This window comes from Phyllobates terribilis, unplaced genomic scaffold, assembly GCF_046119375.1.
Source record: "Phyllobates terribilis strain yellow unplaced genomic scaffold, ASM4611937v1 Scaffold_327__1_contigs__length_2127877, whole genome shotgun sequence".
Classification (NCBI taxonomy): domain Eukaryota; kingdom Metazoa; phylum Chordata; class Amphibia; order Anura; family Dendrobatidae; genus Phyllobates; species Phyllobates terribilis.
In genome coordinates this window covers 2041137-2113225 of record NW_027363087.1, presented here as the reverse complement: position 1 = coordinate 2113225, position 72089 = coordinate 2041137, and positions in this window count along the sequence as shown.

Here is a 72089-nt window from a genome sequence, read left to right as displayed (position 1 = left end):
TTTATGAAGAAGGGGAAAAGGCAGGGCATTTACTGGCTATGATTGCAAGGGATCAAATAGGGACATCCTTTATAGGCGCTTTAATAAATAAGGAAGGTGCAATGGTTAATCAGCCAGATCAAATATCAAATACTTTCAGAGAATTTTATCAGGACTTATTCAGAACCAAACACGATTTAGCAGAGAACAAATCCTGACTTATTTGGAGGGGATTGATCTTCCAGCTATTTCTGAAGCAGATAAAAAATACTTAAATAGTCCCCTGCAATTAGAGGAGTTACAAATGGCCACAGCTTCAATGGCCAATAATAAATCACCAGGGTTGGACGCGTTCCCTATGGAAATATACAAAAAATTTGGGGATATATTACTACCTCAATTGCTGTGCACCTTCCAGGAGGCAGCCAGGTAAGGCATTCTGCCCCTTTCAATGAGAGAAGCAGTTATCGTAGTGATACCCAAACCGGGTAAGGATCCATTGCTCCCCGAACCCTATAGGCCTATATCCCTGCTACCTACGGACATTAAAATTATAGCAAAAGTTCTGGCCTCCAGGTTAAATAACATAATATCTAATGTTATACATAGTGATCAATCGGGCTTTATGCCAGCTAGGTCTACAGCCGTTAATATCCGTAGACTATTTCTTAATCTTCAGCTGCCAGTGGACAATGCAGGAGACAGGGTTATTTGCTCGCTAGGCGCTGCTAAAGCATTTGACTGGGAATATCTATGGGTAGTTTTGGAGAAATTTGGTATGGACGCTGGATTTATTTCATGGATCAAGCTACTATATCAGAGGCCATTGGCACGATTAAGGGTAAATGGGCGTCTTACTTCCGCCTTTGAATTGGGGAGGGGTACCCGGCAGGGCTGCCCGTTGTCCCCTTTACTGTTCGCACTGGTCATTGAACCACTAGCTGCGGCTATCAGGATGCACCCTGGCATAATGGGATTTCGCAGAGGGAATATAGAGGAGAACATTGCGCTTTATGCTGACGATGCACTACTATTTTTAGCGGAAGCCTCCAAAACATTATCTGTAGCTATGGAGACAATCGAGAAGTTTGGGAAATTTTCCGGTTTGGCGATTAATTGGACTAAGTCAGTATTGCTTCCAATAGATAATGGGAACATTAATGCACCTCACTATACTGACTCGGGCTTACAACTGGTCAATGAATTTAAATATTTGGGTATTAATGTAACATCTAAAGTCACTGACTATGAGAAACTAAACTTCAACCCAATACTGGCCAGATTCAAGTGTAAACTGGACACGTGGTCTAAATTGCCACTGTCAGTGGTGGGCCGCACTAACTTGGTCAAGATGATCTGGATGCCACAATTGCTATATGTATTGCAGAATTCTCCAATATGGATTCCCCAGAGATATTTCCTTAAAGCAAACAGCATATTTAGGGACTTAATCTGGGGAAAACAAGATCCAAGAATTAAACTGGAAACTTTGCAAAGAGATAAAACAATGGGTGGCCTTGCTGTACCAAATCCGTGGGTTTATTATATGGCAGCTCAGCTCCAGCATATTCGAAGGTGGGACGACCCTGGAGGGGGAGGGGGGCTCAACGTCTTCTACTCCAATCACATTTTAAATCACTCAGACTCTATGAAGCATTGGAGGCTCACAAATTTAAGACACCCTCTTGTAGAACCCCAACTACGCTGTTAATACACAAACTTTGGTGGGCAGTGAGGAAATTACAGGGGATACAAGGGATCTCACAATTTACATCACTGTGGGAAACGCCATGGCTCCCTAACCTATATAAATTGGAAGGGTTTAAAAATTGGAGTCTAAAAGGACTAGAAAGATTCACTCATGTTTTAGCGGGAGATTCACTCAAGGAGTTTTCACAGATACAAAATGAATATGGACTGCCCAACACCGAATTTTATAAGTTCCTTCAGTTACGACATTCATATCAGGCAGAGAGTCTTGTGCTAAATAATGGAGTTCCTCAAAATGCTATAATACAGAGAATGGCTAGCTCGCATAATTCTGGGGGGCTAATCTCATTGCTTTATAGGGGTCTGCTGGACCTGGTATTAGCAAAACACCCCATAAGATCAAAAGAAAAATGGGAGAGCTTGATAGGCCCTATTGAAGAGGGGCTGTGGTCTGAAATACTGGAAAGAGTTCCCCAGTTATCTGAGTGAGTCCCATAGATTCTCCCACTTACAGGTGCTGCACCAGTCATATAGAACACCCCAATTTCTCCACGATATAGGGCTTCGACCAGACCCCCTATGTGCTAGATGTAAAACATCCTCGGCTAACATGCTTCATATGATGTGGACCTGCCCTGCTCTGGAAAACTTCTGGAGGGATGTAATAGCGATCATTGATAGAACATACTCAGTCGATTCAGATCCCTCACCATTGGTATGTATACTGGGATATATAGAAGATCTGAGCACTGACGAACAAGGCAAAATAGCAGTGGCACGCATGTTATACATGGCCAGGAAACTAATAGCCCAACATTGGTTATCAGAGCAGGCGCCCACGGTGACGGAATTTATAAATAAGATTAATTGGTTATTAAATCTGGAAAAAAGTATATATCTGAAAAGGAAGGCCATCTCTAAATTTGAAAAAATATGGGCTCCATGGATTGACGGCTCCGGCCTAGCATCCAGAGAACTGCATAGATTTCGACTTGGCTTGCTATGATTGATGTATAGATTACTTGACAGGTGCAAAATCCTACATTGGGCTGCTTTAGACATGTATATAACTGCTCCAAAGCAAGAGCTAGATACCCCTTAATACAATTGTGACTATTCATACTGTAAGATTGTTAATTTGCTGTGGACAGAACTGTGGAACATTTAACTCAAAATGTTTTGTTTGAAAGGGCAATGTGTTGTGGGGGAGGGATAGAATAGGGACTGGGTCCCTTCTTCGGTTGGGTTGTTTTATTTTTTTTACTGTTGTGTTACAAAAAAAGTTTTAACAATAAAAAATATTTAATTTAAAAAAAAGTTATCTGTGATGTCGGCACAACAATGATCATAATCGCACTCTATTGATTGGTGGTCTGCCGTGGTCCGCTCCCTTTCTCTCTATCTTTCATATGGAAAAATACATGCTTGATCTGGATATTGATGGAAAACCCTCCCTGTACCCCCCCAGTGTACTGTCGTTATGCATAGATTTATAGTTATACTACCCCTTTTACTATGTATATTGTATTTTCTTGTACTTTTTCAACACAAAAATAAAAAAAAACTTGAATTTGAAAAAAAAAATTGTAATTAGATCCACAGGCGGCAGCTACTCCGCTGACTAGGAGACACTGAAGCTTTTGAGCAGACCTCTGATTCCCAGGCTATAGTATGAGTAAACAGCTCTTCAAACTCAACCATCTGTGTTACCCCAAGCCATAGTGTGGCACCCCAGGGGTCTGGTTCCCACAGTTAAGCAATATTACGTCTGTGAGCAGGTGGGATGTTTCCTGGTCAGACATCCTATGCATGCCACACCTCCTGCCCAGTCCTGGGAGGGGAAGAACTTCCCCTATATAAAGCTGGGGCTGAGGCAGGGTTAGTGAGTAGAGAAAGAGCAGAGAACACAGACAGAGACACAGTCTGGTCTGTACTGGAGCAGCTATAGGGAAAGAAAGATCAGGAGCTCTGTGGGAGCTGTACTAAAAGAGGTCAGGGGCTGGAAGCTGTAGAGCTCGCCCTGATTGAAGAGTTCTTACCGGACCCGGAGTCTGAGGCTGTGGGGACTAATCCTTACCCAGCAGCAGAAACCGCCCGGCAGGGGATTTCAGGTCCTCTGGCCAAGAAACCCGAAGGCACGGTCACACGCAAGGGACCAGCACCGCGACGTGGAGCGGAAGCTACCAAAAGGCCCCGAGTCACCGGCCATACGGGTGAGCACCACACGGTACACTCAGGGACGTGGGCTACTTTTATCAGCCTCTAGCAAGGTAGCCAGAAGAGTACGATTAGCTGGGGAGGCCTACAACTCCGCCTGGCCAGGGGAGATCCCATCAGCTCACGGACTGACCAGGCCCCGATCGCTAGCCAGTACTCCGGGAGGGTCTACTTTGTCGCCAGTAAAGACCCAGAACTACACCGCACCGTCTCTGAGTGGTTCCTGCTACCCCCTTCAAACACGTCGGTTGCCCTGAGGCCATACCCCTCCCGTTGGGGGTTCTACCAGCTACGCTGCACGACCTTACCACCGGCCTCAGCGGTCTGCCCTGCAGCGGCGGCTTCATAGCCGCATTCAACGGGTGGCGTAGTCGAACACCGTACCATCTTCTGCTAAAGACTGCCACTCAGCTTGACTCCCTGGGCACGGACCGGGTCACCGCCACGAGACTACTACCCCTATCAGATCCGGCTCCGGGTAGGCTCCCGCGTGCGCAACGCTACTCAGCACAGGCTCAGGGGCGCGTCAACTTTGGCGTAGTCGGCAGGATTTCGTGCCCGCAACCACCGGGTACTGCGTGCCTGAAAAAGAGACTTTTCAACTTACCTGTGGTGAAGATTCCCGCCATCCGACGCCATCTTCTACCTTCTTCCCGCCATCCGTGGAGTTTTCCCGCCGTTGGACGCCATCTTCTGCCTTCTTCCCGCCATCCGTGGAGTTTTCCCGCCGTTGGACGCCATCTTGAAGACGCCGCGTGGGAAGAAGAGGGGCGTGGACTCCGAAAAGCCCGCGAGAACTGAAGCCCCGCCTCATGTCCGGACGTTGCGTAAGGTCCTGGAAGGAGCCCAGCAGACGCCGACGTCATAGGAGCGCGACGGAAGGTCCTCGACCCTGACGATCCACTGCGGAGCCGCGGCCTACGGAAGAGGATCATCGCAAGGTAGGCCACGGTCCACTAGGGGGGAGGAGGATGTCGGATACGGAGGAGAGCTTCACTGCCGCAGCCACCGCCAGCGCCACCGCTGCTGCGGTCATGCCTTTCGCTATGCCCTATATCCCGGGGGCAGCCTGGCTACCCCAGTACTCAGGGGAGTCACATACCCTGAATGACTTTAGAGAAAAGCTGGATAGCCTCTTCCAGGTGTACCCCCTCACAGAAGAGCAAAAAGTGAGCATCCTGGTGGCCCAACTAACCGGGGCAGCCCAAAGGGAGGTAAAGTCCTGGCCACCTGGGAGGAGGACTGTAGCAGGGATATTAACCCGGCTGAAGGACACCTTTGATACCCGCACCTCAGCTGAGATTAAGCTTAGATTCTACGGGTGCAAACAGCGAGCACATGAGAATATAAGGGACTATGCACTAAACCTACAAGAGGCCCTGAGAGCCATTGAGCAGGCCGACCCTGACAGCGTGGGAAACGAGGACAGGCTGTTGACCGAACAATTTATAGAGGGACTATATTGCAATGCCCACCGAACCCAGTTGCGGGCAATGGCCTTACAGGATCCTCATCTGGACTTTGCACAGTTCAAGGACAGAGCCATCCGGGTGCTCCGAGAACCGGCACCGGGTGGCGTTGTGACCCACAGGCGCCCTACTACCACTTACCACCAGGAGGCGGCGCCCTTGTCGGCAGGGCCTGTGGGGGCTGATGCGCAGGCTTTGAACAATGACCCGGCTCCAGACCTGCACCATCAGGTCCAAGAGCTAGCTAATAGCGTAGCTGCGCTAACCCGAACTGTGCAGTCGTTACAGGTTTCTGCTCCAGGGAAGATCCAGCTGGCATCCGGACCGGAGGACATCCCGTGGCGTCGACCAAGGAGGACCCCACCGGCCAGAGGAAGACCCAGCGACCGGTACAACGAGGACGGACAACCCATCTGCCGCCGCTGCAATCAACCCGGACATATGGCAAGGTACTGTCCTTTAAACTGGCACAACCTGGGGTAGAGGGCCAACCCCCAGGAATAAGATCACCAGGCCCATCGAACTGGCATGACAAATATGTGGGAGGACGTCCAGTCTTGCCTGTGGTACTGGATGGCATTCCTATGAGTGCCCTACTTGACACCGGGTCACAGGTCACCACCATCCCGTATGTGCTCTTCAAGCAGTACTGGAATGACTCGGATATAACCCGCTACCCTGACGACGACTTGAGTATCATCGCCAGCAATGGTCAACCCGTGCCACAGATCGGATTCAAAGAGATGACCATTAAAATCGGTAGAGTCGAACTGGCAGCACAGGGACTGATCATTGTAGACATTGACAAGCGCGAGAGTCACCCAAAGATAACTCTAGGAACTAATGTGATTGAAAATTGTCTTGCAGAGGTGATTTTCATTTTACAGCAGGTTGCCAAGAACGCCAGCTCCGGCCAACAGCGAGTGCTCCAAAAAGAGATCCGGGCACTGATGCGGCGGCAACAGGTGGAACTCTCCGGTGGTGAGATTGGAAGCGTGAGAATGTGTGACCCTTTCCCAATTGCCATGCCCCCAAAAAGTGAAATGATGATTTGGTGCCGGGAAGCTATTGGTCTAAGAGGTAGAGACTACCAAGCAATGGTAGAACCCGTCTACTCAGACAGTAGGCCCACCATTTTGACAGCACGGGGGGTGGTTGATGTACGCCATGGGAGGGTGCCCGTTCGCATAATAAACATCGGGAAGAGAGAAGTACACCTGCCCCGGTATGCCACGCTAGCTAAATTGTTCACCATAAACCAGAATTCTGTACAGGCCGTGGAACCCTTGCCTCCATCTCAACCAGAGGAAGGTAACGGCTCTAAGAAAACAATAGAGGACTGGTGTCAGCAACTACATTTGGGTATTGACTCCACTCCCTCACACCAGAAACAGGGAGTCTATCGGGTGGTTCAAGAGTACGAGAGAGTGTTTAGTAAACACCCGTTAGACTTCGGGCGAGTAAAGGGGGTAGAACACTACATCCCCACGGGAGACCATCCTCCCATAAAGGAGAGATACCGACCCGTACCCCCTGCACACTACCAACACGCCAAGGGGATGCTTAGAGACATGAAGGAGGCTGGAGTAATCAGGGATAGCTGTAGCCCCTGGGCAGCTCCACTAGTCTTGGTTAAAAAGAAAGACAACACCATGAGAATGTGTGTAGATTACCGGAAAATCAACCGTATCACACACAAAGATGCGTACCCCTTACCAAGGATAGAGGAGTCTTTGGCTGCTTTAAAATCTGCTAACTTCTTCTCTACTTTGGATCTCACTAGCGGGTACTGGCAGGTTCCTGTAGCAGAGGCGGACCGGGAGAAGACCGCATTCACCACCCCGATGGGACTTAGCGAGTTTACCTGCATGCCGTTCGGACTCTGCAACGCACCAGGAACCTTCCAACGGTTGATGGAATGCTGTCTGTGACACCGAAACTTCGAGACGGTCCTATTATACCTGGACGATGTCATCGTCTACTCCAAGACCTACGAGGACCACCTGAAACACCTGGCAGAAGTGTTCGAAGCCCTGGCAAACTACGGCCTAAAGGTGAAACCCTCCAAGTGTCACCTCCTGAAACCAAAGGTGCAGTACCTGGGACACGTGGTGAGTGCTGACGGAGTGGCTCCCGACCCTGATAAGATCACCGCAATTAAGGAATGGCCAAGCCCCTCCAGCGTAAAGGAAGTGCGGCAGTTCCTCGGGTTGGTAGGCTACTACCGAAGATTCATTCCCGGTTTCACCAAAAAGGCAGCTCCTATGCAGGACCTCCTGATAGGCCAGTTCAGGAAGGCCAAGAACCAGAAGCCACCCTTCAGATGGGAGAAGCTGGAAGAAGAGTCCTTCCGCCAGCTGAAGATGGCCCTCACGGGGGATGAAATCCTGGCGTACCCGGATTACAGCCAGCCCTTTATCCTCTACACCGACGCAAGTATCATCGGGCTAGGAGCCGTACTGTCCCAAATCCAGCAGGGGAAAGAACGAGTAATTGCTTACGCCAGCCGAAAACTGCGACCCACCGAAAGAAACCCTGAGAATTACAACTCATTCAAGCTAGAGTTCCTGGCAGTGGTGTGGGCAGTCACCGAACGCTTTAAGCACTACCTCGCCTCTTCCCGGTTCACCGTGTACACGGATAACAACCCGTTGACACACCTGGACACAGCAAGACTCGGTGCCCTGGAGCAGAGATGGATGGCCCGCCTGTCCAACTTTGACTTCACAATCAAATACCGGGCAGGACGCTCCAATACCAACGCGGATGCCTTGTCCAGAATGCCAAACCTACCGGACGTAGGGGAAGATCCAGAGGAATTGGAAGAAGTTGAACTCCCCGCGTTCCACCGTCATGGGACTATCCAGTATTCCCACCGTGTAAGGGGTAAGCAATCCGCTACGTTCAACCCCTTACCTCATTACAACTGGGCGGAAACGCAAGACAGTGACCCCGCCGTCCGACTGGTGAAGGAGATGCTGACTCAGCCAGATGCCCGCCTTGACCCAGACGCTCCGGAAGAGACCAAGCAACTGTGGGCTGAGAAAAGTCGACTGTTCCTTTACAAGGGGAAGTTGTGCCGCAGAATGGTTAACTCCCGGACGCATGAACTGATCTGGCAAGTAGTGGTGCCAAGAAGAGACGCGGCTATGGTACTGGAGGCATACCACGACGGAGCTGGGCACTTCGGGTGGAAGAAGCTGGAGTTCCTGCTGCGCGGGCGGTTCCACTGGGTAGGCATGAGGGGAACCATCGAGAGGTGGTGCAGAGACTGTGGACCGTGCCACCTAAGAAGGAAGGACCGTGCCAGCCAGAAGACTCCCTTGCAGCCCATCATCACCCGACAGCCACTGGAACTGGTAGCCCTGGACCATGTGAAACTGGCTCCAAGCAGATCTGGGTATGTCTACGCCCTCACAATCGTAGATCATTACTCCCGGTTCCTGGTGGTGGTCCCGGTCAAGGACTTAACGGCTCAAACAGCAGCTAGAGCCTTCCAGCAGCACTTCTGCCGTCCACACGGATACCCGGAGCAGGTGCTGACGGACCAGGGACCTGCCTTTGAAGCGGAAGCCTTCCAGGAGTTCTGTACTCTGTATGGCTGCCGGAAGATAAGAACAACACCCTATCATCCGCAAACCAATGGGCTCTGCCAGAAAATGAACCAGGTGGTGATAGATCTTCTGAAAACATTGCCCCTGGAGGAACGCAGTCTGTGGCCTGAGAAACTGCCTGATCTGGTGGACCTATACAACCACATCCCGGTAGGTTCTACCAACTGTACCCCGGCTTACCTAATGAGAGCAAGACCTGGTAAGCTTCCTGTTGATCTGGAGATGGGAGTCCTGACACCCGAGGACACTTTACCAGAAGCAGACTGGGACACAGAAAGGCAGCAGCAGTACCGGAAAGTACAGGAGAGCGTGGAGCGAAGTCTCTGTCAAGCTAGAGAAAGACAGGAGAAGACTTACAACCAGTATGCTCCCGCTGTTCCCCTGGTACCTGGAGAGCAGGTCTTGAAGAGGAAGAGACGCCTCCACAAGTTGGATGACCAGTGGGAGAAGGACCCGTACACCATACTGCCCTCAAGCCATGAGAACCCGAAAGTCTGCATAATCAGTAAGGATGGAGGAGAAACCACAGCCATTGTATCCCGAGATCACCTGAAGAAGTGTCCCGAACAGCTACGAAGCCCTGAAGAAGAACAAGAAGACCCTCAACCCGTAGAGGAAAGGGAGGAGATGGTTAGTACTGTACTCGGAGACTTCCCTCGGTCTTGGACTCAAGTAAATGGCGCTGTTGTGGTACCTGTCCTCACCTTCCTCCAACCAGCATCCCAAGTGCCTACGGAGAAACAGGTAGAGCTGGAAGAGCAGCCGGTCCAGGAGGCAGGAGACCCCACACAAGCAGACCAGGAGGATCAACCCTCTGCTTATAGTGAGCCTGCCGTACCCCTAGTGAGCCAAAGAGCCCGTAGACAGCTGCCCAGTTTATCTTTGACAGCTCCTACACCCCGTAGCTCAGGACCAGTCAGTCAGCTCCGTAGGTCCACTAGAGCCACTAGAGGCCAGTTACCCGTACGTTGGAGGATCTAAGTGTTTAGACTGTTTATTTGTATTTACCTGTTTATTGTTACTTGTAAATAATTGTGTATTTTTAGTTATTTTATAGGTGTCGTTTATGGATTATCCGGAATCCTTTGTACATATGTTTGGAGCGTAACCCAGGAAAGGACTAAGACTGTTAAAGACTCGGGGTAGGGCAGACCCCTACCTGGTTACGGCTCCCGGTCTCTTGGTGAAATGGACACCTTTGTTTTCTTCAAAGACTGCACCCGGTTGCGGACACGCCGTGACCATCATAATGTGTTTTTCTTTGTTATACTGTTTCCGTTTTTACTTGTTATGTTTTACAAAAATATGTTTAGTCCCGGAGTACTAAATTTCACTAGGGGGGAATGTGGCACCCCAGGGGTCTGGTTCCCACAGTAATAGCAATATTACGTCTGTGAGCAGGTGGGATGTTTCCTGGTCAGACATCCTATGCATGCCACACCTCCTGCCCAGTCCTGGGAGGGGAAGAACTTCCCCTATATAAAGCTGGGGCTGAGGCAGGGTTTGTGAGTAGAGAAAGAGCAGAGAACACAGACAGAGACACAGTCTGGTCTGTACTGGAGCAGCTATAGGGAAAGAAAGATCAGGAGCTCTGTGGGAGCTGTACTAAAAGAGGTCAGGGGCTGGAAGCTGTAGAGCTCGCCCTGATTGAAGAGTTCTTACCGGACCCGGAGTCCGAGGCTGTGGGGACTAATCCTTACCCAGCAGCAGAAACCGCCCGGCAGGGGATTTCAGGTCCTCTGGCCAAGAAACCCGAAGGCACGGTCACACGCAAGGGACCAGCACCGCGACGTGGAGCGGAAGCTACCAAAAGGCCCCGAGTCACCGGCCATACGGGTGAGCACCACACGGTACACTCAGGGACGTGGGCTACTTTTATCAGCCTCTAGCAAGGTAGCCAGAAGAGTACGATTAGTTGGGGAGGCCTACAACTCCGCCTGGCCAGGGGAGATCCCATCAGCTCACGGACTGACCAGGCCCCGATCGCTAGCCAGTACTCCGGGAGGGTCTACTTTGTCACCAGTAAAGACCCAGAACTACACCGCACCGTCTCTGAGTGGTTCCTGCTACCCCCTTCAAACACGTCGGTTGCCCTGAGGCCATACCCCTCCCGTTGGGGGTTCTACCAGCTACGCTGCACGACCTTACCACCGGCCTCAGCAGTCTGCCCTGCAGCGGCGGCTTCATAGCCGCATTCAACGGGTGGCGTAGTCGAACACCGTACCATCTTCTGCTAAAGACTGCCACTCAGCTTGACTCCCTGGGCACGGACCGGGTCACCGCCACGAGACTACTACCCCTATCAGATCCGGCTCCGGGTAGGCTCCCACGTGCGCAACGCTACTCAGCACAGGCTCAGGGGCGCGTCAATAGTGTATGTAGTTTCTTACAGTTAAAAGGGGAGGGAAGAGACCCGACCCACCTGGAATTGACGATGGCAACGTCATGTAAAACACAGCAAGGGGACTCCATAAAGAGTCTCCATTTTTTCCCAAAATTGTGGCACAGACACCACTTAAGTGGCATCAATTGTCCCAGAGTTGCTTAAAATGGTTGGTGAGGTGATTTTCCAAAATCCTCAAGCTTTTAGTCTCCCCAGAATGACACAGGTGGGGCAGATGGTGGCTGTCCTGGCCCGCTAGGCCGCATTGTAGCACAGTGAGCTTCGCACTGCAACTTATGCTTCATATCCATGTGCCGGTTCATGCATGAAGTACTCAAACTATGGATTTTTTGGCCTCTACTTAGGTTTTGGTGACAAATGTTACAGATAACACGAGTTGGGTCATCCTTATCGATCTGAAAAAATGCACAGGCTGTGCAAGGTTTAGAGCCCATGCGACTCTGCTACTAGCAATACTATCAAATGATTGGCTGGGTTAGATGCAGAGCGTCTGGGTTTGGTTGGGGGTCCCCACAGTCTGCCTAGGCTAGATGCAGTTAAAAATTATTATTAGATACACAGGCGGTGCAGCTTGCTTCGCAGCTGGGCTAATACGCCCAAAGTATTGGTAGACTCTATACTAAATAAGGAAGGATTCACTGACTGTGGTGGCCCCTCCGTGGGCCGTGGCGATTGGTGGAGATTTGGTGGATGATTATAGGAGAAAGCTCCTTAATAGAGAAAGTTGGTGGATTTATACTTTAAATACACGTGTACCAGCGGGTTTAAACATCAGACATGATTTGATGTATCATTATGAATGATCATTTATAGATTATTATTATATATATGTTCCTTTTTTCTTCTTTTCTTTTTCTTTTGGATTATTTACATTTATATGCATTGTTTCTATGCTATACAATTTTAACATGGTATGTGTGTTTAAATTTCTGATTAACTCAGCCTTGAACAGGTGCATAGCAGGACATGACATATAAATACCACTTCCTTGCTGTTTTTTTGCTATGCAATGATTAAGAACCTTTAGTTCGAAACGCGTTTGCTGTTCTTCTTCAAGGTGGACTTTTAAAATATTTTTTGTATGGCCCAATAAAAAGTGGATTTTAGACGATTTGTTCAGCTGGATCTTCCTGGTTCCTCATGTTCGTCTGGTAGCACTCCTGGCTCCGTGCTGTTGATCTTCTAGGTGGGTGAACTGATTTTTTCCTTTCTTTTTCTGCCATGTGGCGATTGGTCATCCACTTTCGCTGCCCCTTACTCAACGAATTCACAAACATCTCCCATCGGTTTGGAGTCCCATTATGCCCAACCAAAAACATAGGCCCCACAACTAAAAAAAATCGTTCTTAGGCAGGGCCGGCTCCAGGTTTTTCTGGGCCCCGGGCGAAAGAGTCTCAGTGGGCCCCTTTAATACATACCACGATTCATGATGCACAGATACCGCAGAGAAATATATATATATATATATATATATTTATATATATATATATATATAGTACAATGCAAAGATTTTACTTCTTACATTACATGAGCGATATCTATTGTAAATTCTACAATAGCTCATAAACCAGCGAATCGCTCCACACAGAATACTGGCCCCCATAAAATGCTCCATACAGGATACTGGCCCCCATAAAATGCTCCATACAGGATACTGGCCCCCATATGAGGCCCCATATGGGATACTGGCCCCCATATAAGGCCCAATACGGAATACTGGCCCCCATATAAGGCCCCATATGGAATACTGGCCCCCATATAAGGACCCATACGGAATACTGGCCCCCATATAAGGCCCCATACGGAATACTGGCCCCAATATAAGGCCCCATACGGAATACTGGCCCCCATATAAGGCTCCATACGGAATACTTGGCCCCCATATAAGGCTCCATACGGAATACTGGCCTCCATATAAGGCTCCATACGGAATACTGGCCCCCATATAAGGCGCCATACAGAATACTGGCCCCCATATAACGCTCCATACAGGATACTGGTCCCCTTATAAAGCTCCATACAGGATACTGGCCCCCATATAACGCTCCATACAGGATACTGGTCCCCTTATAAAGCTCCATATAGGATACTGGCCCCCATATAACGCTCCATACAGGATACTGGCCCCCATATAATGCTCCATACAGGATACTGGCCCCCATATAATGCTCCATACAGGATACTGGCCCCCATATAATGCTCCATACAGGATATTGGTTCCCTTATAACGCTCCATACAGGATACTGGCCCCATATAATGCTGCATGCAGGCTGTTACCCCCTACATAATGCCCCATACAGGCTGTCCCCCCCCTTTTAATGCTCAATGCAGGCTGTTACCCCCCACATAATGCCCCATATAGGCTGCCCCCACCTTATAATGGTCCATGCAGGCTGTTCCCCCCACATAATGCACTATGCAGGCCGTCCCATCCCCCCTTATAATGCCCCATGCAGGCTGTTCCCCACCTTATAATGCCCTATGCAGGCTGTCACCCCTCCTCTTTATAATGCCCCATGCAGGATGTCACCCCCCTCTCTTTATAATGCCCCATGCAGGATGTCACCTCCCCTCTTTATAATGCCCCATGCAGGATGTCACCCCCTCTCTTTATAATGCCCCATTCAGGATGTCACCCCCCCTCTTTATAATGCCCCATGCAGGATGTCACCCCTTCTCTTTATAATACCCCATGCAGTCTGTCACCCCCCCTCTCTTTATAATGCCCCATGCAAGATGTCACCCCCCCATAATATGCCCCATGCCACCCCCCCTCTCTTTATAATGCCCCATGCAGGATGTCACCCCCCCTCTCTTTATACTGCCCCATGCAGTCTGTCACCCCCCCTCTCTTTATAATGCCCCATGCAAGATGTCACCCCCCCATATTATGCCCCGTGCCTCCATACATTATAAAAAAAAAAAATCAAATACTCACCTCCCTCCTCCTCACCTGCTGCCCGCTGCTCGGGTCCGGACTCCAGGGTTGTCGTCCTGCTCTGTGCTCCTTGTGACGGCTCAGGGGAGCGCGCGGTGGAAAGACGTCACCGCGCTCTCTGACCTGAGACGTCACAGGGAGCGCAGAGCAGGAAGACAGCGGATCTGCGGAGGCACGGGGAGAGGTAAGTATCCGGCTGCCGGGGCCCTGAGCAAGCGGCGGAGAAGGGCGGGCCCTGACACCGCTCTCCTCCGCCCATAGCCTGGCGGGGTGCGCGACCGCCAGTGGGCCCCCCTGCCTGCTCAGGGCCCCGGCACTTGCCCGGGTGCGCCGGGTGCTGATGCCGGCCCTGTTCTTAGGCATCGAAATTGACACCACAGCAAGGTTGTTCCGCCTCCCATGGGAAAAAAATACCAAAACATTACACCTGATCTAGGTTTTTTTGCGCAGTATGGAAAGTAACACTACAGCAGATGCAAGTATTACTAGGTCTCCTCGTGTTTGCGAGCCGGGTGATGCCAGTCGGAAGGGTTTTTTCTCTTCATTTATCGCCAGAAACAAAAGGGGCATCTAAACCGAGTCATACAATCAGAATCAGCAGGCAGCTACGGGCGGACTTAGAGGTGTGGAAAACCTTCTTACAATCATTCAACGGTCACATGTTATTTATGTCAGCAGAACAGTCCAACATTCAACTAAGATTATTCACCGGGGCGGCAGAATCAGGCGGATATGCAGCGATACTAAATAACCAATGGTGCACAAGTTTATGGCCTCCGTATTGGGCAGAACAAGTGCTGACAAAAAAACAGACAGTCCTGGAATTGTTTCCAATAGTGGTAGCAATAGAAATATGGGGCACGCGCCTGGCTAACAAAAATATATTCTTCATAACAAAAAACACCAGCCTAGCGCACTTCATTAATAATATGGCATCATCGTCTCTCCCAGTGCTAGGCCTATTACGCCGGCTAGCATTCCTGTGCCTAAAACACAATGCATGGGTCCGCGCTAGCCACGATGTTGAGGGGTCTAACGCTGCTGCTAACGCTTTATTACAATTCAATTGGCAGATTTTCACAGAGCTCCTCCCCAACGCCCACCCATCGGGCAACATTTGCCCAGCCTCCCTATGGGATCTAGTGGAGAATAGTTGATGCCATTAATCAGAGCCTCAGTTGCCCGTCGATGTGGCAAGTAGTGTTGAGCCACCCCCATAGTGTTCGAGTTCGGTTCGGTTCGTCGAACACCCGTGTGTTCGCCGAACTGTTCGTCGAACTGTTCGTCGAACACCTTTGAACACCGTTAAAACCAATGGCAGGCAAACAAAAACACATAGAAAACACCTTCAAAGGTGTCCAAAAGCTGACAAACTGCTCAGAAGACATAACTAACACATGGAAAAGTGACAAGTACATATAGTCATGCGAAAAGAAAAGAGGTGGAGGAGTAAAAGGAGGGGGAGACACAGATATAGGCATGTCATGCCCTTCTAAAATCCAAAAAGTGAGAAGCCTACACGGCCAGTCCGTTCCTGCCCGTGCCACCTCCGTGTCGCCGGGTTTGTGCCAGAGCCGCGGTGGACCCCCCTCTCCCAATACTGGTGCCTGTCCGCTGGTGGGTCGAGTGAGCCCCCCTGTGGTGGAGGCAGCTCTAAGCTTTTTAATTTAAATTGTCTCTCTAATTTGAATGAATACACTTTAAATCCTTTTACAAGGAGCTATTGGAGGGCAAGTCTCATGCCATCAGCCGCGTAATTCCAGCTCCAGTAGCGTCCACTAAAGCTGCTGCAGTTAAAAAGCTTTTATAAGGATTGAGCTCAGCTGTCCACCGTAAGGCGTCCTACCGCCAGTCCCAGCCCCTATGCCTTGGGGTGCCTCCTGATGCTCTTCACTGAGTATCCCGTGGTCCCGAAGCATTTCCTTTGAAAAAATTAAGTGTCCAAACTACAGGTGGTGTAGCTTGCTTAACAGCCGGGATAATCCGCTGACTAGCAGACACTGGTACTAGGCACAAAGTATTTCCTGGGCTAGATGCAGGTAAAAATTTGTAATTAGATACTCTCATTGGATGCTGAGAAAGCATTCCATAGAGTCTCCTGGCACGCCATATATTATTCTCTTAAAAAGCTTGGGGTAGAGGTCTAGGGTACCCTTTCATAGCCAAAATCACAGCCCTGTATCGCAATAAGTCACCTAGGCTGAAGATAAATGGAACTGTAGCACCCTGAGGGCTCGGTTGCTACAGAGGTATTGCACCTCACCCAGAGGTGTGATATCTCACTCTCAGGTAAGGATGGAGTGTGGATCAGGACCCGACACCTGCATGCATTACACCACATTGCCGTGGGGCAGGGCGACCAATATGCCCCTGAGATGGGCATGACAGTCCTTTTCCCTGGCTGGAGTGGGGGGAGGGAACACTGAGGAAGGGGAACCCTGTAGTGCAGGAGCAGGGAGGAAGCAGTTCCTGGGTGCATTGAGAAGGGAGTATAAAAGGTGGGCACCATCTTAGTTCAATGCAGAGAAGTCTGAGCAGAAGTGACAGGGAGCAGGGGCTCTGCATGAGCTCTGCTCCGGAGGCGGGTCTAGTAACAGAGGCCCAGGCCTGGAAGAGGGAGAAGGAAGGCAGAGGAGCGGAGAAGGCTCCAGGAACGAGGAACGAAGGGATCCCAGGAGTGCGGACGGGCGAGTCGCCACCGCACGCCCGAATCCACCTGCGTGGAGGGGTCAGGCCAAAGGGGGAGACCGGTCCCCGAAACTAGTGGAGGCGGGAAACGACCCTCAGCTAGAAACCGGAGGCTGTGACATTTTATGTGGCGCAGCCCCTCGCTACACCCGCTAGGAAGGCACCACATAGGGTCAGGGAAACTGGCGCCAAGTTTACCAAGAGGAGGCCCGAGGCAGCCGGACAGAAGGGTTGGTAAGAAAGGCCAGGCAAAGGACACACAAAGGGGGTCCTGTGAAGTGCTCCAAAGTTATCTGGGAGTTGTCTGAGCCCCTCACCTGGTGAGCACAGTACGACGTGGGCAGCCGTTACCTGCAGAAGTGGTCTGGATAATAAGAACTGTGAGTAAAGGCCCTGGACTGCATCACTGACTCCGTGTCGTTACTGCTGCTGCCCTGCACCATCACCCCCATCCTCCGCATACACTGCCCTGAGGCTATACTCCTCCCATGCGGAGTTATGCTACGCTCTGCTGCACCCACAACACCAGCCTCAGCGGTCTGCCCTGCAGCGGCGGTTCACTCTGACCGCAATCCACGGGTGTCGTAGTCGGACATTTAAACATCAAAACCACATAAATAGTTCCGCCACTGGTTTGACCGCCCTGAGCCACGGAACCGGGTCGCCGCCACGGAGACTACAACCACCAGCATCCACCAAAAAGGGTCCGGCTCCGGGTGTCCCAAAGCCCAGGGGGTGCGTCAGAACATTTTCATCACCTTTCATAATCACCAATGGGACAAGGCAGGGATGTCCTCTGTCCCCTCTCTTATACATCCTAGTGACGGAGAACCTGCTCTCATCAATTCGCCATACCCCAATATTAGGTGGATTGAGGTGGGAGGCACCGAGTACAAGTGCTCTGCATTTGCTGATGATGTCCTAGTATATATCACTCAATCACATATATCCATCCCTGCTGTTATGGCTGAAATAGATCACTTTGTTACATGGTCAAATTTTAAAATCAATGCAGCGAAGTCTGAGGCCCTCGATGTCTCCCTCCCCAAATCCATACAGGATTCCATCCAGTCCAACTTTCCCTTTGCCTGGCCCTCACAGGGTATCAAATACTTAGGAATTCCTATTCATAGAGACCTCTCCCGTCTATGTTATCTTAATTTTGGGCCCTTTATTGAACAACTCCATACAGACCACGGTTGGCAAGTTAGAACTGTAAGATTCACTGCGTGAACCACTGGTGTTTTGTGGAAAAGCACATGTACACTGTGTTCCAAATTATTATGCAAAAAGTGTTTAGGAGTGATAAGGGAAGAATTTGTTTGTTAAACTCATTGATGGTGATGTGTGTCAGGGCTCTTTATATCACTGTAAGCAATTGCAGACACCTGTGCTAATTAGTTTGGCAGGTGTGTCCAATGAAAGACAAGACTACTTAAGAAGGCTGTCCCACATTATTAAGCAGCCTACATTTTCTGCCAAAATGGGAAAGAAAAGGGATGTGTCGGCTGCTGAGAAGCAACAAATTGTGGAGTGTTTAGGTCATGGCATGACTACAATCAACATTGTGCGATGATCAGGATGAAGTGTCTTGGCAATCAAGAAGTATGTAGCTGATTCACAGTACACACGTGTGCGTGCTGATAAGGGCAAATTGAGGACTCTTTCCTACAGGCAATTACGTCAGGTTAAAAGAGCAGCAGCAAAAAAGCCTTGTCATAGCAGCAGACAAGTTTTTGAAGCTGCTGGTGCCTCCAATGTCCCCCGAACAACAAGATGCAGGGTCCTTCAGAGGTTTGCAGCTGTGCATAAGCCATCCAGTCGACCTTCTCTATCCACTGCACACAAGCAGAAACGGCTCCAGTGGGCCAAACAATACATGAAGACTGACTTCAAAACTGTTTTGTTCACGGATGAGTGCCGTGCAACGCTCGATGGTCCAGATGGATGGAGTGGAGGATGGCTAGTTGATGGACACCCCACGCAAACACGGCTACAGCGCCAACAAGGAGGAGGTGGAGTCATGTTTTGGGCTGGAATCATGGGGAGAGAGATTGTCGGCCCCTTTAGGATCCCTGAAGGGGTAAAGATGAACTCCATAATGTATGTGGAGTTTCTCAAACAGCACTTCCTGTCATGGTTCAAGAAGAAGAACCGTGTATTCCACAGCAACATCATTTTCATGCATGATAATGCACCGTCTCATGCTGCACATAACACATCTGCATCTCTGGCTGATATGGGCATAAAAGGGGACAAACTTATGGTTTGACTCCCATGCTCCCCTGACCTCAACCCCATTGAGAAGCTCTGGAGCATCATCAAAAGGAGTGTCTATGATGGCGGGAGGCAGTTCACATCTAAGCAACAGCTCTGGGAGGGTATTCTGTCCTCATGCAAAACAATTGAAGCAGAAACCATCCAAAACCTGACAAATTCAATGGATGAGAGAGTTCAGAAGCTCCTTTCAAACAAGGGGTCCTATGTGCAAATGTAACATCACCTAGAATAAAGTTTTGAGTTGAAAGCTGTTTGATTTCAGTTTCTAATAACCTGCTAATGCTTATAATTTCAAAAATGACCATTTTTTTGGTCTTTATTAAAATGAAAAGGTTGATCGAAGAGTGTGGGGGATCTAAGAGTGTGGCAACCCAGTAGTCAGGATTACTTCGAATTCTGACAATCTGAGGGTCATGTTGCAGGTAGTGCAGCAAGAAGGCACTCATGTGTCTTGCGCATCTAGGAGCCCCAAAATTATTTTCCGGGCTAGATGCAGCTAGAAATTATTATTAATTTTAAATCTGGTGGAGCTTAGTATAGATGGCCTAATAGAATCATTACTGCACACTGCTACAAAGCCCAAATAATTTTCTAGCCAAGATACAGATAAACATGATTAGTAATTTTAAATCTGGTGGAGCTTAGTATAGATGGCCTAATAGAATCATTACTGCACAATGCTACAAAGCCCAAATAATTTTCCAGCCAAGATACAGATAAACATGATTAGTAATTTTAAATCTGGTGGAGCTTAGTATAGATGGCCTAATAGAATCATTACTGCACAATGCTACAAAGCCCAAATAATTTTCCAGCCAAGATACAGATAAACATGATTAGTAATTTTAAATCTGGTGGAGCTTAATATAGATGGCCTAATAGAATCATTACTGCACACTGCTACAAAGCCCAAATAATTTTCCAGCCAAGATACAGATAAACATGATTAGTAATTTTAAATCTGGTGGAGCTTAGTATAGATGGCCTAATAGAATCATTACTGCACACTGCTACAAAGCCCAAATAATTTTACAGCCAAGATACAGATAAACATGATTAGTAATTTTAAATCTGGTGGAGCTTAATATAGATGGCCTAATAGAATCATTACTGAACACTGCTACAAAGCCCAAATAATTTTCCAGCCAAGATACAGATAAACATGATTAGTAATTTTAAATCTGGTGGAGCTTAGTATAGATGGCCTAATAGAATCATTACTGCACACTGCTACAAAGCCCAAATAATTTTACAGCCAAGATACAGATAAACATGATTAGTAATTTTAAATCTGGTGGAGCTTAGTATAGATGGCCTAATAGAATCATTACTGCACACTGCTACAAAGCCCAAATAATTTTCCAGCCAAGATACAGATAAACATGATTAGTAATTTTAAATCTGGTGGAGCTTAGTATAGATGGCCTAATAGAATCAGTACTGCACACTGCTACAAAGCCCAAATAATTTTCCAGCCAAGATACAGATAAACATGATTAGTAATTTGAAAGCTTAAAACGGTTGGTGAGGTGATTTTAACCAATCATCAAGCTTTTACTCTCCCCAGGATGACACAGGGGGAGAAAAGTCGTTTCGGATCCATGATTTGTTCATCTTTATGAACGTGAGTCTGTCTACATTATCAGTGGAGAGCCGCGTGCTCTTATCTGTCAGCACACCACCAGCAGCGCTGAACACACGTTCAGACAGAACGCTGGCTGCGGGGCATGACAAGATCTCCAAGGCGTAAGTGGCGAGCTCCGGCCATTTATCCAGATTGGAAGCCCAAAAAGAGCAAGGGTCCAGTGACACAGTCATGGCTTCAGTGTTTACTTGGAGATACTCCTGTACCATCGTCTCTAGGCGTTGACTATGTGTCAGACTTCTCGTCTCCTGTCTCCTTGCAAAGGATGGGCTTAAAAAGTGGTGAAATGATTCCGCAAAATTGATGTTACCAGAAGATATTGTGTTTCTGTTACGGTTTGAGTGCTGAACACTCGACGGTCCCACGGTTGGCAAGTTGGAACTGTGAGATTCACTACGTGCACCACTGGTGTTTTGTGGAAAAGCACATGTAAGATTCTGCAACAGTCTCTGCTGATACTCCTGCATGTGTGCATCCCTTTCTATGGCAGGGATAATTTCTGCAAATTTACTTTTGTACCGGGGATCTAACAGTGTGGCAACCCAGTAGTCAGGATTATTTCTAATTCTCACAATTCGAGGGTCATGTTGCAGGTAGTGCAGCAAGAAGGCACTCATGTGTCTTGCGCATCCAGGAGCACCAAGTCCCTGTTGTGTTGGTGGCGAGGTAACAATCATGCTTCCTTCCTCAGTCCTCTCCCCCCAACCTCGCACAACAGAAATGTGATCAAGGTCTCCCTCATCTGATGAGTCTTCCATCAGTTCGTCCTCCACTTCTTCCTGGGCTCCTGCACCTTCCTCACTAGTTTGGCTGCTACCATGCGCCCTGGTAAAACCATCTCCCCCACCCTCACATGCCTGCCGTCTTGGTGCTGCCGACCGTCTGGACCTTGCAGATGTTAGGCCTTCCGCATACAATTCCTCCTCCTTTACTTCCTCCACCTCCTCTTGTGCCACCACCTGACTCCGAATTCTGTTTAACATGTGCTCCAGCATGTAAATCACCGGAATAGTCATGCTGATAATGGCATCGCCAGCACTAAACATCTTCGTCGCCATTTCAAAACTGTGCAGAAGGGTGCATAGGTCCCTGATCTGAGACCACTCCTCCAGCGTGATTTGCCCCACCTCTGGATCTCGTTGGCCCAGGCTATACGTCAGAACGTATTGCACCAGGGCTTGTCGGTGCTGCCACAGTCGCTGCAACTTGTGCAGAGTTGAATTCCACCGGGTAGGCACATCGCATTTTAGCCGGTGAAGTGGCAGGCCCAACGACTTCTGTAGAGATGTAAGTCGCTGAGCAGCGGGATGAGAACGGCGGAAGTGAGCACACAACGACCGTGCCCTCTGCAGAAGGCCATCTAGTCCGGGATAGTGGGCTAAAAATTGCTGGACAACCAGGTTCAACACGTGAGCCATACAAGGCACGTGTGTGACATTGCCCCGGCGAAGGGCCGCAACCAGGTTTGCAGCATTGTCGCACACGGCCTTCCCTGGTTTCAGGTCCAGTGGAGACAACCATTCATGAAATTGGTTCTCCAGAGCTGACCACAACTCCTCAGCTGTGTGACTCACATTTCCCAGACATTTCAAAGTAAAAACCGCCTGATGAAGTTGAGCCCTACTGCCAGCATAGTAAGGAGGTGTGCAGGATCCCTTCTGCGCAGTTAGAAAGCTTGTGGCATGACCAGACAGGCTTTGGGTGCAGGTGGAGGACTGAGAGGAGGTTGAGGAGGCAGAAGCAGTGGAGGAACTTTGAGATAAAGAGGATTGACGCACAACTCGTGGGGGCGGCTAGACTTGGACAGCAGCCCCTTGTCCTGCTGTCACCATAGTTACCAAGTGTACAGTCAGCGACATGTAACTCCCCTGTCCATGCCTAATCGTCCAAGTGTCTGTGGTGAAATGCACCCTGTCACACACAGAGTTTCTCAAAGAAGCGGTGATGTTGTGTGCGACATGCTGGTGGAGCGCAGGCACACCTTTCTTTGAGAAGTAGTGCCGACTGGGCATCTGGTACTGGGGCACTGCGACGGACATAAGGTCTCGAAAAGCCTCCATCAGGCGGAAAGGCAGCATTTCTGTAGCCAAGTGCTTGCAGATGGTGAAATTCAACCTCTTAGCTTTCTCATGGCTAGGAGGAAATGGTCTTTCACTTGTCCACATCTGAGGGACCGAGGGCTGGCTGTTGTGCTTAGACGGGGTTGATAAGGGTGTCCCCGGCAAACTGCCGGTCTGTGAGGAAGATGCAGGCGGACATGTTAGGTTGCCTTGATCCAAAGGTGGTGCTATCGATGTCGGACAGCGCTCAACACCAGCTGGTGTTACCACCTCCAAAGAAAATGATGACTTGCCAATCATGCTTGCTGTTGCGGGTAAAGAGGTGGCAGGTCTGCGTCCCAAAACAGGTGTGACTGCTGTCCCCCCAGTCACAGAGGATGAAGAGGCCGCGGATGCACAAGAGGTGGCAGACAGCGGTCGGCCCGGCCGGCTAGGCCGCATTGTAGCACAGTGAGCTTCCCACTGCAACTTATGCTTCATGTCCATGTGCCGGTTCATGCATGAAGTACTCAAACTATGTATTTTTTGGCCTCTACTTAGCTTTTGTTGACAAATGTTACAGATAACACGAGTTGGATCATCTTTATTGATCTGAAAAAATGCCCAGGCTATGCAAGGCTTAGCACCCATGCGACCTGAAGAGCCACCACGACTTGTGGTCAGAGGCAGAGTTGTGTTTGAGGATGCAGTTGTTGACGTGCTTCCAGTACTACGTCTCTGTCCAGGAAGGCGCAACCTGACCTCGTCGTCACTAGCATCCTCCTCCACCTCCTCTGCTGACCTCACCTCTTGGCTGACTGTGGGTTGACAGTAATTGGGATCTCCAAACCTCATCATCATCACCCTGTGTGTTATCACACCCGTCGTCCTCAGAGCCAACCTTTTCCTGCCCTGACAAAAAACTAAAGTTGTCGCTCCAATCAGGTATTACAGTTTGGGAATGAGGGTCTACATTATGGTCAGAACCTTCTGCGTCTAGTCCTGGATCTGACTCATAAAGATTCTGGGCATCAGTGCAGATCATTTCCTCGTCTGGATTCACAGAATCGCTGGAGTCGACCTCTGATTCCCAGGCTATAGTATGAGTAAACAGCTCTGCAGACTCAACCATCTGTTCTACCTCATACTCAGATGGGCAGCTGGAGATTTGGGAGCTGTGAGGAAGCAAGTGCGATTGGGGTGACTCCTCTGAGGACTGGAGTATTTGTGATGTTGAAGTTGATGTGGAGGAGAGCCCACTTAAAGGAGCACTTGATATCCGTTGAAGCATCTGATATTTTTGTGCCTCATCTGGAATTTGTAGCTATTGGCGTGGCCGTAAGAAAGGGATCTTATCACATTGTCCGCTAAAAGAAGTAGACAATTTAGTTTGGCTGGAAGATGGTCTTTCTTCTGCAGATGTTACTGTTGCTTTAACACCTACCCCACGGACACAACCTTTTTTACCCTTCCCAACACGCCTATTCCCCTTTCCACCAGCAGCAGGCCTTTTTCCACTCATTTTGGTGGTTAACTAATTCACAACTCTGGAGTTGTTTGCACAAAAAAACAATGGATGGGAACCGAGCAGAGCTGAGTGGCCAAACTGTGGTATTAGGCCAAAACTATTGTCTGGGTTAGATGCAGAAAAAAATTATATTCAATTTGCAACCTGATAGAGGTCAGTATAGATGGACTAATAGAACAAGTCCCACACACTGCTAGAAGCCCAAATATTTTTTCAGAGCTAGATGCAGAAAAAAATTATATTCAATTTGCAACCTGATGGAGGTCAGTATAGATGGACTAATAGAACAAGTCCCACACACTGCTAGAAGCCCAAATATTTTTTAAGAGCTAGATGCAGAAAAAAATTATATTCAATTTGCAACCTGATGGAGGTCAGTATAGATGGACTAATAGAACAAGTCCCACACACTGCTAGAAGCCCAAATATTTTTTCAGAGCTAGATGCAGATAAAAAGTATTTTTAATTTGCAACCTGATGGAGGTCAGTATAGATGGAATAATAGAACAAGTCCCACACACTGCTAGAAGCCCAAATATTTTTTCAGAGCTAGATGCAGAAAAAAATTATATTCAATTTGCAACCTGATGGAGGTCAGTATAGATGGACTAATAGAATGATGCTATGCCCAAAAGGTTTTACTTCACTAGGTGCAGTAAAAAAATTGGTATTCTATACACAGGTGGTGTAGCTTGCAACACAGATAGGCTACTCCACTGACTAACACACTCTGCAATAGGCCAAAAAGGATTAGCTTTGCTAGATTTAGCCAAATGCTGTGAAAAAAACTTGCACAGCACTGGCACAGACCTGCCTGGCAAAAACTGATAGGAACTGATGTAACTTAGTCCTGAAAAGGACTGCAATTACAACTAGTTTTTACTCCCAACCTATCTATTTAAGAGCACAGACCTGCCTGATAAAAGTCGTAGGAAATGCTGTAACCTGGTCCTTAAAAGGACTGCAATCACAACTATTCCCTACTCCCAAGCTATCTGTAGATTTGTGCGAAAATTGGCTTTAAATTAACAAGGTATAGTGCATATGTAGCACCCCGAGGACTCGGCTGCTACAGGGGTATTGCACCTCAAACCAGAGGTGTGGTATTCCACTCCCGGGTAAGGATGGAGTGTGGGACCGAGCTCAGTAGCTGCATGCACTACACTCATCCCATTTCCGGGGGACAGAACAACGGTACTCCCACTAGGTAGATGTGCAGGTACGACAGCGTCTGTCCCTGGCTGGAGTGGGAGGGGAGGAGGAACATCCCAGTAGTGTAGGAGCAGACAGGGGAGGGACTCTGGGCATAGGAAGGAGCCCATTGGGTGCTAGTCACCTGGGCTCGGGTGTCAGAGGGAGTATAAGAGGTGGGCACCATCTTAAGACAGGGTCTGTTCTGAGGGAGAGTTCAGCCAGAGAGGGCTGACAGGGAGCTGTGGCTCCGGCTGGACCCAGCTCCAGGGCCAGGCCTGAAGCGCAGAGAAAGAGGAAGAAGAGGAAAAACCCAGTGAAAGGCCCAGAGACACAAGCAGAGGGAACCCTGAGATCCCATGAGTGAACTAAAACGGGTGAAGGGTTGGCAGAGAAGGGTACCGGATCCCAAGCTGGTGGAGGCAAATCATCCTTAGCCAGGAACCGGAGGTCGTGGTCAAGCTTTGGCACGACCCCTCGCCACATCCACCCGGAAGGCACGCCACATAGGGTCAGGAAAACCGGAGAGAGGTTTTGCCCCATAAGGCCCGAGGAAGCCGGACATAGGTGGGTCCCTGGTGAGGACGGCCAGTAGGAAGGAAGAGAGGGGAGCTCAGGACCACGCTCTGGAACTGCCTGGGAGTTGGCCGAGTCCCGCACCTGGTGGACGCAGCACGGCTCGGGTGGTCACTCTTGGCCGAAGTGACCGGAGCAACACCTGTGAGTAAAAGCCTTGAAACTGCACCACACGTCTCTGAGCTTCCTTGCTGCACCATCACTACCACTATCATCCACATCTGCTGCCCTGAGGCCATACCCCTCCCGTTGGGGGTTATACCATCCATGCTGCACATCCGTACTACCGGCCTCAGCGGACTGTCCTGCAGCGGCGGCTTCATAGCCGCATTCAACGGGTGGCGTAGTCGAACATTCTAACATCTACTGCTAAAGACTGCCGCTCAGTTTGACTCCCTGGGCACGGACCGGGTCACCGCCACGAGACTACTACCCCTATCAGATCCGGCTCCGGGTAGGCTCCCGCGTGCGCAACGCTGCGCGACTCAGGCCCAGGGGCGCGTCACATACAGCAACAGCGGTGCTGTCTAACACGCAGCTGCAGCAGTGAGAAAATGGTGGCGACGGGGAAAATGGCTGGGTCTTATAGGGCAAGGACATGTGACATACACTGCCAATGACACATGCCCTTGCTTGTGTGAAAAAAAGCAGTTCGCTCCGTGTGTGCTCTGCTGATAGGCTGACAGATTGCACCTCCCCACTGTAAATGCGGGAAAGAGGAAAAAAATGGAGATCTTCATTATTCCTGCAGAGATCCATCCCCTGCCCCTCCCCCTGCCCCACTGTACACTCAAACTGCGTATTAACATTAATTTTCATCATTACTGAGAAAAAATCCAGTTATGATTTTGGTGCACGAACAGTTATCGAACATAACCTCGAACAGCCGAATTTTTTTCAAATCGTTCGTGTTCGCCGAACGGCTCGAACACCGCCCAATGCAGCTCGAATTTGAGATTGGCAAACAGTTCAAGTCGAACAACGCTCATCTCTAGTGGCAAGCATACGGTAAGGCATGGGAACAGTGGAAACGACTAGTAGCAGGCAGACGGGTTGACCAATGTGAACAAGCCAGATTACAAGTCACCATAGAATTTCTCCACCAGCTAATGATGAGGGGCATATCAGGGGCGTCAGCGCAGCGGTGGTTGACCGGAGTAGCATTTCACTTCCAACTACTGAATTGGGGACATGTGACAAAGAGATTCATCATCAGACAATCCATAAAAGGATGGAAAAGGGGTCTGCCAAGTCAGGAGTGTAGACGTCCCGTCCCGTGTCACTAAAACTGATTTCTCACATCATATCCCTAACACCATTAACATGATACTCACAATTCGAAGCAACACTACTGTCTACTGTATTTGCAACCACCTTCTTCGGGGTGCTATGCATAAGCGAATTAGTCCCTCAATCCAAAATTAACACCAGTGGAGGCTTATTACACCAGGACGTAGTCATAGCCAATAATGCAATACGTCTACGCGTACGCAAATCGAAAATGGTTCCAGCGGGCAGGGGCACTTGGGTACTTCTACAACCCACAAATGGTACGCTGAGTCGGGTAACAATAGTAAAAACATATATAACCATCAGATCACAAAGTAATTTCTTCCTATCACACATTGATGGAACGCCATTATCGAGATACCAGTTCCAAGCTATATTTAATAAATGCATAACATCGGCAGGGAACTACCCCAAAGATTATGGGACACACTCATTCCGCATAGGCAAGGCAACGGAAGCAGCAAGAGCAGGACTGTCACAAACGGAAGTTCAGAGGATAGGGAGATGGCGAGCCACGTGTTTGGCGAGATACATAAGACCGGACTTGTTATCCTAACGTGGTTTGTTTCTTTTACAGGTGACGCTAAGCCAACAGTGTGGGTGATGTTCCACTCGTATATATATTGGGCAGAAAAAAGGGCGAAAGTCCGCCCAGGCGGGAGGAAATTAGAGTTTAATAACACATATTTGAACTGGAGAGGTATTAGAGGCCTGCAATGGCCACAGGTACTAATGGAGGTAATCAAGGTAGGGAGAGAGGCAAGAGGTCCGGTCATCTTAGTTATACAGGCTGGGGGAAACGACCTAGGTTATCACAAGAGCGCATAACGAATGGCAATAATGAAACTAGACACTGAGCGCTTCAGAGAATTTTTCACAAAAATAGTCAGAGATTGTGCCGAGCGCGGTATGGCAGGGTGCCCGAGACATCACGGCCATCGAACGGACAAGGCGGCTAATAAATATTTGGATGCCAAAATTTATAAAAGACAGAGGCGGACAACTGGAAGGAGATAAAGCAGGCCTCATACGGCCCGACTGTGTTCACTTAATGGATATTGGACTGGACATATTCCTTTCAGGACTCCAGGACGGAGTGGAACAAGCGTTAAGAGTGATGGATGGGGGTCAGAGTCCTGCATACGAGTACGCAGGATCCTCCGTGGCCTGGAAATAGAAAGGACATGTTGGAGAGTTACACTTGTTGGCCAACTTGCCGTTGTGGAGACTGGAGACACAGGGCATGCTGCAACAAGCTGAATTATTTTAGAAATTAAATGCCTTTCTAATGTAATGAGTATAAACAGTTAATAAAGCTGTGACCGATCCTCACCCATCCAGTTGTAAGAGTTACATGATTATATTGTCAATGAAAGGGGGCCAGTAGGGGGCTGAGCGTCTGGGTTTGGTTGGGGGTCACCACAGTCTGCCTAGGCTAGATGCAGTTAAAAATCAGTATTAGATACACAGGCGGTGCAGCTTGCTTCGTAGCTGGGTTACTACGCTGACTAGCAGACATTGAAGCTTTGGAGCAGACCTCTGAGTAAACAGCTCTTCAGACTCAACCATCTGTGTTACCCCAAGCCATAGTGTATGTAGTTTCTTACGGTTAAAAGGGGGGGGGGACCCAACCCACCTGTAATTGACAATGCCAACGTCACGTAAAACACACCAAGGGGACTCCAAATAGAGTCTCCATTTTTTCCAAAAATTTGTGGCACAGACACCACTTAAGTGGCATCAATTGCCCCAGAGTTGCTTAAAACGGTTGGTGAGGTGATTTTAACAAATCCTCAAGCTTTAACTCTCCCCAGGATGACACAGGGGTAGAAAAGTCCTTGCGGCGCCATGATTTGTTCATCTTTATGAACGTGAGTCTGTCTACATTGTCAGTGGACAGCCGCGTGTGCTTATCTGTCAGCACACCACCAGCAGCGCTGAACACACGTTCAGAGAGAACAAAAATTATTATTAATTTGAAAGCTGGTGGAGCTTAGTATACATGGTCTAATAGAATGAGTACCACACACTGCTATTATGCCCAAAATTATTTTCCAGACAAGATGCAGCTAAAAATTATTATTAATTTGAAAGCTGGTGGAGCTTAGTATAGATGGCCTAATAGAATGAGTACCACACACTGCTACAGGCCCAAAATTATTTTCCAGGCAAGATGCAGCTAAAAATTATTAGTAATTTGAAAGCTGGTGGAGCTTAGTATAGATGGCCTAATAGAATGAGTACCACACACTGCTACAGGCCCAAAATTATTTTCCGGGCTAGATGCAGCTAAAAATTATTATTAATTTGAAAGCTTAAAACGGTTGGTGAGGTGATTTTAACAAATCCTCAAGCTTTTACTCTCCCCAGGATGACACAGGGGTAGAAAAGTCCTTGCGGATCCATGATTTGTTCATCTTTATGAACGTGAGTCTGTCTACATTGTCAGTGGACAGCCGCGTGTGCTTATCTGTCAGCACACCACCAGCAGCGCTGAACACACGTTCAGATAGAACGCTGGCTGCGGGGCATGACAAGATCTCCAAGGCGTGAGTGACGAGCTCCGGCCATTTATCCAGATTGGAAGCCCAAAAAGAGCAAGGGTCCAGTGACACAGTCATGGCTTCGATGTTCACTTGGAGATACTCCTGTACCATCGTCTCTAGGCGTTGACTATGTGTCTGACTTCTTGTCTCTTGTGGCCTTGCAAAGGATGGGCTAAAAAAGTGGTGAAAGGATTCCGCAAAATTGCTGTTACCAGCAGATGCTGTGTTTCTGTTATGGTTTGAGTGCTGAAGACTCGACAGTCCCACGGTTGGCAAGTTAGAACTGTGAGATTCACTACGTGCACCACTGGTGTTTTGTAAAAAAGCACATGTAAGATTCTGCAAGAGTCTCTGCTGATACTCCTGCATGCGTGAATCCCTTTCTATGGCAGGAATTATTTCGGCAAATTTACTTTTGTACCGGGGATCTAAGAGTGTGGCAACCCAGTAGTCAGGATTATTTCGAATTCTGACAATTCGAGGGTCATGTTGCAGGTAGTGCAGCAAGAAGGCACTCATGTGTCTTGCGCATCCAGGAGCACCAAGTCCCTGTTGTGTTGGTGGCGAGGTAAGAATCATGCTTCCTTCCTCTGCCCTCTCCCACCAACCTCGCACAACAGAAATGTGATCAAGGTCTCCCTCATCTGATGAGCATTCCATGCCCATCGCCAGTTCGTCCTCCACTCCTTCCTGGGCTCCTGCACCTTCCTCACTAGTTTGGCTGCTACCATATGCCCTGGTTAATCCCTCTACCCACCCTCCCATGCCTGCCTCCTTGGTGCTGCCGACCGTCTGGACCTTGCAGATGTTAGCCCTTCCGCATACAACTTCTCCTCCTCTACTTCCTGCACCTCCTCTTGTCCCACCACCTGAGTCCGAATTCTGTTTAACATGTGCTACAGCATGTAAATCACTGGAATAGTCATGCTGATAATGGCATCGTCAGCACTAAACATCTTCGTCGCCATTTCAAAACTGTGCAGAAGGGTGTATAGGTCCCTGATCTGGGACCACTCCTCCAGCGTGATTTGCTCCACCTCTGGATCTCGTTGGCTCAGGCTATAAGTCAGAACGTATTGCACCAGGGCTTGTCGGTGCTGCCACATTCGCTGCAACATGTGCAGAATTGAATTCCACCGTGTTGGCACATCGCATTTTAGCCGGTGAAGTGGCAGGCCCAACGACTTCTGTAGAGATGTAAGTCGCTGAGCTGCGGGATGCGAACGGCGGAAGTGAGCACACAGCGACCGTGCCCTCTGCAGAAGGCCATCTAGTTCGGGATAGTGGGCTAAAAATTGCTGGACAACCAGGTTCAACACGTGAGCCATACAAGGCACGTGTGTGACATTGCTCCGGCGAAGGGCCGCACCCAGGTTTGCAGCATTGTCGCACACGGCCTTCCCTGGTTGCAGGTCCAGTGAAGACAACCATTTATGAAACTGGTTCTCCAGAGCTGACCACAACTCCTCAGCTGTGTGACTCACATTTCCCAGACATTTCAAAGTAAAAACCGCCTGATGACATTGAGCCCTGCTGCCAGCATAGTAAGGAGGTGTGCAGGATCCCTTCTGCGCAGTTAGAAAGCGGGTGGCATGACCAGACAGGCTTTGCGTGCAGGTGGAGGACCGAGAGGAGGTTGAGGAGGCACAAGCAGTGGAGGAACTTCGAGATAAAGATGATTGACACACAACTCGTGGGGATGGCAAGACTTGGACAGCAGCCCCTTGTCCTGCTGTCACCATAGTTACCCAGTGCCCAGTCAGCGACATGTAACGCCCCTGTCCATGCCTACTCGTCCAAGTGTCTGTGGTGAAATGCACCCTGCCACACACAGAGTTTCTCAAAGAAGCGATGATGTTGTGTGCGACATGCTGGTGGAGCGTAGGCACACCTTTCTTTGAGAAGTAGTGCCGACTGGGCATCTGGTACTGGGGCACTGCGACAGACATAAGGTCTCAAAAATCCTCTGTGTCCACCAGGCGGAAAGGCAGCATTTCTGTAGCCAAGAGCTTGCAGATGGTGAAATTCAACCTCTTAGCTTTCTCATGGCTAGAAGGAAATGGTCTTTTACTTGTCCACATCTGAGGGACCGAGGGCTGGCTGTTGTGCTTAGACGGGGTTGATAAGGGTGTCCCCGGCAAACTGCCGGTCTGTGAGGAAGATGCAGGCGGACATGTTAGGTTGCCTTGATCCAAAGGTGGTGCTATCGATGTCGGAGAGCGCTCAACACCAGCTGGTGTTTCCACTTCCAAATTAAATGATGACCTGCCAATCACGTTGGCTGTTGCGGGTAAAGAGGTGGCAGGTCTGCGTCCCAAAACAGGTGTGACTGCTGTCCCCCCAGTCACAGAGGATGAAGAGGCCGTGGATGAACAAGATGGGGCAGACGGTGGTTGGCCCGGCCCACTAGGCCGCATTGTAGCACAGTGAGCTTCCCGCTGCAACTTATGCTTCATATCCATGTGACGGTTCATGCATGAAGTACTCAAACTATGGATTTTTTGGCCTCTACTTAGCTTTTGGTGACAAATGTTACAGATAACACGAGTTGGGTCATCCTTATCGATCTGAAAAAATGCCCAGGCTATGCAAGGCTTAGAACCCATGCGACCTGAAGAGCCACCACGACTTGTGGTCAGAGGCATAGTTGTGTTTGAGGATGCAGCTGTTGACGTGCTTCCAGTATTACGTCTCTGTCCAGGAAGGCGCAACCTGACCTCGTCGTCACTAGCATCCTCCTCCACCTTCTCTGCTGACCTCATCGACTGGCTGCCTGTGGGTTGACAGTAAGTGGGATCTGCAACCTCGTCATCATCACCCTGTGTGTTCTCACACCCGTCATCCTCAGAGCCAACCTCTTCCTGCCCTGACAAAAAACTCAAGTTGTCGCTCCAATCAGGTATTTGAGTCTCATCATCGTCTTCCTCATTGTCTCCACCAACTGGAGTTACAGTTTGGGAACGAGGGTCTACATTATGCTCAGAACCTTCTTCATCTGGTCCTGGATCCGACTCATAAAGATTCTGGGCATCAGTGCAGATCATTTCCTCGTCTGGATTCACAGAAGCTCTGGAGCCGACCTCTGATTCCCAGGCTATTGTATGAGTAAACAGCTCTGCAGACTCAACCATCTGTTCTACCCCATACTCAGATGGGCAGCTGGAGACTTGGGAGCTGTGAGGAAGCAAGTGCGATTGGGGTGACACCTCTGAGGACTGGAGTATTTGTGATGTTGAGGATGAGGTGGAGGAGAGCCCACTTAAAGAAGCACTTGATATCCGTTGAAGCACCTGCTGTTTTTGTGCTTCATCTGGAATTTGTAGCGATGGGCGTGGCCGTAAGAAAGGGATCGTATCACATTGTACACTAAAAGAAGTAGACATCTTAGTTTGGCTGGAAGATGGTCTTTCTTCTGCAGATGTTACTGTTGCTTTAACACGTACCCCACGGACATAAACCTTTTTTTCCCTTCCTAACACTCCTTTTCCCCTTTCCACCAGCAGCAGGCCTTTTGCCACTCATTTTGGTGGTTAATTAATTGACAACTCTGGAGTTGTTTACACAAAAATCGATGGATGGAAACCGAGCAGAGCTGAGTGGCCAAATTGTGGTACTAGCCCAAAAGGATTGGCTGGGTTAGAAGCAGTAAAACTATTTTATTTTATTAGATACACAGGTGGTGGAGCTTGGTATAGATGGCCTAATAGAATGAGTACCACACACTGCTACAGGCCCAAAATTATTTTCCAGGCAAGATGCAGCTAAAAATTATTAGTAATTTGAAAGCTGGTGGAGTTTAGTATAGATGGCCTAATAGAATGAGTACCACACACTGCTACTATGCCCAAAATTATTTTCCAGGCAAGATACAGCTAAAAATTATTAGTAATTTGAAAGCTGGTGGAGCTTAGTATAGATGGCCTAATAGAATGAGTACCACACACTGCTATAGGCCCAAAATTATTTTCCAGGCAAGATGCAGCTAAAAATTATTAGTAATTTGAAAGCTGGTGGAGCTTAGTATAGATGGCCTAATAGAATGAGTACCACACACTGCTACAGGCCCAAAATTATTTTCCAGGGAAGATGCATCTAAAAATTATTATTAATTTGAAAGCTGGTGGAGCTTAGTATAGATGGCTTAATAGAATGAGTACCACACACTGCTACTATGCCCAAAATTATTTTCCAATCAAGATGCAGCTAAAAATTATTATTAATTTGAAAGCTGGTGGAGCTTAGTATAGATGGCCTAATAGAATGAGTACCACACACTGCTACAGGCCCAAAATTATTTTCCAGGCAAGATGCAGCTAAAAATTATTATTAATTTGAAAGCTGGTGGAGCTTAGTATAGATGGCCTAATAGAATGAGTACCACACACTGCTACTATGTCCAAAATTATTTTCCAGGCAAGATTCAGCTAAAAATTATTAGTAATTTGAAAGCTGGTGGAGCTTAGTATAGATGGCCTAATAGAATGAGTACCACACACTGCTACAGGCCCAAAATTATTTTCCAGGCAAGATGAAGCTAAAAATTATTATTAATTTGAAAGCTGGTGGAGCTTATTATAGATGGCCAGTAGAATGAGTACCACACTCTGCTACTATGCCCAAAATTATTTTCCAGGCAAGATGCAGCTAAAAATTATTAGTAATTTGAAAGCTGGTGGAGCTTAGCATAGATGGCCTAATAGAATGAGTACCACACACTGCTAATATGCCCAAAAGGTTTTACTTGGCTAGGTGCAGTAAAAAATTTGTATTGCATACAGAGGTGGTGTAGCTTGCAACACAGATAGGCTACTCCACTGACTAACACACACTGCTAATATGCCCAAAAGGTTTTACTTGGCTAGGTGCAGTAAAAAATTTGTATTACATACATAGGTGGTGTAGCTTGCAACACAGATAGGCTACTCCACTGACTAACACACACTGCAAATGGCCCAAAAGGATTTGCTTAGCTAGATTTTGCCAAATGCTGTGAAAAACACTTGCACAGCACTAAAACAGACCTGCCTGGCAAAAAGTGATAGGAACTGATGTAACCTAGCCCTCAAAAGGGCTGCAATTACAACTAGTCCCTACTCCCAAGCTATCTGTCTATTTCAGATAAAATTTGCTGGCAATTCACACAGTTATACTGTATAGCGCGCACACAGCAGCATCTGTGCCGTCTAACACTCAGCTGCAGCAGTGAGAAAATGTTGGCGACGGGGAATATGGCTGGGTCTTATAGGGCAAGGTCATGTGACATACACTGCCAATGACACATGCCCTTGCTTGTGTGAAAAAAAGCACTTCGCTCCGTGTGTGCGCTGCTGATACGCTGACAGACTGCACCTCCCCACTGTAAATGCGGGAAAGAGAAAAAAAAATGGAGATCTTCATTATTTCTGCAGAGATCCATCCCATGCCCCTCCCCCCGCCCCGCTGTACACTCAAACTGTGTATTAACATTGATTATCAGCATTACTGTGAAAAAATTCAGTTACGATTTTGGTGCATGAACAGTTATCGAACATAATCTCGAACTGCCGGATTTTCTTCAAATTGTTCGGGTTCGTCGAATGGCTCGAACACCGCCCAAAACAGCTCGAATTTGAGATTGGCGAACAGTTCGAGTCGAACACCGCTCATCTCTAGTGGAGACAAATGAAGTGAGTGTCTCGCATGGCCCTTGCCAGATGAGAAAAATATCGTCTATATAGTGATGGTAGCTGGTACAGTGATTGATGAAGAGCTCATTAGAGTAGACATAATCCTCTTCAAATTTGTGCATGTAGGCGTTAGCATAAGCTGGCTCTACATTAGAACGGTCCCCTGTTGTTGCACAAAAAAATTCGTCTCTGAACATGAAGAAGTTTTCGTGGAGGACTAGGGATAGTAGTTTGAGACAGAATTGTACTGAATTAGGAGGTAAATTGGATTGTGTGAGAAGGTGAGATGAAGCTTCTAGGCCCTTACTGTGAGTGATAGAGGTATAGAGACTATAGACATCCATTGTGGCCAACAGACTATCTTGTGGGATAGCTGGCAAATTTTTGATAGTATTCAGGAACTCACTAGTGTCCAATATAAAGGCTTGTGTCTTTTTAACCAGCGGGGTCATGATTTTTTCGAGATAAATGGCCAGAGGGGAGAGGATGGAGTCGGTAGAGGCCACAATAGGTCGGCCTGGTGGGTTGTTCAATAATTTACGAATCTTTGGTAAGATGTAAAAAACTAGTGTGATGGGGTGTTGATTGGTCAGGAATGATACAGTCTTGGGATCTATGGTGCAGAGATTTAGGTGTCTAGTCAGTACCTCTTTGATCTTAGCCTGGATAGTAAAAGTGGGGTCATTATTGTTCTGTTGATATGTGGTGGTGTCTGATAGTTGCCGGTCGATTTCACTAATATAGGGGGATTTGTCCATAATTACTGTGGCGCCCCCCTTGTCGGCAGGCTTGTTGACTATGTCTCTATTGTTTTGCAGTGATGTGAGGGCTTGTTTCTCTTCGGTAGAGAGATTTTGGTGGGTCGGGAAGAAACCAAGGCATTGTTGATGTAGTAGGTTCTTAATGTCCCTCTGTTTGAGTGCTATGGTGGTTTCGTCTGCGTGGTTAGTATGTGGTGGAGTGAAGGAGCTAATGTTGCGCAAACCTAGGTTAGTAATGGAGAGCTCTGGGACGTTGCTCCAGTCAGTGGAGGATAAATTGGCGGTATGTTGTGACTCGATTGCGGAAATTTTTTTCACTGTCCTTGATTGCCCTCTGCAAGAAATCAATCGTTAGTACAATAATGTCAAGGGAGCATTTATTAAGAATCTTTTTAAATTTATCGCAGTAGTCCTGGTTATCTGCAAAAAGGATTGGGTGGAGATGACTCCTCAACCCCCTCGGGATTCTTCCTTGTTTATGGTATTTGGCTAGAGTTATTGAATGCAAGTCATAAGAGACGAGTCTTCGTCTATACCTCGGCATCAGGGTTGGCCTGTCCTGGCGGGATACCTGTGAAATATCCGGTGGGTCCCAGGGAAAGAAGAAAATAAGGTTCAGTGAACACATGCGGATTTAACTGCGTGATGACAACACAGCACTTTGGACGTAACGAATATATGCTGCGTCCAAAGCGCAGCTACTTCCTGATCATGGGAATGTAGCCTTAAAGTGGCCCACTGAGACTCTTTTTCCGGTGCCCACAAAAACCTGGAAAAGGCTCTGGCGACAACGCACATCAAGATGAACACAGTCTGCAGCTGTGACAGGGCGATCTGCTCTGTGACAGGCTGCGTGCTGATGTCACATAGCAGGTGCTCCAAAAATTAAGGGATAACAAACTCTATGCCAAACTGATAAAAATGTGTTTTCGCTGTTCACGAGGTGCAGTTTTTGGGGTACTTGTCATCTTCGGGTTTTCGGATTGATCCAGAGAAGATCCGTGCAGTCCTTAATTGGGACCGTCCCGAGAACCTGAAGACTCTACAACGTTTTCAGGGCTTTACTAATTTTTACTGGAAATTCATCCAAAATTACTCTGTAATTATGAAACTCAGTACTGACATGACTAAGAGGGGGTCTGATTTTTCCAAATGGTTGGATGCTTCCCTCCAGGCTTTTTCTTCCTTAAAGAATCATTTTGCCACTGCACCTATGCTCAGTCAACCCGATGTTTCCCAACCCTTTATTGTGGAGGTTGATGCATCGGATGTCGGGGTTGGGGCTGTGCTGCCTCAGGGTCCATCCCCTGGTAAATGGCGTCCATGCGCCTTCTTTTCTAAAAAATTGTCTTCGGCTGAGAGAAATTATGACGTGGGTAATAAGGAACTTTTGTTGATCAAATTGCGTTCGAAGAATGGCTACATTGGTTGGAGGGAGTTTTCCATCCTATTACTGTTATTACTGACTATAAGAATCTGTCATATCTCCAGTCAGCTAAACGTCTCAACCCTAGGCAAGCCAGATGGTCCCTGTTTTTTACTAGGTTCAATTTTGTTGTCACTGTTCATCCAGGGGTCAAAAATGTCAATTCTGATACTTTGTCCCGGAGCTTCCCTGGTGCTCCAAGAACCATGAGAACCCTGCCCCAATATTACAGAAAGGGGTAGTCATTTCGGCACTGTATCCTGAACTGAAGGGTGAGGTGTTGGAGGCTCAGGGGGACGCCCCTGCCTCCTGCCCTTCAGGAAGGTTATTTGTACCATCTAATCTGCGCTGCAAAGTTATTAAGGAACATCATAACTCTGTGCTTGCTGGGCATCCAGGTGGTAAGACAACCGCGGACCTTCTCTCTCATCATTTTTGGTGGCTGAGGTTGCATCGGGATATGATTGAACACGTATCTGCTTGTAGTTTTTGTGCACATTCTAAAGTTTTGCATACCCATCCGTCTGGTACTCTTCTTTCGCTACCTATCCCTAGTAGGCCATGGACACACTTGTCCATGGCGTTTATTACTGACCTACCAGTTTCTTCAGGCAAAGCGGTGGTTTTGGTGGTTGTAGATAGGTTCAGTAAAATGGTTCACTTTGTCGCATTACTGGCACTTCCAAATGTCAAGACGCTTGCTCAGGTGTTCATAAATGAGATCATGAAGCTTCATGGGGTTTCCTCCGATGTGGTGTCAGATCGGGGGACCCAGATTGTTTCCAAGTTCTGGAAGGCATTCTGTCCTTGACTGGGGGTGCAGCTGTCCTTTTCCTCTGCCTTCCACCCTCAGTTAAATGGACAGACCGAGCATGTCAATCAAAATTTGGAGACCTACCTCAGGTGTTTCATCTCCGAAAATCAGGAGGATTGGACATCCTACTTACTGCTGGCAGAATTTGCCATTAATAATCATCATCAAGAATCCACTGACAGGTCACCATTTTTCGGTGCATACGGTTATCACCCACCGTTTGGTACCTTTAGTGGGGGAGGAGTTCCTGAGGAGGAACAGTTTGCTTCATCGCTCTCCTCGGTATAACAGGGTTTTCTGAGTAATTTAAAGATCATAGCAGACAGGTAAAAACGTATGGCTGACAGAAAACACTTGCCAGATCCGGACTTGAATGTGAATGACTTTGTGTGGTTGTCTACCAGGAATATAAGATTGAAAGTTCCTTCTTGGAACCTGGGACCTAGGTTTATTGGTCCCTATAAAATAACCGCTGTCATTAACCCAACAGCGTTTCGTCTTGAACTTCCTCATGCTTTTAAGGTCCACAATGTGTTCCACAGGTCCTTTCTCAAGAAGTATGTGGGTGGTATGTATGTGGTATGAGCCCTCACCTCTACTACCGCCCCCAGTAATGGTTGATGGTAATCTGGAGTTCCAGATTTCGAGGATTGTAGGTTTTCATTTCCAACGTCGTTCTCTACAATACTTGGTGCACTGGAAGGGTTATGGTCCAGAGGAGAAGATGTGGGTTTCAGCATCAGAGGTGAACGCTCCCAGGTTGGTTCGTTCATTCCATACCTCTTATCTGGAGAAACTCAGTCCTGAGTGTCCGGAGGCCACTCGTAGAAGAGGTGATACTGCCACGGGTGTGTCAGCAGTGACAGACAGTTGTTCTGCAGTTGATTGCAGGAGATCTCTATGTTTGGCATTATAGACACCTTCTTAGAGGCTGTCTCTCTAGGACCCATCGGCTACCTTCCTCTGGCTAATTAACACCCTGGCCTGGGTGAATAAATACCTGGGTCTGCTAGAGTGAGGTGCCGGTGATACTCATTACCCTTTGTGATGACTCGGAGCAAGTGCATTACTTCATCCTCTATGGAGCTATGAGGACGGATGTTCATCTCTATGAAGTCGACTAAAAGCTAAGCTATCTTCCCTTGTTTGTTCCCCCTTGTTGTCTTTAGTGGTTAGTGGGGATCGACTAGCACTCATCCCCCTCCCTAGCCAGGGCCAAACACCAGTGAAAGACAGGGCAAGGTTCGTATGCGGCAATTGGTGATATATTCAGCTCTGGCTGGGAATAGCACGCGTGCTGGGTCACGCGTGCAATAGATTTTAAGCGCAATAATTACAAGTGCAGTTAGACATGGCAGTTGGACAGGGCAGGAGACAGGTAAGATGCATAAGATATTCATACAAATATGCTTCTCAGTCACTAATACTGCATTATGCATTAGTCTTATCAATCTGCTTTTTATTTGTTTTCACTTCTGCTTTCTCTCAACCCGCCCGCCCTTTAACACATTCTGTGAACTCACTCTATATCAGCCCCTCCCTTCTCCCCTCTCTCATGTATAACTCTGAGGCTCTACTGACATTCCTCACCCACTGCAAACCATCCTCTACCTCCATACAGCACTCAAAACGTTCATACAAATCATTAGACCACCTGCTCTTTCTCTTTCTCCTTTTACTAGTCGCAGGCGACATCTCCCCCAACCCTGGGCCCCCCGTCCACTAGCATACACCACTCTCCTCCAGCTGCATATAGAAACCCTGCTAATCTTATTAACGTTCAGTGCATGCCCTCTCCTATCGATTTTCATTGTGCTCTCTGGAACTCACGGTCTATGTGTAACAAACTAACTTACATCCATGATTTTTTCCTCTCTAATTCCCTTAACCTTCTGGCTATCACAAAAACCTGGATTCAGCAGCCAGACACCACCGCTGCTGCTGCTCTCTCGTTTGGTGGGCTGAAATTTTCACATACCGCCAGACCTGGCAACAGACAGGGTGGAGGTGTTGGTCTGCTCCTTTCCTCACAATGTGCTTTCCAGGTGATCCCCCCGTTTCCCTCACTCATGTTTCCTTCCTTTGAAGTCCACACCATCAGACTCTTTAAACCCTTTTCCCTGCGAGTGGCGGCTGTGTATCGCCCTCCAGGTTCCTCCCGCCAGTTCTTGGATCACTTTGCCACCTGGCTTCCTCACTTTCTATCCTGTGACATCCCCACCCTCATCATGGGCGACTTTAACATCCCCATTGATGATCCCCTCTCCCAATCTGCCTCTCATCTACTTTCTCTAACCTCTTCATTCCATCTCTCACAGTTTACTAATTCTCCTACCCATGAAGACAGGAATACTCTGGACCTGTTTTTTTCAAGTCTCTGCTTGCTGGATGACTTTAACAAACTCCCCTCTCCCGCTCTCGAACCACAACCTTCTTTCTTTCTCTGTTAAGAATTGTCTCCTCACCTGGGACACCCCCACTTACCACACTTATAGGAATACACGTACCATTAATACCCAGCAGCTTATGGACAATCTCCACACATCTTTAGGCCCCATCTCCTCCTTCTCCTGTCCAGACTTAGCATTGTCACACTACAACAATACACTGAAGAGTGCCCTAGATGAAGCCGCACCTTCTAAACGCAGAAAGACCTGACACAGACAACGGCAGCCCTGGCACACGACGCAAACACGTTTTCTTCAACGTTGCTCAAGGTGTGCTGAGGACTTCATCCACTATAAATTCATGCTCAAAACCTATAACTCTGCCCTTCATCTGGCCAAACAATCCTACTTCACCAACCTCATCACTTCAATGTCCAACAATCCAAAACGACTTTTTGAAACCTTAAACTCCCTTCTGAAACCTAAAGCACAGGCCCCCACCACCAACCTCAGCGGGGAGGATCTGGCCACTTATTTCTTTGAAAAAATCAACCACATCCATCAGGACATCTCAGCCCAATCTCCTCAGTGCCTGGATCCCCTTCCCTGCCGCACTTCAAGCTCACTTGCCATCTTTGAGCCTGTCACAGAAGAAGAAGTTACCCAGCTCCTCGCTTCTTCTCGGCCTACAACCTGCAACAGTGACCCCATTCCTTCACATCTCCTGCAGTCCCTCTCACCGGTGGTCACCACTCACCTGACTAAACTATTTAACCTCTCTCTTTCTTCAGGTATCTTTCCCTCCTCATTTAAACACGCCATCATAACCCCTTTACTTAAAAAGCCATCCCTGGACCAGAACTGCGCTGCTAACTACAGACCTGTCTCTAATCTTTCTTTCATCTCTAAACTCCTGGAACGCTTGGTCCACTCCCGTCTAATCCGCTATCTCACAGATAACTCTCTCCTCGACCCTCTACAATCTGGTTTCCGCTCCTTACACTCCACTGAAACTGCCCTCACTAAAGTCTCTAATGATCTACTAACAGCCAAATCCAAAGGTCACTGCTCCCTGCTGATTCTCCTGGATCTCTCTGCAGCATTTGAAACTGTGGATCACCAGCTCCTCCTCACTATGCTCCGCTCTATAGGCCTCAAGGAAACCGTTCTCTCCTGGTTCTCCTCCTACCTCTCTGACCGCTCCTTCACTGTATCTTTTGCCGGCTCCTCTTCCCCTCCTCATCCCCTTACTATCAGGGTTCCGCAGGGCTCAGTCCTAGGCCCCCTCCTCTTCTCTCTATACACTGCCCCTATTGGACAAACAATCAGCAGATTTGGGTTCCAGTATCATCTCTATGCTGATGACACCCAATTATACACTTCTTCCCCTGACATCACCCCTACCCTAATACAAAATACCAAGGATTGCTTGTCTGCTGTGTCTAGCATCATGTCCTCCCTCTATCTTAAACTGAATCTCTCCAAAACTGAACTTCTTGTGTTTCCCCCCTCTACTAACCTAACTCTACCTAACATCGAAATTACCTTGGAGGGGTCAACCATAACTCCCAAGCAGCACGCCCGCTGCCTTGGGGTCATATTCGACACTAACCTTTCCTTTACTCCCTATATCCGATCACTCACTCGCTCTTGTCACCTGCATCTTAAAAACATCTCCAGAATCCGATCTTTTCTCACTTTGGAAACTGCTAAAACTCTTACTGTTGCTCTTATTCACTCTCGTCTGGACTACTGCAACTCTCTTCTGATCGGTCTCCCTCTTACCAAAATTTCCCCTCTCCAATCTGTCCTGAATGCAGCAGCCAGGGTCGTATTTCTGTCCAGCCGCTTCACCGATGCCTCCACCTTGTGCCAGTCATTACACTGGTTACCTATTCGCTACAGGGTCCAATATAAACTCATTGCTCTCACCCACAAAGATCTCCACAGTTCTGCACCACCTTATATCTCCTCTCTCATCTCAATCTATCGTCCTACACGTGCCCTCCGTTCCACAAATGACCTAAGACTAACATCCCCCATAATCCGAACCTCGCACCTCCGTCTCCAAGACTTCTCTCGTGCTGCACCAGTTCTCTGGAATGCTCTACCCCACACGATCCGATTGATGCCTAGCCCCAATGTCTTCAAGCGCGCTTTAAAAACCCATCTCTTTAAACAAGCCTACCATCTCAAATACCCAGTAAATTAACTTTCCCCTGTTCCCTCCTAAATACAATTCAGAATCTGCCCCCTACTGTTCATCTGTTTCTACACCCTCCATGCACACAATAACTGCACTCGGTAATTGAGTATTGCATTTGAACATACAGGCTGATGACCGGATCATACAGCTTTATATGATAATCCAGACTTATTATAATTGCCTGACCTGAAATAACAAGCATTTTCCACCTATTGTGTCCCCCCTTTTCCTTGTAGAATGTAAGCTTGCGAGCAGGGACCTCATTCCTGATGTAACTGTTAAACTGTCTCACCTTGTATTGAATTTATTGTTTGTACATGTCCCCGCTTAATTGTAAAGTGCTGAGGAATATGTTGGCGCTATATAAATAAAAATTATTATTATTATTATTATTGGTGAAGAGCAAATATAGGGACGTTAGTAAAGACAGGGTGATACTAGATCAGCCTAGGAGGTCTCCACTCCCCCCTTTCCCTAGAGTCTGGGCTCCCTTTTCCTCTTCCCTTTGTGTTGCACTAAGTCTTTCCCACACCTTGTATGGCAGAGGATGAATGGAGCTGCAGTCAGACATCCCACCTGATGCTCCATTTTAAAATGGGGCTAAAGGTGTCCTGTCAGGGGTAAGAGTCCCCATTCTTCTGATCAGCGCGGTTTCCAATGGTCGGATTCCACATATCAATAAGTTAACACCTACCTAACCTCTGGATCGGTGATAACTTGCTTTCATCAAAGAACTCTTTAATGCATACTACCATAATTGTACATCCCAGTTATAGTGTGCGCACAGTAGATGTTTAGGAGCCGCCTGTGTTTTACAGTCGACGCTCCACTATAACAGGGATAACGACTAACAGGTATTTGCATATAGCTTTAGGGTGGGCCCTTAGGGTCCATTCCCCCTGTGGGCCGCATACACCCCAGTCCGACCCTGCTCGGCATTACCACTCAGCCCAGTAATTGGCTGCAGCAATCATATGAGCTGGTGTAGTTATATTACCGCTACCATCTTTCTTGTTGAATCACAAAACAGGAGGACAAACTACGCAAATTCATTAAATGCTCAAACAATGAGACCTAAGCGCTGCCCTTTCCCCCCAACCTGTGAATGATGAGCTTACAAAGATGTAAATATAATCAGGGATGTCTGTAGTCCTGCAAGGAGAATCAAGGAGAATCAGAAAGACTTTACAAGGAGAATGAGAGACATCCTTCAGGACAGTAGATGGATAGCATGGTGGCTCCATTCAAAGAGACACAGATTTGGATTATACATGATTCCTGCCTAAGGGTATGAGGCCCTGACTGGAAAGATATGGATCTGCTCCACTGACCATCAGAGAGCCCATGGATACATTTGGGGAGACCAGGTTCGGACTATGAAGTCACCTGGCCCCATGGATATATTGTTTAGGGTTGCCAGGTGGGACCCTCCGGTTACCAGGAACCCATGGAGATGTGGCACCCCTGAGGGTTCAGTCACCACAGGGGTACTGCACCTCAGCTTGAGGTGTGGTATCTCCTCTTCCAGGTAAGGATGGAGCACTTCTCAGGACCCTACTTCACCATTCAACACTACACCACTCCTGTCCTGAAGGGGGCCTAAATGCACCAGGGCCCGGGATAGAGGAGATGGGGGGGACCAAAGATAGGGGGAACCATGTAGTGGGTGAGGGTGGAGGACACACTTTTAGGGTACACTTACTAATTCATATTTAATCTACGGCCATCTTAGGTTCATGGTCTTTGATTGTGATCTTCATCAGTGATTGTGGTCTCCGTCTCTGATTGTGGTCACCCACCAGAGTTCAGTAATAGGCCTCATCCGATTGAACATACACGATCCTCGTTCTCTGGCCTTGAGGCGAGTAGTGGGTCAGAGTTAACCACTGTCTCTACCCGGTCAAGGTCCCTACCTAAGAAGGCCTGGAGGGGAGCAGAGAAGACAAGCTCCACAGGCAAAAGGATCCCAGGGGGATACGGACGAAGCGGCATACGCCACCTGTACTTCTCACTCTGGCCTAGTCAGAGGGACTCCTGCTGCAAGAGGGGTGACCGACACCCGATATCTGACTTTGCTACTGCACGTCTCAGTCAGAAAAGCCCGGAGGCTTAGTGGATCCCAGGAGGGATACGGACGGAGCGGCATACACCACCTGTAACTCTCTCTACCTGCGTTTATCCAGTGGGACCCGGCCTTACACCTAGTTCTAACCAGACATACAGTCAGGAGAAGACTTAGTGGGAGAACTCACCAAGGAGAGGAACACACACCAGAGGGGTCTCGACAGGTGCTCCTGATCTACCTGGAAAGTGCTGGACCCCCTTCCCGGTGGCCGCAGTACGTCGCGAGGAGCAGAGGGAAGCTTTGCGGCTAAAGTTCATCTGAATGTGAGTAAAAACCCTGGATGACTTCACACCCCGCTTCATCCTGTTATTTCCTGCGCGGCACTGCACCCACCATTCCTCATCACACTGCCCTGAGGCCTGCTCCGCCTGCGGGGAGCAGTCCCATCTAAGCTGCCCCTTAACACCGGCCTCAGTGGACTGAAGCAGCGCTGGTGTCTATCACCGGAAACCGTAGGTAGCGTAGTCGTAAAATACCACTCAACCCTGAAAGCCCATTAAATCTTTTATGTGACCGCGTATGCCGCTCCGTCTGCATCCCCCTTGGGATCCTTTTGCCTGCAGAGCTTGCCTCCTCTGCTCCCCTCCAGGCTTTCTTAGGTAGGGACCTTGACCGAGTAGAGACAGACGTTAACTCTAACCCGCTCCTCGCCTCAAGGCCAGAGGACGAGGACCGTGAATCCTCAATCAGCGGCAGGTTCACACGGAAAGCCACGTTCAGTGATGAAGATCACAATCAAAGACCATAAGCCCAAGATGGCCGTTTATTAAATATGAAACTTGTGGTGTAACCTCTAAGTGTGTCCTCCACCCTCTCCCACTACATGGTTCCCCCTATCTTTGGTTCCCCCATCTCCTCTTATCCCGGCTGGGGCAGCACCCTGGTGCATATAAGCCCCCCTCAGGTGGGAGAGGTGTAGTGTTGGATGGTGAAGTATGGTCCTGAGAAGTGCTCCATCCTTACCTCAGAGGAGGAGATACCACACCTCGGACTGAGGTGCAGTACCCCTGTTGCGACTGAACCCTCAGGGGCGCCACACATGTACATTTTGGCAAACTGCAGTCTAGCTTTTTTATGTCACTGTGTCAGCAGTGGGGTCCTCCTGGGTCTCCTGCCATAGTGTTTCATTTCATTTAAATGTCCACGGATAGTTTGTGCTGACACTGATTCACCCTGAGTCTGCAGAACAGCTTGAATTTCTTTGAAACTTGATTGGGACTGCCCTTTCACCATCTGGACTATCCTGCATTGCAACCTTTCATCAATTTTTCTCTGCCGTCCACATCCACGGAGATTAGCTATAGTGCCATGAGTTGTAAACTTCTTGATTATGTTGCGCACTGTGGACAAAGGAACATCAAGATCTCTGGAGATGGACGTGTAACCTTGACATTGTTAATATTGTTCAACAATTTTGGTTCTCAAGTCCTCAGACAGTTCTCTTCTCCTCTTTCTGTTCTCCATGCTTAGTGTGGCACACACAAACACATAATGCAAAGATTGAGTCAACGTCTCCCCTTATTATCTGGTTTCATTTTCTGGAATAATGTCAAGGGTGCCAACACTTTCAGCCAGGACGGTACATTTATGTAACGCTGGGGTCCTAGTTTAAAATCCCAAGTACATCATCTGCAAAAAGTATGTGTGTTCTCTCTGTGTTTGCATGGGTTTCCTTCGGGTACTCCGGTTTCTTCCTACACTCTAGAGGCATAATGATAGGGAATTTAGATTGTGAGCTCCAGTGAGGGCAGTGATGATGATGTCTGTAAAGTGCTGTGGAAATAATGGTGCTGTATAGGTGAGTAAAATAAATAAATAAACCTACAACTCCCAGTATATCTTAACTCCCACTATCATCTTACCATTATCAGCCATCATCACACTGTGGACAGGAACCCCAATACTGATGGGACGGTAGTCCATATCACAAACGTTTACATCCAGATACATTATATGTGACCTCTTCTCTGATTTGAGTCATTCTCATCCCTTTTATTTCCATCTGGTCCAGACGCCATGATGATTTTTCACATCTACGGCTCGCCTTTGCATACTTTCATCTAATCCTGCAGCATAACCCAACACTGTGCCCTTAAAATAAGTGACGTTATAATATCCCTGAATAAAAATATCTGCCCTGTGCTGTGCCTCTGAAAAAAATAATTGCCCCACACTGTTCTCCCTGCACAAAATATATACCCCACATTGTCTCTCTTATGACACATGGCCTCCACACTGCCCTCTTTGATAAAATAGTGCCTCCGCACTAATTTCCTTTTGGACTATTACTACCACAAAGTTCTTCTTATGAACTATACAAGATACACTATTCTCCCTTCTGAATTAGAACTTCCACACTGTTTGCCCTTATTAGCTATAACCTTGATACTGTGTCCCCCTTAAGAACTATAACCACCACATTTTCCACCATTATTAGCTATAATCACTAATATGTCCCTAAATTCAGGGTCCCCCCTTATAATCTTCACACTGCATCCTCAAACTGTGTGCCCCCCCAAAAAAAATGATCCAGTCTGTACTGTGCCCCCTCCTCACACTGCCCCCACTGGATAGTTTCCCATATACTGCCTCCTCTCTATTTTGTGCCTCATACAGCACAGTCTCCATCCTGTACTCTCTCCTCACACTTTTTCCCCCTCTGCATACTGACCCCCCACACTGTGTCTCCCCACACTGCCCAGTATATACTGTGTTCCCTTCTCACACTCTCAGTTCCTTCCCTCAATAAAATACCCTTGTTTCTTTGACTCCATTGGATTGGGATCGCTTACCTTCCTGACGTCTTTGCATCCTCTCCTTGACCTCATCACGCTGCTGCACGTTGCCTTGACCCTGGAGTGCCAGAGGTTAGAGCTTCATTTGTATATGTGTCTGAAACACAAGTACCGATCTCTAAGGTAGAATTAAAGGGGTTGTCCAGGTTTGAGATGAAAATCCTCTTTTGAATACTCACAGCTTGTGCACTACACACTGTCAGGATTGTCCAGTACCTGCATTGAGAATAGGTGTTCACAATACTGCAAGTATGTGATTTGCATATGATGCGCCCCCTGGGGCTGTGGGGTACTCGGTAGCCAGGCCGGTCCTTTTTGGGGTAGTCACGGTGGCAGTGACCCGGTCCATGGCCCAGGGTGGTCGATTATGAAGAGTCAATTGGGGAATAAAGTTTTTGGGGATAAAGTTCGTGACGCCATCCGTGGTATGCAGCTATAGATGGCAGCCGCTGCGGTGCAGATCCACTGGGGCTGATGGTGACGCAGCAGAGATTGTGCAGCTCTCCATGAGCAGAGCTAAGCCCCAGGGCAGTATATAGGACTTGATGAGGTAGATGTTGTTGGCAGGCACAGTGTAGCGCAGGGCCGGTGACGAAGCAATAAATCAAGGACACAGTGGGTTGCAGTCTTCAGGCTTTACTCACAGTTCTTAGGCAGTTCCTGGTTACCGCTGCAGCCGGTTATAACCTTCCACTCGTCCTGTGTTCTCCAAGGAAGGGATCCAGCCAGCTCCCAGGCAGTTCAGGAACACTTAGTTGGGATCCCCTTCTTATGTGCCTCTCTGGCCGTCTCCCTGTCCTTGCTCTCGCCCTCCTGCCCTGTGCCTCACAATCAGTGTCCAAAGCCAGTGGCCTCGGGCCTTGTCGGGTGACTTACTCTCAGTACCCTGGACCCTATGTGGCCACCTTTTCGGCAATGTAATTGTGGTTTTCGGCTGCAACACCTTGAAAATGCAGCGGCCTCCGGTTGGCTAGCTGAGCTTGGTTGTTCTCCACTAGTCTGAGGCCAGTCGCCATTTGCGGCCTGGTCCCTCCACTCGACGGCAGTCGGGTGGATGCGGATCCCACGGAGAGCGTCCGTGCTCCCGTGCCCCTGAGACCCCCTCTGTCTCTTCTTCCTTCTTCTATGCCCCTTACTCTGGGCCCCCCTCCTGTCTGCACCTGTCACAAGCAGGACCTCCCTTCTGGACTTACAGCCTTAACTCAACCCCTTCTAAAAGGTTCCCCTTCTTCTTATACTCTCCCCTCAGTGCTCCTCTAAACTACTTCCTCCACCCACCTCCTCTACTTAGTTCCATCCTCCTGACAGGGACCAGGCCTGTGCTCTCCCTTAGGAGCTATCTGAACCTTCCCTTATGGAGTGATGTACTGTTGGATGTGAGTGGTTGGGTACCGGGTAGTGTTCCTTCCTTACCTGGGAGTGGGGTACCACACCTCTGGGTGATGTGCAGCACCTCTGTGGCAACTGGACCCGCAGGGGTGCCACACATACTGTACATACAGTCACGTGCTGACTAGATGTGCCGGCCTTTCTCAATTCACTTTTATTGAGTGAAGCCGCACATGTCTAGTTGGAAGTTGGCCGGAAGTATTCAAGTAGAATACTTGCAGTCACATGACCACCTGCTCTCACCACCGATAAAGGAGAATCTTGACAGTGTGCATTGCGAAAACTGTGAGGATTCAAAAGTCTGCAGTAAAAAGGGCTGCTATTTCTCATTTAATTAATCTGCTTTTGGATGGATGAATAATTGTCGCTACAGGCATGAGTACTAAAAGCATCACTCCTTTTGTGGAGGCAATCATCCCTTATTCAAATGCTTCAAAAATACCAGTCTATCTGGTCAACAGCAGCTCAGTCTGAGGGATTACTGTTACAAGAGCACTAAAGCTAATAAAAATGCTCCCCTGGCTTGCAGTGTTCTCAGGGGGAAAGTTAATTTTCTTATAGATGGATTCAGTGATGTTTTTATTCCAAAATTAAAAGGTCTGGGCAACAGTTGATTGTATAACTAGATTTCAGTTGATATGTATATAAGTGTAGTCAGAGAAAAAATAATTAAGACATTAAAGCTTTGTAGATATGCAGTTCTTTTCAATATTACTCAATTTTCTAGATTCAGAATTTTGCCTGTGGGTGTCGTGCTGAAAAGGGAGGCTCTAGTTTGTAGATTAATACAGCTTCTTACTTTTCCGGCAGGAGTATCCTTGAACTATGAAATTGATAAATCACTGGGCTTGGTTGAATATGTGTCTTTTCATGAGGCAGTATCAATCTTGAAACAATTTGGCATGGGAACCTTAAAGGGTTAAGTTAAATCAACTTTTAAGCTCCTAACTGTTAAACCTTGTGGTTTTAATTAATTTGGGATTTCAATTTGAAAACAGTTTTTATTTGATAAATGTCTGCCCATGGATTTTCACTGTCCTGTTATTTTGAAGCCCTTTCCATTTTTTTTGCACTAAGTTCTGCAATATGAGTTGTCAGGTGGTGGTGTTCATTATTTAGACATTTTTTTATTTGTTATGCTGATTCCAAGATGTATACCCAAAAGAAGGGAAGCGATAGAAACCCAAAATAGTAAAATATGACAGTCTTTAGTTGAAAATGTGTTAAAAACAGTAAGAAGGGAGAAAAAAGGCAAGAAAAATCCCCAGCATTCTAGAGCAAGAAAAAATATATGTCATTGCTTAAATTATATTATCCACAACCTCATAATAAATAGAGCAAATAGTGGATGAGAATAAATACATTCTAATAATAAAATGCACAGTTGAAATTCATGAATATGGAGTGGAAAAGAAAACTAATCTTCAGCCACAAAATGTATGAAAATGTAACATGGAACAATATTAATCTCTGGTCGCCAAAGTGTGAAATAACAGTTTGTACTGTAAGATATGAAACAAAATTTAGTACAGCAGTACAAGTATAAGTACATCAAAAACTCCTTGTGGTCATGTAAGTAGTTACAATTCAGTAAGTAGATGAGGTACAAAGACAGCTGGTATAATATATAATGTATGATGTACGTCAAAGATTGGTCACATGAACAAGTATACAGTATCAAAAACATGAGGCAGTAGTGATTCCAACTAGCTCAAAATACGAAATAAATAATTGCTGATGCAAAAAAGACAAGAATGAGAATAATATGCAAAGTGCATGTGAAATTATAAATAAATTAGAGGTCTAAATTAGGAGCACCAGTGACCCCAGTAGAAGAAGCCAATGCGAAACGCGTATCAGGGTTCCTATCCTCAGCATCCACAGACCCCTAACAGGAATGTATCTTTACCCTCACCTGTGTATCTCTGCCGCGCAATAGCATTACATACTGGGGTCACTGGTGCTCCTAATTTAGGAGCACAAACATAATTTTTTTTTCGTTAGGAAGTTAGAAGGCTTAAAAGTTGACCAGCAATTTCTAATTTTTCTAATAAAATTTACAAAACCATTTTTTAAGGACCTCATCACATTTAAAGCGACTTTGGGGAACCTATAGAAAAGAAAATACCCACAAGAGACACCATTCTAAAAACTGCACCGCTCAAAGTCCTCAAAACCACATTCAAGAAGCTATTAACCCTCCAGGTGCTTCACAGGAACTAAAGCAATGTGGAAGGAAAAAATTAACATTTTACTTTTTTCCACAAAAATTGAAATTTAGCCCAAAATGTTTTATTTTCACAAGGGTAACAGGGAAAATTGGACATCAAAATTTGTTGTGCAATTTCTCCTGAGCATGCCGATACCTCATATGTGGGGGAAAACTATTTTTTGGGCGCACGGCAGGGCTTTGAAGGGAAGGAGCACAAAAATGGCTGGAATCGGGAGTTAATGCCATATCGCGTTTGGAGAGCCCCTGATGTGCCTAAACAGTGGAAATCCCTCACAAGTGACCCCATTTTGGAAACTAGACCCCTCAAGCCATGTATCTAGATGTGTGGTGAGCACCTTGACCCCCCAGGTGCTTCACAGAAGTTTATAAAGTAGAGCAATGAAAATAAGAAAATCACATTTTTCCAACAAAAATGTACTTTTAGCCCAAAATTTTTATTTTCACAAGGGCAGCAGGAGAAAATGCGCCACAAAATTAGTTTTCCAATATCTCCTGAGTACACTGATACCCCATATGTAGTGGAACATAAGGGGTTATCAACAGGGCTCGCAAGGGAATGAGTGACATTTGACGCAAACATGGCTTGAATCGAGAGAGGACGCCATGTTTCGTTTGAAGAGCCATTGATGTTCCTAAACCAAGGATGTCAAACTCAAACACACACAGGGCCAAAATGAACAATTTGGACAAACTCACGGGCCAACCAGTATGCAGTATAATGGGCTCCACAAAGTCCTCCATACAGATTAATGGCCCCACATAGGGGAGGTGGTTCTGGTGTCACGGGCCAAATAAAACCACCCTGCGGGCAAGATTTGACATGTTTGGCCTAAACAGTGGAAACCCCCCACAAGTGACCCCATTTTGATAATTACATCCCTCATGGATTTTATCCAAGGGTATATTGAGCATTTTGAACAAAGAGGTACTACACAGAATTTGATAACATTAGGTCATCATATGGAAAATTTTCATTTTTTTCACAAAAATGTTGTTTTAGCCTCAAATTTGCAATTTTCACAATGAATAATAGGTGAAAACAGACCCCATAATGTGTTACGCTATTCCTCCTGAACGCAATGATACCCTATCGGTGGTCAAAAACTTCTGTTTGGACATATGGCTAGGAAAGGAAAGAGCGCTATTTGTCTGGAATAAATTGTGAATGCTATGTCACATTTTGAGAGCCCCTGACATGCGAAAACAGCACCCCCCCCCCACAAGTGACCCCATTTTGGAAACTAGACCCCTCAAGGAATTCATCTAGCATTTTAACCTATAGGTGATTCACAAAACTTTATAACATTTAGATGTGAGAACAAAAAAATATTTTTTTCCCACTAAAAAACTCTTTAGCACCAAGTTTATAATTTACACAGGGCGACGCTATTCCCTTATTCCCGTTTTAATGCGTATCAGCAGTCGTTAAGGGGTTAAGTTTCAGTATATTGCTGATTTGTTTGGTGTCCCCCTTACATTAGAAAATATGGTTAGCTCTTGTTTAGCGTTTTTAGGAGTAGTTATTGTTCTATTAAGATGGATAAAAATTAGAAGTTTGTTAGTCTATAATGTTAAAGGGGTTGTCCAGGTTTATCACAAAAGCCTGCAGTCAGTCTATGTTACTGCAGACTTGTGAATCCTCGCAGTTCACGCTGAGCGAATTCTCCGGTGCTGGCAGTGTGACCGAGTGGTCATGTGACCGCAAGTATGTGATATGCAAATAGTAATTTTTCCAAAGTTTACTGCTTCATTTTTTGTAATGGCAATTTGCATATACTCCTGAATGTCAAAGAGTGATCAGCTTAACAGCAATTACTGTACTTGCAAAGTCAATATTTGCCCAGAAAATGAACTTTAACCCCCAAAACACATTTCAACATCATTGCAGTCCTGCCTTAAAAGGAGCAGCTAACATCGTTTTAGTGATTGATCCATTAACACAGGTGTGGGTGTTGATGAGGACAGGGCTGGCGATCAATCAGTCATGATTGAGTAAGAATGACATCACTGGACACTTTAAAAGGAGGCTGGTTCTTGGTATCATTGTTTCTCTTCAGTTAACCATGGTTATCTCTAAAGAAACACGTGCAGCCATCATTGCACTGCACAAAAATGGCCTAACAGGGAAGAGTATCGCAGCTACAAAGATTGCACCTCAGTCAACAATCTATCGCATCATCAAGAACTTCAAGGAGAGAGCTTCCATTGTTGTCAAAAAGGCTCCAGGGCACCCAAGAAAGACCAGCAAGCGCCAGGACCGTATCTTAAAACTGTTTCAGCTGCGGGATCGGACTACCAGCAGTGCCGAGCTTGCTCAGGAATGGCAGCAGGCTGGTGTGAGTGCTTCTGCACGCACTGTGAGGTGGAGACTCTTTGAGCAAGGGCTGGTTTCAAGGAGGGCAGCAAAGAAGCCACTTCTCTCCAGAAAAAACATCAGGGACCGACTGATATTCTGCAAAAGGTACAGGGAGTAGACTGCAGAGAACTGGGGCAAAGTCATTTTCTCTGATGAATCCCCTTTTCGATTGTTTGGGACATCTGGAAAACAGCTTATTCGGAGAAGAAGAGGTGAGCGCTACCACCAGTCTTGTCTCATGCCAACTATAAAGCATCCTGAAACCATTCATGTGTGGGGTTGCTTCTCAGCCAAGGGAATCGGCTCACTCACAGTCTTGCCTAAAAACACAGCCATGAATAAAGAATGGTACCAGAATGTCCTCCAAGAGCAACTTCTCCCAACCGTCCAAGAGCAGTTTGGTGCCCAACAATGCCTTTTCCAGCATGATGGAGCACCTTGCCATAAAGCAAAGGTGATAACTAAATGGCTCATGGAACAAAACATAGAGATTTTGGGTCCATGGCCTGGAAACTCCCCAGATCTTAATCCCATTGAGAACTTGTGATCAATCATCAAGAGACGGGTGGACAAACAAAAACCAACAAATTCTGGCAAAATGCAAGCATTGATTATGCAAGAATGGACTGCTATCAGTCAGGATTTGGTCCAAAAGTTGATTGAGAGCATGCCAGGGAGAATTACAGAGGTCTTGAAGAAGAAGGGGCAACACTGCAAATATTGACTTGCTGCATTAACTCATTCTAACTGTCAATATAACCTATTGGTACTCATAATATGATTGCAATTATATTTCTGTATGTGATATAAACATCAGACAAACACTAATAAAAAACAGAGGCCAGCAGATCATGTGAAAATATAATTTTGGTGTCATTCTCAAAACTTTTGGCCATGACTGTATAGTCAGAATTTGGCCGTAAGTATGGCTGCGGTGTTTATTTTTGGTTGGGAGACAGAGGGAGCATAGCTTTTGAGTCATGGCTTGTGGGCACAGTTGACCAGCTAGAGCTGGGTGCATTTGGTCTAATAATATTAAAATTTTGCGGTAATTGTTGATTATTTTAATTTATTGGTTAAAAAATTAGTAATGGGCATTGTACCACCATGTATTTTAAAGCCAGCTATTTTCAGGTAACCCTGCCCTATGGTGGAGTAAGTAGAATTGAGTTCACATGAATAAAGAAAGTTACAGCAGCATGAGATATAAAGTGATACCACTGGTTAAATGAAACCATTGCTAAATAATTCAGTATAAGGTCTGGAAGAGAAAAGTAACAGCGTTCATTACAGTGGTTTCAGCCCTTCTTTACCTCTCACTTATTTTAATCTACTTAATCCAGTTGCAGTTATTGGCAGCTTCTGAAATATGCCAATTTACGATAGTGTGAAAGTGGCTGTGCGGGTGAGGCCTTTCAACAAGGTGAGGAACACCGTGTGATCTTATTTTGACATCATTTTTTTCTTTTGGAATGTATGTGTGGCACAGACGTTGTAATGAAGATTGCTGGGATCCTATTTTAGCAATAGGGATAACTACAAGACCCACGGCTGCATATGGTCTATGACAGCAGATAGCTGTCGGCCAAACTCTCCCAAAACCTTTCCCCCTTTCTTGGCCAAATATGCATCTTTTCTGAATAGGATAGTTAGCTGTCGACAGCTATCTCACCCAACATCTCATACATAGGAATGCAAGGCTCACCCTAGTGCTCTGAGGATCTCTATGAGATAGTTTATGTTTGCAGAAGAAAAATAGGATTGGATGTTGAAATCCAACAAGTCGAATCCTTCTCTCCCCCAACGTCATCTGTCAGGGGGAGAGTGGAGAGTTGAAATTGCCCATACACATTAAGCTGTTGACGGATATCGGTGTATTAAGCAAAAACTAGATCAATATGAATGCTTGCCTTAAAGGGCTTGTGATAAAATCTGCAATCAAGAGTGACTGCAGTCTTCTGAACTTTGTCAGCGTGCGGTGCACACAGTGTCAGGATTCACCACTCCTGATCGCCTGCTCTCGATAGTGTGGCGCCCCTGAGGGTTCGACTGCAACAGGAATGCTGCACTTCTGCAATGGAGTGTGGTGTTCCTCCTATGAGGTAAGCCCAGTGTGATGGTTGTGACCTAACCTTTTGCATCCAACACCACATCTCCACCAGAGGGAGCTAGTATGCACTAGGTGCTGCTCCCCTGGTTACAGGGAGACTGGGGAACACAAAGTGGTAGGAACCAGTTAGTGGGTGTGGGTGGAGGAACACTAGTTAGTGACACTTCAAATTTCATATTTAATAGAATGCCATCTTTGATCTTGGCCTTTCTGTCCTTTTTGTCTCTGGCAGTCTGTCTGTCAAGTGGTCCGTCCATTGTCTAGACTTTGCTAGTCTGTCGGCTGTCACTGTGCTGTCAAAATACTGTGTGTAATGTGACTTCCTTCTGGGAGTGCAGATCCTGTGTGGGCCTGCACCGGTATGGGACACAGCCCTCGTACCCCGATCTTTGGGACGAGAGGTAGGTTGCAGACAAGGAATGTCTCAACCCGGCCGAGGACCAGGATCGAGAAGGCCCGGGAGCTTTAGAGTGTGGCCCCTAGCAAATGGGTCCCGGGGAGGATGCAGACGGAGCGGAGTACGCCACCTGTCCTCGCCTACCTGATCTATTCAGAGGGATTCCGGCTGCAAGAGGGGTACCGGCCCCCGACACCCGACCTTGTACTCTACGTCCAGGACGGGAAAGCCCGGTTAGGCCCTGAGGATCCCGCCGGGCGTCGGATGGAGAGGAATTGCCACCCGAGCCCTACACCTGAGAGGAGCTCAGAGGGAGACCCGGCCAATCTACACACGCACAGACGGGAAAGGGTGAAGTCTGTAGTGCAGGAACACTCTGGTGTAGGGTCGCTACCGAACACTGGACTTCCTCGGAGGTAGTCGGACCCCTGTCCCTGGTGGCCGCAGGACTCCGCGAGGAGCAGGAAGTCGCCTTCCCGCTAACATCTCTGAGTGAGTAAAGCCTTGGAAGTTCACCCCTATGGCCTCCGGACTGTTCATTACGCGCCCTACCACGCGACACGGTGCCCGTACTCCCCGCGCTACTGCTACCCCCCTTCATCCTGTTTGCCTGCCCTGAGGCCTTGCTCCGCCTGTGGGGAGCAGTAATAACTTTAGCCGCCATGACACCGGGCCTCAGCGGACTGCTAGCGGCGCTGGTGGCCCTTCACCAGACACCACAGGTGGCGTAGTCGTAAACAATCAGCCACTCAACCCGGATTAGCCCACACCATCTCTTTCTAATGTGACGGCCCTGAGCACGGGTCGGGCCCGGGCCACGGCTACACCCCATCTCTTCAACGCAGGGCCCGACACCGAGTCCCCCAACACCCAGGGTAAAACACGGGCTTTCTGAGTAGAGGCGTCACAATAGCAATACCGGTGAACGCACACTGTCAGAATTCAGAAGTCTGCAGTCACGTAAAGTGACTTCAGACTTTTATCAGATGACCAGACAACTCATTTAAGCCTCTGCTAGACATTTATCTCCCATTATCTCTTGGTTTAGTTTTGGGTAAACTAAACTTCAAAGGGGTAGGCATACATATTTTGCAAAGATGAGCTGCATTCTTCTAGCCCCCTCTTAACCAGTGCTGTCTTTTATGGACAAGCGTTCATATGATTTTATTTGTTTATTGCCTGCAAATCGGTATAGGCCATGAGACCCCCCAATGATCACTCAAAAGAGAAGTCATGAGCTCAGGGGTCAGGAACATGCACACAAATAAGAATATGGTTCCAATAGATAGTCAAAGGCTTTCTATTGGATCCATTCTCCGCTTTGTGCACTTGCTCAGGTAGGAGATGTTTGCTTTTGCCTCCTTACCTGCACACTTTTCAGCCATCTTTTGAGAAATCAGTGGGGTCTCAAGACCCAAAACCTCACAGATCTTAAAGTAATTACTGTGCTAAAAAATAGAAAAACCTGTTACATGTTTAGTTACCATTTAAAATAATGTGACAATCCCTTTAACATGAAGTTATTTGTACATTTAATTTTATAAAATTTACTTTATTAAATATTTGCTTCCAGAGAGAGAAGGAAGCAGGAAGTAGATGTGTTATTTCCATGAAAGGCAACTTCACAACCATTCATGACCCACGGAATCCAGGTCATGAAAAAACGTTTAAATTTGATCTGGCCTACTGGTCCCATAATGGATTTTTGAAGAATCAAGATGGCACACTAGTTCCAAATGGTAAAGAAAGCAGTTACGCTGGCCAGGTATTATCATTTTATATATATCTTTTTAGTTTAGATAGTAGCATGTTTCATCTCATGTATATTTGACTATTTGATTGTAAAACGACTTGTCTGAAAAGCCACATGATATCCTTAATAGTGACCTTACATTTTGTTGTGTTATATGGGGTTTGTGGGTTTTTTTATTTACAGAGACGTAAATGAAAATTACTTGGCAACAAAGGAAAATTTTAACAAGGCCCCACTCACCATGCCATTTATAATGCTGATGTCTTCTTATGTGGTTGAGGGACTTTTAGAGATGTTCATGCACCAGGGCTTGAAATTGACCTCTACATCTTTATTCACCTATTAGTCTCTGCTCATTTGCATGCTTTAAATGTAATCATTCTGAAATGTGTTCTGTTTGAAAACTGCTAATTCATTCGTTTTAACAGTTTTTTACAAAAAATTAATACTTTTTTACTTCACCAATTGTTGCATCGGCGTCTCTGCCTCCTGCTAAGCAGAGACGCCGTCCCTCTCACCTTCCTGCCCAGCGCGCGGCGTCCTCCAGCGCTCCTTCCCTCGCTGCTGCCGGCGCGCGCTCCCTCCCGGGCACTGTGCTTAGGGCGCGCGCGCTCCCCCTCTCTTAAAGGGACCGTGCGCGCCGTCCTAAGGAGTCCCCGGCCAATAGCCGGAGGACTTCCCATATATAAGGCACCTCCTCCAAAATGGAGGTGCCCAAGCAAAGTTGTTACAAAGCATACTCACCTCTGCTTCAGCCCTCAGGTCGCGTTGCCAGCCTGACTTCCAGTCCTGTCTGCCTGCTTGTCTTCCCTTCAGCCCGACAGTCTGTCTCCTGCATCCGCCAGTCTGTCTATGGGCAAGTCCACCTGCGGAACAGGAAGCACCTGCCAGTTACCTGCCTGCTACCTGCCGTACCTGCTAGCCCGCTCACCTGGGAGCGCTCACCTGCTACCCGCCTGCTAGCCTACCTGGAGGCTCCACCATCACTTGCCGTGACTACCTGCCTGCCAGCCAAGAGACTCTTACCCGCTCACCTGGGAGCGCTCACCTGCTACCCGCCTGCTAGCCTACCTGGAGGCTCCGCCGTCACTTGCCGTGTCCACCTGCCTGCCAGCCAAGAGACTCTTACCCGCTCACCTGGGAGCGCTCACCTGCTACCCGCCTGCTAGCCTACCTGGAGGCTCCGACGTCACTTGCCGTGACCACCTGCCTGCCAGCCGAGAGACTCTTACCTGCTCTTCCGTCACTTCCCGTGACCACCCGCCTGCTCACCCAGAGACTGCTACCTACCTGTTGTGTCCACCCGCTACTCCGGTCAGTCCCAGCTATTTGACCCGTGGGAGCCACCTGCTCTAATACAAGGTTGTCTTCAGTATAACACCTGCCCCTCAGGGTCCCTTCTTGTTCCAGGGCACAGAGGTTCCACCACCCGGCCCTGTTACAGTTTGCTCGGGCCATGGAATCCTGTGGCGCCCAAGCTCCCTCGTTTTCTGACCTGTTCTACAAAGTCTTCCGTCAGAGATCCCAACAGGAATACATCCTGAACCACCTGCATAATGTCAACTCCCACCTGGACACACTGACTGCTCCACCTGGACCTGCCTCCAGTCGTACGACTCACGCCCCGGCAGCGCCGCTACCCATCAATGCCATGGTACCCGGTCCGGGTCCCCGGCTCTCTGCACCGCCTCGTTTTGGTGGAGATCCCGTCTTGGCTCGAGGTTTCATTAACCAGTGCACCCTGCATTTTGAACTCTTGGCACACCACTTTACCACCGACCGGGCCAAAGTGGCTTTCATCATGTCCCATCTCACTGGGGAAGCACTGGCTTGGCTAAATCCCCTGTGGGAGAGAGGGGATCCCCTGGTATCCAACTTGTCAGCTTTCCTCACTGCTTTCCGGAAAGTCTTCGATGAACCGGGACGAAAGACCTCGTCAGCCTCCTCTCTGCTATGTCTCCGCCAAGGGAGTCTCACCGTAGGCTAATATGCCTTACGGTTCCGTACCTTCGCTTCTGAGCTTGCCTGGGATAACGAGGCCCTGCTGTCCGTCTTCTGGGAGGGTCTTTCCGGTCGGATTAAAGATGAACTTGCCAGTCGGGACATTCCTACCACCCTAGACGACCTGGTGTCACTTGCTACCTGGATTGACATCCGGTTCCAGGAACGTACCAAGGAGACCACCCGTGAGAGAAGGTTTCCCCGCCTTGCTCCTAACTTCCAGAGACCTGTCTCTTCTTCAATCACTCCCCGGGCGCACACACCCGAGCCCATGCAGGTCGACCAGACCAAGTTGGTCAAATCCCGCCAGGAGTCACGCCGGGCCGAGGGGAGCTGTTTCTATTGTGGCACCAAGGAGCACCTGATCCGTTCCTGCCCGGAGAGGCCGTGAAACGCCGGTGTCTAGGATCGCTCGGAGAGGTCGTCCTAGACAAAAGTAAGTCCTCTCCCTTCCTGACTTTGTCTGTCTCTCTCTCATGGTGAGAGGATCGGCACTTTGAAATCGCCCACCTGGACTCTGGAGCTGCTGGGAACCTCATCTCCCAGTCCTTAGTAGAGAGATACCATATTCCCACAAAGCCTCTCACTGAACCTTTGTCAGTTGCCTCCGTGGATGGTAAACTCCTTCCAGTGCCCATCCTGCTTGTCACTGAACCCTTAACTCTGCAGGTGGGAATGCTGCACTCTGAGAAGATCTCCTTCCATGTGCTATCCGGACTCTCTCACTCCCTGTTGCTAGGTCTACCTTGGCTCCAGGCACATGAACCCGTATTGAACTGGCGATCCGGTGAAGTACTCCGGTGGGGTCCAGACTGCCTTAAAACCTGCCTGGTTCCGGTCCATCCAGCTCGCCCTCCGCCTACTCCAGCTAATCTACCCGGTCTCCCGGCTCCATACTGGCCCTATGCGGACGTCTTCGGTAAAAAGGAAGCTGAGACGTTGCCACCCCATAGGCCATATGACTGCCCGATCGACCTGGTACCTGGCGCCACTCCTCCGCGTGGGCGTATCTACCCGTTGTCTGTGGCCGAAACCCGGGCCATGTCTGAATACATTGAAGAAAATCTGGCTAGGGGATTTATCCGAAAATCTACCTCCCCGGCTGGAGCCGGATTCTTCTTTGTCAAAAAGAAAGACGGCTCGCTACATCCCTGTATAGACTACAGAGGACTCAATCTAATCACTGTAAAAAACAAATACCCCCTGCCGCTTATCTCCGAATTGTTTGACCATCTCAAGGGCGCCAGGATCTTCTCCAAGCTGGATTTACGAGGAGCATATAACCTGGTCCGTATCCGTCAAGGAGACGAGTGGAAGACAGCATTCAATACCCGGGACAGTCACTATGAATACCTTGTGATGCCCTTTGGTCTCTGTAATGCCCCCGCTGTCTTTCAAGAGCTGGTCAACGACATCTTCCGTGACCTCCTGTACTCCTGCGTAGTGGTATACCTGGACGATATCTTGGTCTTCTATCCGGATCTCCCCACACACCGGAGGGATGTTCGTCAGGTCCTGCTTAGGCTTCGGCAGAACCGCCTCTATGCCAAATATGAGAAGTGCCTCTTCGACCAGACCTCCCTTCCATTCTTGGGCTACGTTATCTCCCAGACAGGTCTGCAAATGGATCTCGAGAAGCTCTCTTCTGTTCTTAAATGGCCCCGTCCAGAAGGTTTGAAGGCGATACAGCGATTCCTGGGCTTCGCCAATTACTATCATCTTTTCATCCCACACTGCTCCCATATCTGCGCTTACCCGTAAGGGGGCAAATCCCAAGGTATGGTCGCCTGAAGCCGAGGAGGCCTTCCTTTCCTTAAAGAGAGCCTTCGCCTCTGCCCCCGTCCTGCACCGTCCGGACTGTAATAAGCAATTCTACCTGGAGGTTGATGCCTCCTCCTCCGGAGCAAGAGCGGTACTCACCCAAAAATCTTCTACCGGGAGAATGGTAACCTGCGGCTTCTTCTCCAAACTCTTCTCCTCGTCTGAGCGCAACTACTCCATAGGAGATCGTGAATTGCTAGCCGTCAAATTGGCATTGGGGGAGTGGCGCTATCTGCTTGAAGGGGCTCTTTACCCGGTAATCATCTACATGGATCACAAAAACCTGGCATATCTCCAAAATGCCCAGAGACTCAATCCTCGCCAGGCCCGGTGGTCGTTGTTTTTTGCCCGTTTCGACTTCATTCTTCATTTCCACCCGGCGGACAAGAACGTCAAAGCTGATGCCTTGTCCCGGTCCTTCCTGTCCTCCGATCAAGAGGAGGAGCCTACGCACATCATTGAGTCTTCCAAGGTGATGAATGTGGCCCCCTTGGATCTGACTCGTCTTCCACCCGGTAAGACGTTTGTAGCAGTACCAGATCGGGAGAGGGTTCTTTGCTGGGGACATTCTTCTAAACTAGCTGGCCATGCTGGCCAAAAGAAGACCTTCCAGCTCATTACCCGGCATTACTGGTGGCCTACCCTGCGTAAGGACATTGTAGAGTTCGTCGCGGCCTGTTCATCCTGTGCCCATAACAAAGTTCCCAGACATCTACCAGCTGGCCATCTCCTTCCCCTGCCCGTACCTGCTGCTCCATGGCAGCACATTGCTATGGACTTTATCACCGATCTTCCTGTTTCTGCCGGTTGTACAGTCATTTGGGTGGTCGTTGACCGCTTTTCTAAAATGGCCCACTTCATTCCCCTGCCTGGTCTCCCATCTGCACCCGAACTGGCTAAAGACTTTATCCGCCACATCTTCCGTCTCCATGGCCTACCCCTCCACATCGTGTCGGATCGTGGGGTTCAGTTCACCTCACGCTTCTGGAGAGCCACATGTAAACTGCTAGACGGCACCCTGGATTTCTCCTCCGCTTACCACCCACAGTCCAATGGTCAAGTGGAGCGGATCAATCAGATCCTGACCAGCTACCTCTGGCACTTCGTTAATGCCCACCATTCGGATTGGGTGGATCTCTTACCATGGGCCGAGTTCTCTTATAATAACCATGAGAGCGAATCCTCTTCCAAATCCCCGTTCTTTATAGTCGGTGGCCAACATCCCCGGATTCCAGTTCCTGTCTCCGCTTCTGTGGACAACCCTGCCGCAGAGTCTCTTGTCAGCGAATTTTCTACTATTTGAGAGAGTACCAGGTCCACTCTTCTTCTGTCCTCCGAGCGGATGAAGAGATATGCTGATAAGAGACGTCTGGATCCACCTCAATTCTGTCCAGGAGACAAGGTTTGGCTCTCTTACAAACATGTGCGGCTCAAAGTACCCTCCTACAAGTTGGGCCCTCGGTTCATCGGACCCTTCGAAGTCCTCAGGCAAATTAACCTAGTGGCCTACAAATTAAAACTCCCGGCCACCCTACGCATTCCCAACTCCTTCCACTTATCCCTCCTCAAACCCGTTGTCCTTAACACTTTTTCTGACAATCCAGGTACTCCTCCTACTCCGGTTTCTGCTGAGGATGTCTTTGAAGTGGAGAGTATCCTGGCCACCCAGAGGGTAAGAGGGAGAACCTTTTTTCTGGTGGATTGGAAGGGGTTTGGTCCTGAGGAAAGAACTTGGGAACCCAGGGAGAACATCAACGCTCCGCTTCTCCTTGAGAAATTTCTCTCTGGCCTAAAAAAGGTGGGGCCTAAAGGGGGGGGTACTGTTGCATCGGCGTCTCTGCCTCCTGCTAAGCAGAGACGCCGTCCCTCTCACCTTCCTGCCCAGCGCGCGGCGTCCTCCTGCGCTCCTTCCCTCGCTGCTGCCGGCGCGCGCTCCCTCCCGGGCACTGTGCTTAGGGCGCTCGCGCGCCCGCTCCCCCTCTCTTGAAAGGACCGCGCGCACCGTCCTAAGGAGTCCCCGGCCAATAGCCGGAGGACTTCCCATATATAAGGCACCTCCTCCAAAATGGAGGTGCCCGAGCAAAGTTGTTGCAAATTTTACTCACCTCTGCTTCAGCCCTTAGGTCCCGTTGCCAGCCTGACTTCCAGTCCTGTCTGCCTGCTTGTCTTCCCTTCAGCCCGACAGTCTGTCTCCTGCATCCGCCAGTCTGTCTATGGGCAAGTCCACCTGCGGAACAGGAAGCACCTGCCAGTACCTGCCTGCTACCTGCCGTACCTGCTAGCCAGCTCACCTGGGAGCGCTCACCTGCTACCCGCCTGCTAGCCTCCCTGGAGGCTCCGCCATCACTTGCCGTAACCACCTGCCTGCCAGCCAAGAGACTCTTACCCGCTCACCTGGGAGCGCTCACGTGCTACCCGCCTGCTAGCCTACCTGGAGGCTCCGCCGTCACTTGCCGTGACCACCTGCCTGCCAGCCAAGAGACTCTTACCCGCTCACCTGGGAGCGCTCACCTGCCACCCGCCTGCTAGTCTACCTGGAGGCTCCGACGTCACATGCCGTGACCACCTGCCTGCCAGCCGAGAGACTCTTACCTGCTCTTCCGTCACTTCCCGTGACCACCCGCCTGCTCACCCAGAGACTGCTACCTACCTGTTGTGTCCACCCGCTACTCCGGTCAGTCCCAGCTATCTGACCCGTGGGAGCCACCTGCTCTAATACAAGGTTGTCTTCAGTATAACACCTGCCCCTCGGGGTCCCTCCTTGTTCCAGGGCACAGAGGTTCCACCACCCGGCCCCGTTACACCAATATATATTTTATGCACCTGTCTCGACTCTAGTATCAGGCCCTTCTCTCCTTTCCTATGGCCATCTCCCTTTGTTGTTCTCCACACCAAATTGCACAAGTTGCTTGACGTATCTCACTGACATCATCATCCAAAGCCTTCTAAGGTCCACATAGACACACATATGGTGTCTGAGTATTCAGTCTGTGTGGTCAGTTGCCATTTCTCTTGGAGTTTGCCATCATCATTTCCCTACAACATCTCTTCAAACTCCGGTGATTTTTAAAACTTGCATATATTACTTCTCAAACTTGCTGGTTAACCAATATTTGCTTTCAGCATTTTGAACTGTTATTTAAAGATTATTCACATAATGCTGAAATTATCTCTACAGTCACCAGTGGTTTCTACAGCTAGCATCTATTGCTCTTCACACCTGCTCGTTAATTCATTGTTTGCTATTTAGAGACTATTCACTGTTACGGGTCCGGGTGGTGGAACCTCTGTACTTCGGTGCAAGGAGGGACCAGAGGGGCGTAACTAAGTGCCTACTCGGACCGACCCAGGTCACATGGCAGCTTAGTTGACTCCGTGAACCAGGGAGGGACCGGGCAGGTGAACCAGATGCCACTCTGGGACCGACCTTGTGTGAGAGCGGGTGACTCCCACGGGTCAGATGGCTGGGACTGACCGGTACAGCGGATGAGCATGGCAGGAAGGCTGTCAGGTGATCTGGGTAGAAAAGCAGGCAGGCGTGGCTGATAGCCAGACAGGTGCTCCGGGTAGGCAAGCAGGCGGGTACAACGGATAGCCAGACAGGTGCTCCTGGTAGGCAAGCAGGCGGGCAAGGCAGGTAATTGGCTGGTGCTCCGGGTAGGCAGGCTGGCGGGCACGGCAGGTAACTGGCAGGTGCTCCAGGTAGGCAGACTAGTGGGCATGGCAGGTAACTGGCAGGTGCTTTGGGTAGGCAGGCTGGCGGGCACGGCAGGTAACTGGCAGGTGCTCCAGGCAGACTGGCTTGCACGGCAGGTAACTGGCAGGTGCTCTGGGTAGGAAGGCTGTTAGACAGACTGGCGGGCAGGACTGTTAGACAGACTGGCGGGCAAAACCTACAAAAGACAAAAAATATATCTCATACCCTACCATCATTATATATAAATGTAAAGCAAAGTTGCATATGAAATATGACTCACCCCCTAGGCCGTGGGGCACTCGGAACCGGACTTCAGGGCAATGCTGGGAGTAGTAGTGGTGACCCGGTCCCGTGGCTCAGGGTGGTCAGACCAAATGCTGTGGCAGTGTATTTGTAGGTTTTGAAAGTCCGACTAAGGCATCCGTGGATTGCGGTCAGAGAGGACCGCCGCTGCAAGGCAGACCGCTGAGGCTGATGTAGATATGCAGCGCAGGGATAGGATAACTCCCCACGGGAAGAGTGTAGCCTCAGGGCTGTGTTATAGGATGCTGGGGGTGATTATGCAGGCGCAGCAGAAATCACACAGAGTCCAATAATGCAGTTCAGGGTCTTTTACTGCAGATATTATCACTGACCCACCAGGAGTACAGGGTAGGAATGGACCTGGGTGTCTGAGGGCATTCGGGCAAGTTCCACTGGTCAGGGTGAGTGGGTAGGCCTACCGTTCTATCTCTGCCCTTGCTGACTATATCCCCCTTTAGTGGTATGATAGCCCACGTCCCTGAGCTGGCCGTGTACTACGCCTGTATGGCTTGCGACTCGGGCCTTAGGTACCTGTTGCTTCTCTGTGCTGTACCGGTCCCTCTGTGTGGCGGAGCCTCCAGGATTCTTAGGCCAAGGGACCTGAAATCCCTTGCTGGTTGGTTATCTGCTGCCGGGCTTGCAACCCTGACAGCCTCGGACCCCAGTGTCCGGTTGTGTAGTTCTCTCTCTGCCAGGACCGGCTCTCGTCGCCTCTGTCCCTGGCTTGCTGTTCCTCCTTGCCTCCTGGACTCCTCAGCTGCGGCTGACCTGTCCCTCTCTTCTGGGAACCCTTCTGAATGCTTCAGAAGTGGGTCCTGGTCTCTCTAACCCTGCCCTCAGTTCCAGCTTTTATAGGGGCAGCCTGCTCCCGCTACTGGCCTGGGACAGGAAGTGCTGCATGCTAATGGTCCCTGACCAGAGAACCTCCCTCCTGCTCTCAGACACAGCCTTACAAGTTTGTGGCATCCAGGCCTGGGGTGACACATTCCCCCCTAGTAAAGCTTAGTACTCCGGGACTAAACAAGAAACACGAATACAGGGTATAAATTATAACATAAAAACAGGGAAAGAAATAACAAACAACACCACATATTGAGTTCTTTAGGTCACAGTGTGGTCTGTGACCGGGTGTCCATTTCACCCAATAAGGCGAAGTCTTAAACGGTGCGGGGACCTGTCCAAAGCAAACCCCAAGCATTGGCCCTAGGCGTGGCTGCAAGGTGAAGCTATCCACTTTAGACCACACGGGGCCACGCCAGACAGGTTTTTCTTCCATGGCCGTCTTCGCAAGAGGCACCAAGTGCAACTATTTACAATGTAGTTCTGGTTATCCAAAGTTCATAACCTGTCAGTCCATATATCTAGAAAAACTGGAGAAAACACTATTAGTTACAGGTAACAAACATGTTAAATATATACATGGTACATTTAGAGCTTGTACTTATATCCTCCAGCGAGCTGGTGTTTGTCCCCTAGTGCTCCTGGTTGACCTCCTTAACCCACTGTCTGGTGGTGAACCAACCTGGCTTTCCCCACTATCATTGAGGGTACCGCTACTAGCGAGGTTCATAGGCAGGGCAGGCAGCTGTCCGCAGGTTCTTTGGCTTGCCGCAGGCATGGCAGGCTCACTGTCAGCAGAGGGTTGACTCTCCTGGGCTGCTGGCATGGGTTCTTCTGCCTCTGGGGCTGCTTGCTCTTCTTGTTCTTCCTGCCCTCCTGTAGGCTCCTGCTGGGTAGGCTGAAGGAAGTGTAGGACGGGTACCACTATTGCGCCATTTATCTGAGTCCAGGTCCGGGGGAACTCTCCGAGAACCGTGCTGATCATCTCTTCCTTGTCCTCTGCGGGTTCAAGGTCATCTTGATCTTCACTTGGACTCTGTAGTTGCTCGGGGCACTGTTTTAGGTGGTCTCTGGAGACGGTGCTAGTGGTTTCTCCTCCATCCTTGGTAATCACACATACCTTCGGGTTGTTGTGGTCGGACTGCAGTACTGTGTATGGGTTTCTCTCCCACTGGTCATCCAGCTTGTGAAGCCTTCTCTTCCGCTTCAGGACCTGCTCACCAGGTTCCAGGGGACCAGCAGGGGCGTGTTGGTTGAAGAGCCTCTCTTGCTTTTCTCTCGCTTGAGCCATACTCCTCTCCACACTCTCCTGTACCTTCTTGTACTGTAGCTGCCGTTCCGTATCCCAGTCCGCGTCTGGGGAGGTGTCCTCGGGTGTCAGGACTCCCATCTCCAGGTCTATCGGTGGCTTACCTGGTCTTGCTTGCATCAGGTAAGCCGGGGTGCAATTTGTAGCATTCACCGGGATATGGTTGTACAAGTCAATCAGGTCTGGCAGCTTCTCCGGCCACAGGCCGCGTTCTTCCAGGGGTAACGTCTTGAGGAGATCGATGACGATATTGTTCATTTTCTCACACAGCCCGTTGGTTTGCGGGTGGTAAGGTGTGGTCCGAATCTTCCTACAGCCGTAGAGGTTGCAGAACTCCTGGAATACTTCAGCCGCAAACGCTGGACCTTGATCTGTCAAGACTTGTTCCGGATACCCATGTGGACGGCAGAAGTGTTGCTGGAAGGCTCTGGCCGCTGTTTGGGCTGTCAGGTCTTTAACAGGAACCACTACCAGGAACTGGGAGTAATGGTCCACAATTGTCAGGGCATAGACGTAGCCCGACCAGCTTGGAGCCAATTTCACATGGTCCAGAGCTACCAGCTCAAGAGGCTGCCTGGTGACGATGGGCCTCAAGGGTGTCTGCTGGCTGGAATGGTCCTTCCTTCTGAGGTGACATGGGCCACAGTCCCTGCTCCACTTCTCGATGGCCCTTCTCATGCCAACCCAGTAGAACCGCTCTCTCAGTAGGAACTCCAGTTTCTTCCACCCGAAGTGTCCCGCTCTGTCATGGTAGGCCTCCAGGACCATTGCTGCATCTCGTCTTGGGACCACTATCTGCCAGGTCAGCTCATGCGTCCGGTGATTGACAAGCCTTTTGCACAGCTTACCCTCGTAGAGGAATAGCCTGCTTTTCTCCTTCCATATCTGCTTGGCTTCCTCTGGAGCGTCCGGGCCAGGGCTAGCGTCTTCCTGGGTTAACATGTCTTTCACCAGGCATATTGCAGGGTCGCTATCTTGCGTTTCCGCCCAGCCGTGGTGGGGTAAGGGGTTGAACATGACGGTAGTTAAGTCTTTGTCTCTTACCCCGTGAGAATACTGAGTGGCCCCATACCGGTGGAACGCAGGGAGCTCTATTTCCTCCAGCTCTTCCGAGTCGTCTTCTCCTTCAGGTAGGTGGGGCATTCTTGATAGGGCATCAGCGTTGGTTCTGCCTGCCCGGTATTTGATTGTGAAGTCATAATTGGATAGCCGGGCCATCCACCGCTGTTCTAGGGCACCTAGTCTTGCATTGTCCAGATGTGTCAACGGGTTGTTGTCCATGTACACGGTGAACTTTGCGGAGGCCAGGTAATGCTTAAACCGTTCTGTGACGGCCCACACCACTGCCAAGAATTCTAGCTTGAAGGAGCTGTAATTCTCCGGGTTTCTTTCAGTGGGCCTCAGCTTCCGGCTGGCATACGCGATCATCCTTTCTCTGCCCTGTTGGTTCTGTGACAGTACGGCTCCCTGCCCCACATTACTGGCGTCTGTGTGGAGGATAAAAGGCTGGCCATAATCGGGGTAGGCCAGGATCTCATCCCCCGTGAGGGCCATCTTCAACTGGCGGAAGGACTCCTCTTCTGGCTTGTCCCACTTGAAGGGTGGCTTGTGACTTCTGGATTTAGATTGCCCTATCAGGAGGTCCTGCATAGGGGCTGCCATCTTAGTGAACCCGGGGATGAACCTTCGGTAGTAGGCTACCAACCCGAGGAATTGCCTCACTTCTTTGATGTTAGAGGGGCTTGGCCAGCTCTTGATGGCTGTAACTTTGTCGGGGTCGGGGGCTACTCCTTCTGCACTCACCACGAGTCCGAGGTATTGGACCTTCGGTTTTAACAGGTGGCACTTTGAAGGCTTCACTTTCAGGCCATAGCCTGCCAGGGCTTCGAACACCTTGGCCAGGTGCTTTAGATGGTCCTTGTAAGTCTTCGAATAGACGATCACGTCGTCCAGGTAAAGGAGGACCGTCTCGAAGTTTTGGTGCCCTAGACAGCATTCCATCAGCCTCTGGAAGGTCCCTGGTGCGTTGCAGAGCCCGAAGGGCATACAGTTGAACTCGCTCAATCCCATCGGGGTGGTGAAGGCGGTCTTCTCCTTGTCAGTCTCTGCCACAGGAACCTGCCAGTACCCGCTAGTAAGGTCCAAAGTAGAGAAGAAATTAGCTGGTTTTAGAGCTGCTAAAGACTCCTCTATCCTAGGTAACGGGTACGCATCTTTATGGGTGATACGATTGATTTGTCTATAGTCCACGCACATTCTCATGGTACCATCTTTTTTTTACCAAAACTAAGGGAGCTGCCCAGGGGCTACAGCTATCTCTAATGACCCCAGCTTCTTTCATTTCTCTCAGCATACCCTTGGCATTCTGATAATGTGCAGGGGGTACAGGCCTGTGTCTCTCTTTTATTGGTGGGTGGCTCCCCGTGGGGATATGGTGTTCCATCCCTCTTACTCTGCCGAAGTCTAGCGGGTGTTTACTAAAGATTCTCTCGTACTCCTGAACCACCCGGTAGACTCCTTGTTTTTGGTGCAGGGGAGTGGAGTCAGCACCCACATGGAGTTTCTGGCACCAGTCCTCCTTTTGTTTCTGGGAGCCATTACCCTCCGCCTGTGGAGATGGAGGCAACGGCTCCACGGCCCTGATAGCTTTGTGCTCAACAGCACACAGTTTGGCAAGTGTAGCGCACCTGGGTAAGTGTACTTCCCTCTCCCCAATGTTGAGAATGCGAACGGGCACCCTCCCATGACAGACATCAACCACCCCCCGGGCTGTCAAAATGGTGGGCCTGCTGTCTGAGTACATGGGTTCTACCATGGCTTGGTAGTCTCTCCCTCTTAACCCGATTGCAGTCCGACACCAGATCATCATTTCACTTTTGGGAGGCATGGCAATGGGGAACAGGTCGCTCATCCTCACGCTACCAATCTCACCACCAGACAGTTCTACCTGTTGCCGCCTCATCAGGGCTCTAATTTCTTTCTGGAGGACCCTCTGTTGGCTGGAGCTCACATTCATCGCCACCTGCTACAAAATCATAATTACTTCTGAAAGACAGTTTTCAATCACCTTAGTACCCACAGTTATTTTAGGGTGACTCTCACGGCGATCAATGTCCACAATGATCACTCCCTGTGCCGGCAATTCAACCATATCAATCTTAATGGTCATCTCTCTGAACCCCACTTGCGGCACAGGTTGGTCATTGCTGGCGATGATGCTTAAGTCATCATTTGGATAGCGGGCCATGTCAGCGTCACTCCAGTACCGCTTGAAAAGTACGTAGGGGATGGCAGTCACTTGAGACCCGGTGTCCAGCAGTGCACTCATGGGGATACCGTCCAGCACTACGGGTAAGACCGGGCGTCCTCCCACGTACTTATCACGCCAATTAGACGGGCCTGATGACCTTATGCCTGAGGGTTGGCCCTCTGCCCCAGGTCGGACCCATTTAAAGTACAGTACCTTGCTATGTGTCCTGGCTGACTGCAACGGCGGCAAATCGGCTGTCCATCCTCAGTGTAGCGGTCGGTGGGCCTCCCTCTGAACAGCGGAATCCTCCTCTGTCGACGCCACGGGACATCCTC